The sequence below is a fragment of the Aulonocara sp. 'chitande type north' Nkhata Bay genome, linkage group LG18 (assembly GCF_057382095.1).
Source record: "Aulonocara sp. 'chitande type north' Nkhata Bay isolate Kocher_YH1m ecotype deep benthic linkage group LG18, A_spYH_male_GT1.1, whole genome shotgun sequence".
In the NCBI taxonomy this organism is placed as follows: domain Eukaryota; kingdom Metazoa; phylum Chordata; class Actinopteri; order Cichliformes; family Cichlidae; genus Aulonocara; species Aulonocara sp. 'chitande type north' Nkhata Bay.
The window spans coordinates 1,403,886-1,475,974 of NC_141361.1; the positions used below are offsets into that span (position 1 = coordinate 1,403,886).

General features: G+C 42.7%; 1 protein-coding gene and 1 gene segment (V, D, J or C); both read right to left on the minus strand.

Annotated features, from left to right (window-relative positions):
- Positions 1–11,085: 11,085 nt before the first annotated feature.
- LOC147307568 (caspase-1-like) lies at positions 11,086–16,487 on the minus strand. The gene is made up of 9 exons (XM_086271819.1): positions 16,455–16,487; positions 16,122–16,295; positions 15,832–16,033; positions 15,560–15,700; positions 15,371–15,480; positions 15,020–15,107; positions 12,032–12,083; positions 11,837–11,883; positions 11,086–11,672 (listed from the first exon to the last, which is right to left on the minus strand). Exons 1-9 carry the CDS (start codon positions 16,485–16,487, stop codon positions 11,119–11,121), a joined length of 1,401 nt encoding a protein of 466 aa, XP_086127945.1. The 3' UTR covers positions 11,086–11,118.
- Positions 16,488–20,901: 4,414 nt separating this feature from the next.
- Positions 20,902–28,381, minus strand: LOC147307569 (T cell receptor alpha variable 38-2/delta variable 8-like). The segment is given in 3 exon segments: positions 20,902–21,023; positions 27,951–28,250; positions 28,336–28,381. Coding segments are annotated over 3 exon segments (468 nt in total).
- Positions 28,382–72,089: the final 43,708 nt, after the last annotated feature.

The window sequence follows — 72,089 nt, forward strand, 5'->3', positions numbered from 1 at the left end:
TGATGAAGCACACAAAGGAATCAGATGCACTTCTGTGACTGTTAGTTCTGCTTTATTCAGTCACTGCACAGCTATTGACACACGTCAGTGCATGAAAACATTATCAACAAACACACAAACTGCATAAAACCAAGAAAAACTGCAACAAAAAACAGCAATCAGCACAAAGCTTCAGCCCCAAGGTCTCCCTCTGCTCATGCTCATCAATGCAAAGCGAGCTGAAGAGGGCGCTGTACTCCAAACCTCATTCAGCACACCCGGAACATCTTTCCATTATCTTACTTTAACACTGGTGATCAGGATAAATCATCACATGAAGCTTGTTATAAAGTCATGAAGTTAAACCAGGGTTTACCCTGCATGATGATGGCAGCATCTGACCAATCTGAAAGGGGCGGTTCATGGATCACATGACTCTTACATTGAAAATGATCCCTATGAGTGTCACCTAATCCAGAGATGTTATTGAATGGTGATCAAACACCTATAAAGAACATAAAACTACACCAGCAACTGCAAGACTGATGTTAAAAAGGCAAGAAATGAATCCTGCAGGAAACGTTTCAGTGAATCTGCTGATTTAACACACAGTAAACATTTGAATCCTAGTTAATAATTTCATCTGTGAGTGTGCTCTCACTGCTAAGTTTCTAAGGTCACAGCTGCACATTACAGCTGTGCAACTGTAAACTGGATCCATTTAAAGATTAAAGCTGACTGACAGAACAGTCTGGAAATCTCTTCAGTTTATCTCAAATCAAAGTGAAATGAATGTGATCGATAGAACAGGTGATCTTCATGTGTGTTTCCAGGAGAGTGAAACAGACTCAGCAACAGCAGATTAGACTGAAGTATAACAAGATGTTGTCATTTACAGCTCGCACTCATAGAACAGATTCCCCCAGCAGAGAATCTGTTTGATGCTTTCAATAAAAGAATCAGTGGAAAAGCTCAGAACTCAGAACATACAGTGGGGCAAAAAAGTATTTAGTCAGCCACCGATTGTGAATAAATTCTTTACAAATCCTACCATGTGGATTCATGGATTTTATTTTTCACATTCTGTCTCTCACAGTTGAAGTGTACCTCTGGTGCAAATTACTGACCTCTGTCATCATTTTAAGTGGGGGAACTTGCACAATCGGTGGCTGACTAAATACTTTTTTGCCCCACTGTAACCAGCTGGTGAGCTTTGATTCCCTCACATGCAGACCAGCTGCAGTTTCAGAGGAAAGATTCAATATAAAAATAGAATAAAACTTTACTGCAGATTTGATATGAAGGCAGCAAGTACAGAACAGGTTTCCTGTTTTAGCATCAGACATTACAGGGAGGGCAGAATTATTAGGCAAGTTGTATTTTTGAGGAATAATGTTATTATTGAACAACAACCATGTTCTCAATGAACCCAAAAAACTCATTAATATCAAAGCTGAATATTTTTGGAAGTAGTTTTTAGTTTGTTTTTAGTTTTAGCTATTTTAGGGGGATATCTGTGTGTGCAGGTGACTATTACTGTGCATAATTATTAGGCAACTTAACAAAAAACAAATATATACCCATTTCAATTATTTATTTTTACCAGTGACACCAATATAACATCTCCACATTCACAAATATACATTTCTGACATTCAAAAACAAAACAAAAACAAATCAGCGACCAATATAGCCACCTTTCTTTGCAAGGACACTCAAAAGCCTGCCATCCATGGATTCTGTCAGTGTTTTGATCTGTTCACCATCAACATTGCGTGCAGCAGCAACCACAGCCTCCCAGACACTGTTCAGAGAGGTGTACTGTTTTCCCTCCTTGTAAATCTCACATTTGATGATGGACCACAGGTTCTCAATGGGGTTCAGATCAGGTGAACAAGGAGGCCATGTCATTAGTTTTTCTTCTTTTATACCCTTTCTTGCCAGCCACGCTGTGGAGTACTTGGACGCGTGTGATGGAGCATTGTCCTGCATGAAAATCATGTTTTTCTTGAAGGATGCAGACTTCTTCCTGTACCACTGCTTGAAGAAGGTGTCTTCCAGAAACTGGCAGTAGGACTGGGAGTTGAGCTTGACTCCATCCTCAACCCGAAAAGGCCCCACAAGCTCATCTTTGATGATACCAGCCCAAACCAGTACTCCACCTCCACCTTGCTGGCGTCTGAGTGGGACTGGAGCTCTCTGCCCTTTACCAATCCAGCCACGGGCCCATCCATCTGGCCCATCAAGACTCACTCTCATTTCATCAGTCCATAAAACCTTAGAAAAACCAGTCTTGAGATATTTCTTGGCCCAGTCTTGACGTTTCAGCTTGTGTGTCTTGTTCAGTGGTGGTCGTCTTTCAGCCTTTCTTACCTTGGCCATGTCTCTGAGTATTGCACACCTTGTGCTTTTGGGCACTCCAGTGATGTTGCAGCTCTGAAATATGGCCAAACTGGTGGCAAGTGGCATCTTGGCAGCTGCACGCTTGACTTTTCTCAGTCCATGGGCAGTTATTTTGCGCCTTGGTTTTTCCACACGCTTCTTGCGACCCTGTTGACTATTTTGAATGAAACGCTTGATTGTTCGATGATCACGCTTCAGAAGCTTTGCAATTTTGAGACTGCTGCATCCCTCTGCAAGATATCTCACTATTTTTGACTTTTCTGAGCCTGTCAAGTCCTTCTTTTGACCCATTTTGCCAAAGGAAAGGACGTTGCCTAATAATTATGCACACCTGATATAGGGTGTTGATGTCATTAGACCACACCCCTTCTCATTACAGAGATGCACATCACCTAATATGCTTAATTGGTAGTAGGCTTTCGAGCCTATACAGCTTGGAGTAAGACAACATGCATGAAGAGGATGATGTGGACAAAATACTCATTTGCCTAATAATTCTGCACTCCCTGTATTGCCAATAAAGCAACACATTTATTGTACGTTTGTTTCTTACCAAAGGAAAAAATCAATAAATAAAAATCTGGATTATTTATTACTTCTTACTGATGCTCACCAGGGAAACTGAAGGACATTACTCTATATTAAAGAAAAAACTTTGGACCTTCCTACTGTTGCACGGAGGTCCGAAGGATCTGCCAGGAATGATGACCTGTTTCCTGGAGAATTGATTGGTCGGTGGGTGGTGATGTCATACCTGTTGATCTCTAATGTGGAACTGAACCTTTTGTGTGGCAGGTTAGTTCACAGCATAAGTTTCTTTGGTGATTTGTCCTGGTGAGAAGTGAACCACCTTCGTAACACAGAAACCCGGGACAACCCTGAAGTTCTCTAACACAAAGTAGTGCACGGCTCTGATGACTGCAGCTGTGTTTAATCATGGAAGACACATCAGCACAGTCCCAGAAAACACAGCAACTACATGAGAGGCGTCAACACATTTGTAGTGTAAAAGTGTTTTTCAGAGGGTCCAGAGACACAGCAAAATAATATCTATAATATCAAACTTTCATAAAACAATTCTTCATATTATACATAATGTAAGAAACACAGGAAACATCAAACAACAGCACAGTAATAAGATGTAACATAACGAGTTATAGATAAGACTTTGTTTAATCATAAGAACAGAGAATTCAGACCTAAAGGTGACAGTTTAACAGTGTGTGGCTCCCTCTAGTGGATGTTGTGGAGTATTCTGTTGTCTTTGCTCCAAAGCTTTTTGTACAGAGTTTTGCTGTTTCCTGTCACTGTGGGCTGCAGAGCACAGTAGTACACAGCAGAGTCAGACAGCTGAAGCTTCTGGATCTTCAGAGGAACTGATCTGTTGCTGGAATCCAGTGTGGATGAAAATCTCTCCTTGAACTCGTCTGCTGTGTTTCCTTGATCCCCACTATAGCGCATCAGGATGAATTTGGGGCTGTTGTTTCCATCCTGTTTGTACCAGAAGAGATAATTAGTTGTTCCACTGCTGTTATAGAGACAGTGAAGTGTCACTGTGCCTCCTGCAGCAGCAGTCTCTTCTCCTTTTGCTTGCAGCACGTTGTCTTTTTGTGCTCTGCATTCTGTAAAACACCAACAAACAGTATCAGTGTGCTGTTAAAGAATCACGTCAATGTTGATATCAAAGAAACAGAGTTGTGTTCATACCGAGGCACATAGCAGCCAGCAGCGCTGAGATGAACAGAGGCGTCATATCTGCAGTGTAGAGTAACTGTGAGCTACAGCAAGTATAAAGAAGCTGTGATCTCTCTGTTTAGTCTTCATCAACACTAAGTTGGTGGATTAGAAGGAGGAGCCTGATCACAGTGACAGGACTCATTCACAGCCCTGTGTTATTCCCCCTGCTGACAGCTTCACACTCAGCACGTCTTTCTGCTGCTCTGCTTTCAGTGGATATTTGCTCCTATTGCAGGAAGCAGGTTTAACAGACTGAACTGTGAGTCGAGAAACAAGCACAGAATAAATAAAGAGCAGAGGCTCCGTTTTAATCCAGGAAACCGAAGAATATGAATGTGTGTCAGTGTGGATCATGATGTTCATCTTTAACAACTGAAGAAGAGAAAACAGTAGAAGAATCTTCTTGTATCTGCCAAAATGTTTCATGACTGAATTTTAACACTGGGAATTTGGAGAGTGTGGAGTCCTGATATCCGGTGTAGTGGTGCAGTGTGGGGAGAAGAATCAGTAGGAAATGAGACGTTGTTGGTCTTTGCAGGTTAAAGTGAAGCTTTGAGACTTAAAGTGACTTCAGACTGAACTTCAACAACGTGTGAAATGGATCTGATACCATCAATGATTTAAATGTCCAATCAGAACACAGAGGAGAAACTGTACCTACGACATCATCGCGAGAAAACACAAAGACGTGATTCTCATAAAAAAAATGAAGGAAAAGTTTAAACCATGCAGGAGAAAATGTGAGAATAACAAAGTAAATGTTTCAGCTGTAAAACATCATTAATGCACCAACAATGTTGGGAGTTTATTACTAGTTACTGTATTTGACTTCTGATGCTTTTTACACACATCATCACTAAATAAGGAATAAAATGTCTTCATGTCTGAACGTTCCTGCAGTTGGTTTGTGGTTGATGTGGATTTGCTGCTCATGTGAATCCTCCCACAGTGTTTCATTAGCAGCTGTAACCACAGTGACTCTGATAAAACAGGAATTAGCAGAATCCATCTGATATGAAGCTGTGCTTTGAATACCACTTCCCTCCTCTTTGAAGAGTAGTCAGATATCTGTGTTCAGGTTTTTGTACAGCCTCTTCTACACTTTGTATCACTGTGTTTGTAGAGCACAGTAGTAGAGAGCTGTGTCTGCCAGGGTTAGGGCTGTTATGGTCAGATTAGTTGATGAAGAAGCTGTTTCTGAGTCATATCGTTTATCAGGAATATACTGAGTTGTGGATCCTCTTGCTCTTTTCCAGAGTATAAACTGAGGAGCCTGAAGGTCAGAATCATGTCTGTACCAGTGAAGCTCGATATAGCTAACACTTGTCTCATAGCTACATGTGAGTTTGACAGATTCTCCTTCTGTTTCAGTGACTTCAGGTTGTTGAGGAGTGATTGAGTCTCCAGCTGTTAGTCCTGGAAAAAGAAAGAAGAAAAGTAGTGAAATGCAGTCTGTATATCTGCTTAATGCAGCAGCTTCAACTAAACTTTAATCCCTGTTCTTAAACTCACCTATAATGTGAGATAGAAGCAAAAAGAGGTGCAGCAACATGTCTTTGGAGTTATTAAAGCCAGACAGACAGCACATGAACAATGTTCTTCCACTGCAGCACAATGACCAACAAATAATGTCATTGGATGAGCTCAGGTTCAGTGCGCGGGGCCAGTTTAATAGCTCAGCCAATCAAACAGTTTTGTGCTTCCACAGCAGCTCTGTCTCTGTCTCTGATCTTTACTGCTTCATTTCTCTGTTGTCTTTGTCATCAGTCCAATGACACAAGAATCAGAGGTTTAACAGTGTGTGGCTCCCTCTAGTGGATGTTGTGGAGTATTCTGTTGTCTTTGCTCCAAAGGTTTTTGTACAGAGTTTTGCTGTTTCCTGTCACTGTGGGCCTCACAGCACAGTAGTACACAGCAGAGTCAGACACTGCAGCAGAGGAGATCTGAAGGTTCAGACCATTTCTGTCATCGACCATTCTGACAGAAAGTTTGGAATTTGTTGTGTTTTGTGTTCCCAAGTTAAAGGTCAGGAACTCTGGTGGTTTTCCAGGATATTGTCGATACCAGTAGAACTGATCACTTCCAGTTGCTTGTCTGGAGTATCTGTAGGACAGAGTAGCTGTGCTGCCTTCCAAACTGGACTCTTCAGTTTTGCTGGCAGTGAGTTGTTGACAGCTGACACCTAAAGAAACAGAAATCTGTAAATATTTTACAAAGAAATCGTGAATAATAATTAAAATATTAGGATGAAGTTTTTTCACATGTACCTGTTAGAATCATGATGATTAACAGAGAAGTTTCATAACAGCCCAACAACAACATGTTGGACTGAATCTTCTGTGTTGAATGTGGAGGTTTCTCTGTCTCGTCTGCTCTTCAGTCGCAGCTCAGCTCCTCCCTGAATCTGTGTCTCCTCTGGTTTTTATTTCCTGATCAAATCTTGTCACCATGAGACTTTTCTGTGTTCTAACACTCACCTATGCAGTGAGATAAAAGTACAAACAGGTAAAGGAACATGTTTCAGGTGCTGAAGTCACACAGCAGATGAACAAAGTTCAGCAGAATGAAAAGACTAAGCAGCCTCTCTGCTGCACAGCCTTCTCCTCAATATCAGGCTGGAGTTCTGCACAGAGAGACCATCTCATTGGCTGAGTTCAGCATCAGTGGGTGGAGCCAGACAGAAACCTGTTAAGAGTCTTTATGAACAGCAAAACATCTGCTGGTGTTAAAAGAAACTAAAGAGGTGCAGTTACAAGTACAAGTACATCCAGACAGTGACTTTTACGGCTGGCTTCTCCACATCAGTGTCTGCACAAGTTTCCCGTTCAGACTGTAAAGTTTGGGGAGGAGAGGATTCCCTGGAATCATCAGTGACAGTGAATTCACTGATAACTACACAATTATTTGACAGCAGGGGAAAAAGCATATCTGAACCTGTCTTTATGTTCGGCTGTGATAGTTGTAGCAGTCAGACAGTGAGTGAGAGAGACAATCTGCTGTGTACTTAGAAGCCATTCTTTCTGCTTCTGTTCTGATTCTGAGGTAATTTGGGTTGAACCCAGGACTGTATTGGCGTTGGCTGAATAGCAGTGGTGTTCACCTTGTGGTGTCAGAACACACAGGACGCACAAATAAGGTTATTCCGTCTTTACTGTGATTCTGTAGCTTAACAGCGCAGCACAGCAGCACAGTAATGCAACCGCAGGCTTTCAGAGGATGTACAAGAACTCGTAGGTGGGGGGGGCTGTTAGCTGTTAGCTAACAAGAGCAGAACATATACAAAATACTGAATATAACAAACATTTAAGTCATGAATTAAGATTCATGAGCTTTCTTCCAGTCTGACCAGAACTACAAATGGAAATTCCGATATGAAGATCTCCATGCACTACTCAGAAAACCTTACAGTCCATGACATTAATTGCCAATACACCCAACAACACAAAACAGCCAATCAACCAAAGCGGTTGCCCCATGATCGTAAGGTCAGGGGTTCGAATCCCCTGAACGGCTACCCTGAGGTACCCCTGAGCAAGGTACCATCCCCACACAGTGCTCCCCGGGCGCTGCACTGGTGTCTGCCCACTGCTTCACTGAGTGAATTTCCCCACGGGGATCAATGCAAAGTGTGCAGTATTATTATTGTGTACAACGTTAGCAGCATGAACTAGCCACACAGTTGAACAGGCCAATACACATTGCACTTCTACATCCACTAAATGCCTAAAAGACTAAAGCTGTCCTTTCCAGGCAGGGCTCCACGTCCACTCAGTTCTTTAGCAACGCGCACGACTCACACTGTGTGTCGACATCCCCCGCTGAGTCAGTCCGCTCAAACTCTGATCCCTGGAACATGTGTTCAATAGTGCACCTGTGCCCTCTCGCCACAAGGGGGCTCCCACACACAGTTGACAGCCTTTCCAACACAGAGGACAGATTCTGTAAAATATCGGCTGCACATGATCTTGGGTCTGATTATTGTAGGGTCTACCTCACAATATAAAGCACCTTGAGGGGACTGTTGTTGGAATTTGGTGCGATTAATAATGTTTGAACTTTTAAGGTTGTTCAACATTCGTAGTTCTGTTTTGCATTTTGGAACATTTAGTTGTTTATTATAATGCAGTCTTAAGGCTTTACATTACATATTTTGACTTTGTGTATCTGTGTTGGTAGGCAGGTTGGACTCAAATATATGATTTGTAAAGTTCATTGGAGGCGTATAGTGCTCCAGGGACTCCAGGGAGGAAAGGAGTCCACACAACACTCTCTCAACTCAGGGTTTGTCTTACCACACACCTGGGAAGATCAAAACCAGAAGTCTACACAGAAGAAACACACAGCAAGTATCTTGAAGCATCAGAAGCAGCGCAAACACTGAGCAGGAGGAGCCAGGGCTTCACTAATTCAACAGTCCAGTGAAGAATGACACAAACAACAACAAAGGAACACAAACAACAACAAAGGAACACAAACAACAACAAAGGAACACAGACAGAGGAGAGAGAGAAAACTAAAGTCCAGAGACAGACAGCAAACAAACCGAGAAATCAGCCGGAGACGACAGAGACCATCACATTTGGCTTTTAATTCAATGTAGGTTTAATAAGTTTTTAGATTGAGTTGAATCATTTCAATTTAGTTTGCAATGTTTAAGAATATTTATTTTTAACTGTCATTGTCTGTTTTAGTTTTAGTCTTTATTAATTATTATTGCCTGGATGGCAAACGTCACATAAAGCCTCATAAAGCCTCATAAAGCACATTTTGAACGTTTTGATCAAATTCACAAATATTGAAACTACGGGGATTTCCACCGTTAATCTTTCTTTTCTTTTTTCCAAGTTCACAAAATAATTTCAGGTCTAGTTTTTATTTTTGTTTTAGTTAACCAAAAGGCTTTTCACATGCAGATTATATTAGTTCACTATAATAACCGTGATATATACACAGTAAAGGTGTTCCTCAAAAATGCACTGTAAGTGTAAGAAGTGGACACGAGTGATGACGAGCAGGTCCAGATGCTTCTAAACACGGAAAGAAAGAAAGGAACATTTTGGCTTCATCTCAGGAGAAAGTAGCGCTGACTGAACTGGTTGTTGCTACTGCAGTGGTCTGAATGCTCCCATCTGTTAATCTACAGCAAAAATCATGACATTTCAAACGTGATCCAAATAAATTAGTTAATCCTGTGAAATTACACTGTCAGAGTGAAGGGCTGCATTAAAATAGGTGACTCTGAAAAATATTTGTAAAACAAAGTATTGGCAGTAATGTTGTTCACCTGGTTCAGAGTTTAATTTGTTCCCTTTCCGATCGTGTCCTCTCGTGTCAGCTCCCCTAGTTAAAGGTTCTGACGTCCTGACGGTTGCTGGTCTAGTTTTACCTTCTGTCTCATTGCTTCTGATGATCCTCACCTGCGTCTTGTTACACTCTTGTTTCTCCTGATGCCTCTGACCCTCGGGTGTTTAAATAGTGCTGTTTATTCCTCAGTGTCTGTGTCAGTCTATGTTGACCTACCATCATGTGTTCCCTGGTTGACTGGAGATGAGTTTTCTGGAGTTCGTCTGTTGCTGCCTTCTTAGTCAGCAGTCTTATTGCACCGGTCACCCAGGTCACCACCATCACCGCTGCCACCCAGCATTCAAGCTGTGACGCTGGTGCCCAGCTTGTAAGAGCTCCTGTTATTCGGCATTCCAGACAGTTCCATGAATGAACCAGCTTCATCATTGGTGTGGTTGTGGTGGGAGGATGAGGAGCCATGCTCCCTCTTCCCGGAGGAAGAGTGTTCTTGTCACCGGTTCTCCCCGTGGTTCAGTCCAGATGAAGCCAGTGAATGTTGTGCCTGTTTACCCAGACTAGCTCAGTTAGGCACAACGAGAGCAGGCAAACCCTGAGAGTTTCCTGACCCCAGGCAACCAGCGCAGTGTCCGCAGCCTATCAATAAACACTGTTCCAGGTTTATGTAGACGACTTAGCTGCTGCTCCTCTCATTCAGTATTATTAAAGTGAAATTCTGTAGTCTGCATTTCATGTTGTGCAGCCTCATTTAACTACAGTTGGTGCTACAAGTTGTTGTATAAACTTCCTGAGATTAAAACCACTCGTGGCTCTGATCATGTTAATGACTATTACATATCTGGACTTCATATGATTGCTGGGTTTCTCGCTGCGTGTATTATTGTAGGGTCGACCTTACAATATAAAGCACCTTGAGGCGGCTGTTGTTGTGATTTGGTGCTGTGTAAATAAAGTTGAATTCAATTTAAACATCATGATGAATTTCTCATCTAAAGCTCTCATTGAAAGGCTCCAGGTGAGGAAAAACGTGGTTGTTGTATCAGTGACTTTAAAATACTCGAAGCAGAAGAAACACACTTCACACAAAGCACATCAGTAAAGAAAACTGAAGATCAATATATATTTAGTCTCTATCACACAAAGAACATTGTTCAAGCAGGAATTTCTCTTTCTGATCAGCAGTGCAAAATATTTTCTCAGCCCCATGTCAGAAGAGCTTTGGTGCAGAGGTCAGCACCGTCACCTCACAGCAACAAAGTCCCGAGTCCAGCTTCACCTTCATGTGTGGAGTTTGTATGTTCTCAGCTTGTTTGTTTGGATTCTCTCTGGGTGCTCCAGCTTCCTCTCACAGTCCAAAGACATGCAGTTAGTGGAATGAAGTTAATGTCAGCCCTGTCTCAGATTGGTGACCTGTCCAGCTTGGACCCTGGCTCACACTCTACGGTTGCTGGAAGCTTCAATCTTCAAGGGATTGAAATTAAGAAGGAATCATTTAGAGGAGTTTAAAACATTAAATCATTGAATCCATGAATCTGAAAGTGTTTTTGAGCGCAAGATGCAGACTGAAAGGTGTATTTAGCAGTGCTTCTCAGAGTTTTATACTGAACTAAGCACAGACTGACTGAAGAATTATGAAACCAAGCTTCAAATCCAGGATAGAGGTTGTTTGCTGTGCCGGCAGGACGGTCCACATACACTGCTACTCTGTTGGAGGAGAGCAGTGCACATGGACCGGCTTCATTATTCTCACTGAAGAATTATGAGACCAGACTCCAAATCCAGGATACAGAGGTTCAGTGAATGTGGTGTTGAAGGTGTGGAGGTGGATCAGAGAGTCCAAGAAGATATTGTAGAAGGACAGCGTGCCGGCAGGATGGTCCACATACACTGCTACTCTGTTGGAGACAACGTCTTTGGGGATGAAGGTTTCTGTGTTATTGTGCAAGACAGAGTAAGAGTAAGAGCAGTCCAGGCTCCAGGACTGACTGTTCAGTCCAAACAAGCAGTCATCACTGTGTCCTCTCCGTTTGATTCCTTTGTAGCTCACTGCTATAGAAACATATCCACTCCACTCAACCTCCCAGTAACAAGGACCAGTCAGCCCGTCTGTGCACAGCAGCTGAGGGCGGTCAAATCTCTCTGGATGATCAGGATATGGCTGCTGTGCATTCAAACGCATCACCTCTCTGTTGCTGTCAGACAGCTGGATCCATTTGTATACTGTGTTTGGGTCGATTGTGAGTTGATAGGAATCTGATAGAGAGAACAAATAAATCCAGCTGCAGTTATTGATCGATCATCTATTCGTTGATCGGCTCTTTGATGGTGACTCCTGATATCAGAGATATGAATGAGCGACACAGTAGTTTAAAGACGGTTGGATTTGTTTCCAAGAATCATCATAAAATCAAACGTACACTTCTTCAGATCCGAGCTCACCCGTCGGACGCCATCAGGCTCCACCCTGCAGGGAGAGGAGGGGTCAAACCAGCACAGTCGTTGGCAACATGCTAACATGGACATCATCACTCATACTGTCACAGAGGGAAGACTTCATGTAGCTCTTACATCTGCATAAAACAAACAGGCTGAGTGAAGGGATCTGTTCATACCTGTTTAGAGACTCCTTTCCTGCAGACCACTGCTTCACTTCTTCAGGTGCATCTTGAATCAGAATTGCTCTTTTAAAATCAAATATTACAATTTTCACAACACCTACATGTTTTGTTTTTTTGAATGAAACAGAACAAAAGTAGGAAGTCAAAGTGTTTTTTCCTCATATATCAGTTGAGTGGAAGCAGTAAAGCCACCAAGAGACTTTGATGTGCTGACATTCGTCCTCTGCTTGTCATGGTCATTTTTAGTCTACATAAACTACTGAAGAAGATTGATGGATTCGACGCATCCATCAGAATATAAATATGTGTGCATGTTAGATAGAAAGCTCTTATATAGAAAAGGTGAATGAGGCACGTTGTGTTGAGTTAAATAAGAACCAGTCCATTTACCGTTTATTCGATCTAAGCAGCTTTGGAAGACGGCGACTGGACCTCATGAAGCTTTTTGAAGAGGTTTCTCCTTTGGTGTTTAAACTCTAGTGGGAGTTGTCCACTTAAGAGGATCATAGGCACACTATTGATCATGTGCCTCATCACAAGATCCAAGTTATAAAAAAAGGTGTGGGTCATTATCAGCAGAGCTTTTGGATGAAACTATGGTGAAACCTTGCCTCACTCTATCATGTGACCCATTGAGACGCAAGATGTGAGTAGGGGTTGAGGTGCCTGGGAAGACTCAACATAACTGGAGCACGGATGGTACAGTTGTTGACAGCTGGTGTGTCGATCAGGTGAACTTCACAAACACAATGAAACACAAACACAATGAAACACTGTGAGCCATGCACCGGCTTCCTCAGAGCCTGGACCTCAATATTGAAGCCCTGTGGGATCATGGAGGACTCTCATATGGACTGATGCCACACAGAACTGTCCACGGGGAAATTACAGTTTTTCTCAGTCGCTTTGGTGCGTTCCTCAGAACACCATTAACATTTGCACAGCAGTTAGTGCATTTCCCAAAACAATTAGTGCAAACTGCAAAACCTAGTGGATAGCCTGCAAAAGCACGTCACATGCACAGAATTGATTATCCATACCTCAAAAGCAAGTATCCATGTCAATGAAACTGTCAGTGCCATCAAAATGAAAAGTCTTGACACCATCTTTATGAACAAGATAGTCAAATGGCATTGTCATGTTTCCACTATGACAGTTTATAATTTCAGTGTTTCCCATTGCAAAAACAATTGGTGACACCTGAAAATGCTGACGACAGCACTATGGCCTACCTGTACAGCCATCTGAAATGTGCAGTAAAGTCACTGTAGATGTTATGGGAGTCTTGGGAGTAACTGAGACACTGAATACGTACGTTTCACATTTCCATTGTGTAGAAATGTTTGTAATCCTACAGAAGTGTGCAAAAGAAAAATATGCTACAGTCACCTGTTCACTGTAGAATACATGTAAACATAAAATCACCCATTTGGTAGAGCTGTGCACTAATGTGAACAATAAACAGCACATGTAACAGTACAGTAAATCATTCTGGCACATCCAGACGTTCCTGTCTGTCTGGCCACATATTTTCATCTACATCACAACAGATGTTATCCCTCGCAATGCAGCGAGGAAAGTATCTCCTGGAGTGGCGAATCCATCCTCTGCAGGACCCTGCTGTGATGTCGTCACATGCTGCATCCATGGCTGCTAGCAGGGCCATTTGCTCATGTGGATTTCATTTGTCTTGAGTACTCTGTCAATTGTTGAAATTGGAACAGATTCAATATTGCCAAATACCGTGTAATTCTCTATGACAGCGCTTTGTATGTCTCTCAGCTTTATTGCATTGTTTGCAATGACCATTGCACAAATGGCTTCTTCTTGCTGTGGGGTAAAAAGGGGCCCTCTTCCGCCTCCGCGAGGTTGTCTTACAATCCTATGTGGTGCAGAGTGAACTTTTTGTGAAATTGCAAATACAGTACAGTAACATGTGATGTGTCTGAGATGGCACAGTACAGTACAGTGTATTACTGTTTGCATACCTGTTTTTCCTACAGAATGTTTGAATGATTGAACTGACAGTAGTTCTTCCAATATTGGGTTGCACCCTTCGACCAGCCTCCTCCATGGTGAGGCTGTGATTGACAACATGGTCCACAATTGTAGCCCTTATTTCATTAGGAATCCGCCTATATCTGCCTCTTCTCCCTCTTCCCCTTCCCCTTCCTCCCCACATCTTCACCCCTCTTCCACGGTGCTGACCTTCCATTTTGTGTCACAGAAGTGTAGAAATGGTACACACTAGCCCCTGCGCAGTTTATATATGCTTGCCAATTGGGGATTCACAGGATTCATCCATAATTGACAGTGAACAAGTTGTTTGTCATTGGTTACAACTAAACTTTCACACGCCTCCTCATGAGTGACAGCTGTAATTCACCCGAGATCAATTGTTCAATTTCGGAGACATTTCCAGGAACAATGATACAGAAAGGTATAGGATTTGCTTGACAGATGGCCAATATTTGGCATGTGATAACTAGTTCAACAATTTTGTGTGTGATGACTCAAGCAATGGATGTATGACTATTAGTTTTATTGGGAACGACTATTCAGCATCCATAGGTATGATTACTTTTGACTGACATGACATAAGCAAATGGAAATGTCAGAAAGCAGCAGGGAAATGTATGGAAGCAACTGATTCATGTCCAAAATCATTTGCAGTTTGTTCAGAGAGAGGAGAAATTGCTACTATGATGTGCACAAATGACTGAGTGTTGTGGAGGTTGAACTAATAGTTATGAGAATTTCAATTCTGATCTGAGAAACGCACCAAAGCGACTGAGAAAAACTGTAATGTTGTGGGATGCTTTTCTGTTTTGTTCATCATCATCATCATCATTGCTCTTTAGTTCCATCAGTCGCTCATCGATGTGAATAAACCAGACTGAACATTTCATGCAGTCTCGTGTGTCCTGTCATCCCAAAACAACACAATATCTTAAAGTCACATCAAAAACCTGTAACACTCACTTTGAAACACGTAGAAGCGCTTTGTCAGAGTGTCTCTCTCTTTGGTTGGCATCTGCTCAGATGGGAATTCTTCAAAGCTTTGCATGACCTGTTGGTTAGACTGCACTTAACATGATTCCACACACAGATAGATAGATAGATAGATAGATAGATAGATAGATAGATAGATAGATAGATAGATAGATAGATAGATAGATAGATAGATAGATAGATAGATAGATAGATAGATAGATAGATAGATAGATAGATAGATAGATAGATAGATAGATAGATAGATAGATAGATAGATAGATAGATAGATAGATGTCGTATGTATTTGTGTATTCCATATATTCCACTTGCCAAACTTACCGTTCTGAATATTTCCTCAATGTCATCTCTAAGGCAGTGCTTTTTGACAGCCTCACAGATGTGTTGGATGAAGGCAGAACCGTATGTTTCATGAGTGTATGAACCTGTGTCTGCAAGCAAACAGAACCAGATCATATCTGTAGTTAGGCGGTGTTTGATTGTTCTAAATGTTACTTGTGGTGCACTTACAAGTGGTGCTGGAATGAAAAATGATGAAATCCTTTTCATTGTGTGTCCGAGGACCTTTGACAGAGTTCACTGACAGAGATTCGATGTCGTCTGTGGGCACAAATTGTGTCCTATCAAGTAAATCCACCGATTCCTTCCCCACTGAAACAAACACACAGACTTACTGAAACGTGTCGATCTTTTACCTTTTCAAATGAACAAATATTAACAGTAAATTCATTGAAGATTCATTCATGCTGTTTGTTGGGTGTGTGAGGACAGATGAGAATCACCTCCTCTGCAGGCGTAAATAATGACGATCTTTGGTTTGTCCTTCAGTGCAGGACAGTTCTTTGAGTTTAAGTGCTGAAAGATTTGGTCAATTTCAAACTCCTCAGTTCCCGTGCCTCCATAACACACCAAAGTCACAAACACGCTGTCTGTGAGGGCCAGTTTTGGGTGTTCAGAAAATTCTTTCAGAGGTTTATCGATCATCTGTGAGAAGAAATCCGTCACTGGATCATTTAACCAGTTTGTAAAACTGGGTGCAAGTGAAGAAACCTTTTCTGCTTTTAAAAGTTACCTTTGCAGTGATGTCCCCACATCTCACTACCTCATATCCAAGAGTTTGAAGTAGACTTTGCATGACTTTCTCATCTTTCGCAGCTCTACATTTGTATAAACTTGTATTAAACGTTTCAATGTTGATCAGCAGGGCGATGCGATTTGACTGTGATTGTTGAGTCACTGGGTAAATCTGAGAGACCAAACAGAAACTCTTCAGATTATTTTAACACAAGCTGATTTTTTTATGCAGTCATTTGCAGTAATTATTATTATTATTGGTTTGGAAGTTACTACAAGAGGCTAAGATCAAACAATCAACATATCTCATATGAATCATACAGTAACATACTTTTTTACCCTGACTGTCTGTCCACGTCTCCATCTCTGACCTAGAAAGAAATCAGAGGACATGTTGAGCTGGAGGGACAGAATGTGTCACATCACATCAGCTCTTGGGATTTTCACTGTGCATCACATCATCTCTGCTTCTTGTGGATTATTCAGGACTGATTTTTAAAAATATTAATGAGAAAATGTATTGCTGATACTGATTAATAGATAATAAGACTTGAGCCTAATAAACCTGAAGACTATTGAATGTAGACACACGGGATCCTAATCAGGCATCAAAGTGAGATTTGGCAGGTGGGGAAACTCTAAGCCCAGGTGCAGTGGGGCAGCGTGGGGGACTTGGAAATGAGACCCTGTACTGGAAGCTCCACTCAGGTTTTCTTTGTATCCAGGTTGTGATCAGCTGAAGCTGCTCTTTGTGGATTTAGCCGACCGAATTCAGATGTTACATATTTCCAGCTTCCAGCCACTACGAAAACCCGAAAAACCTAGAATTTGGTGAATTAACTCAAACAGCACCTCACAGTTAAACAATGTCTGATTAAATGTATGCAAACAGCTCAGCTACTCTTCACCAGTCCAAGTTTACCCCTCTCAGCTTTACCACAGTACTGCAAACTTAACACTTTCACTGACATAAAATCTGAATAATGTCATTTCTGTCCCAAGATGTTTCACAATAAGAACACAAAATAATCATGTTCCTCTCATGTCTTCTTTCTTTGCAACATCCTCCATCTCTGATGTGACAGATGAAAGAAAAACCTTCTTCAAAGTAAAACAGAAACAACATCTGCTGCTGCTGCTAAGACAAATGAGAAATGAAGAATCAGAGACTTACAGCAGAGATGCTGAGTCCTGGTTGTCCTCTGATTAAAGAGCTCAGACTGCTCAGAAAAGAAGGACTCAACTGTACCTGCACTGGAAACACCTGCTGACTGACTGACTGACTGGATGCTCTTTTATACTGAGCTGGAATCTAGTTAGAATTGTTCTTCTTCATGATAACGTGAAGGCTGAGTTCTTTGGACCAAACTGGTTTTGCTTTGGCTGTTTGGGAGGTTTCCAGTTTCCTGAAAAGAAACTCACCGAACTGGTTTCACAATATACCAGAACAAACACAGGAATGAGGCTCGCTTTCCTTTACACAGGTGATACGTTTGCTTCTTCACTGATTAACTCATGGACATGTTTAGAGATAATTCAGGAACTACTTGATGTAATGTTCCTCCACGAATCTCCACCTTATCATGGTGGAGGGATATGGTGCCAAATGATACCAGGAGCTCTGTTTTCAATGGTAATTTGCCCCTGGCAGGGTCCCTATATGCACACTGGTCCTGAGAGAGGGGTAAGACTAAGAATGAATCAGAAGACATCCATGCTGCATTGACCAGTGGACCATGTCTGGGTACGTGGGATGGGGTTTCTGAGGCTCTAAGCTGGACCAGGCCCAGGGGAGGGGCTCCACAGAGAGTGTGGGTTAGGTGGCAGCCAAAGTTGGAGGCCCTGGCGATAACCAGGGTGGATACATCTGTTTCCCCCAGCTTGATGCCTTTATGTTGGGATTTTTGCTGGTGGACAGGAGAGTTGCTTCCCTGGAACGGGTTCTGGCTATTTGCACTTTTGCACCAAACCTGGGCTTGTGTTTGGTTGTTGGATGGAAGCTTTGTGCTTTTTACAGTGTAGCTAACATTAGTTGGAAGGAACACTGAAATACTGGAAGAGGTCACAGTTTCAGGCTGTTTGTGTCCTGCTTCACTGTCTTCATGGGACTGCCAGGGTCAAAGTTTGAACTAATAGATCGTTTTCTTTTTGACTCCCAGCAGAAGAATGAGGCCGCTCAGCAATGCTGCGTCAAACCTGGCCTGCAGGTAAATGTTGCATTAGGACAGATAATAAGTGTAGATCAGATGATTTCCTGAAGAAGCAGCGTCAGGGGAAAACCCTTCATTAAAAATCCAAAACTTCCTCATGATCAGTGTGTTAGACTCGGGACATAAACCAGACCAAGAGTTAGCTTTCAAGCAGCACCAGTTTGAGCCGCCAAATTTCAACTAACACAAATGTTTGTTTGTCAAAAGATTATGAATTTAAAAGAAAGAAGACCAACTGTTAATTTCTGCTGCTTGTATCAAGCTCAGGAGCTAAAAATGCAGGACCTGGTTCTGCTCGCAGGCTCCGGGTCATCTCTGATTTCCTCCATCAGGTTCATTGACCATGTACCAGTCACATTATATTGACCACATCTAACTGAGCTGTGTGAATGCCTTAAATATTCTTGTACAAAACAATAAGGTGAGAAAATCTCGTCCCCACTGTTCCAGCATGTCTTTAGTTCAAATCTCACAGGTTGTCACATTCACAGCTTCTCCTGTTTTTCTTCTCTTTACTATTTCCTCATGTTTCTGATGCTTCCCCGTCTACCTAATCCTCTTCATTTCTAGTGCTTTCCTTGTCCCCACTTCCTGATAAATTGGATGTTTACTCTGTGCTTGTTTTGCCTTGTTGGTTTCACACATATACAGTAATGCTGTCAGGTTTCCTCCATGTGTTTTCTTCTTGGTTTACAGCAGCTATGTCGAGTCTGTCTTTGCTGGTTCATCAGATTTAAAGTTTGCTATTGTGTAATCCTGCGTCCAAAGTCATACTTTTGTCTTTTATAATCTCTGTAAAATTATAAAATCTAAAGAGGATGTGATGTTGAAATGTTGCTGCAGTTCCTGTGAAAGAAAATATGTGAACTCATGAACTCTGCTGACTGGAAACTCTCCCTGCTGCTGCAGAAATGTGTGAGCGGTCCTCAGTGTTTAGATCAGAGGGAGCCTGGTGGTGGAGCAGGACTGCTGAAGAACTCAGTGGAAGGACCCACAGACTCTGGTCCTGATGAAATGTGTGGGGGGGAGGAGGGCTGCATCCATCTGACACTGAAATGAAAACTAAGAACAGCAGAGAGGGGGAGACTTTGAGAAATGAGAGCAGGACATTGATGTTTTCACCAAATCTGAAGGAGAGCATCATCATCTGATGTGATGAGTTCAAAGAGAATAAATGGAACAAGCATGAGATGGTCTTCCTGGTTGGACTTTTAGCTTCATGTGAGAGATTTTACCTTAAAGAGATAAACCTCTGTTACTCTGTTTATTTTGCTTCTGCTGCATTTCTGCATGTCCTCATCCACTAAATATAAAATAGTGTAAATGAGCAGCTTTTGATGTTTGACAGTTTTTATTGTGTCTGAACGTTCCTGCAGTTGGTTTGTGGTTGATGTGGATTTGCTGCTCATGTGAATCCTCCCACAGTGTTTCATTAGCAGCTGTAACCACAGTGACTCTGATAAAACAGGAATTAGCAGAATCCATCTGATATGAAGCTGTGCTTTGAATACCACTTCCCTCCTCTTTGAAGAGTAGTCAGATATCTGTGTTCAGGTTTTTGTACAGCCTCTTCTACACTTTGTATCACTGTGTTTCTAGAGCACAGTAGTAGAGAGCTGTGTCTGCCAGGGTTAGGGCTGCTATGGTCAGATTAGTTGATCGATCTGATGTTTCTGATCGATATCGATTATCAGGAATATATTCACCTGTGTATCCTTGTCCATCTTTCCAGAGTATAAACTGAGGAGCCTGAAGATCAGAATGATGTCTGTACCAGTGTAGGCGGGGATAACCTGTTGTCTTATAGCTACATGTGAGTTTGACAGATTCTCCTTCTGTTTCAGTGACTTCAGGTTGTTGAGGAGTGATTGAGTCTCCAGCTGTTAGTCCTGGAAAAAGAAAGAAGAAAAGTAGTGAAATGCAGTCTGTATATCTGCTTAATGCAGCAGCTTCAACTAAACTTTAATCCCTGTTCTTAAACTCACCTATAATGTGAGATAGAAGCAAAAAGAGGTGCAGCAACATGTCTTTGGAGTTATTAAAGCCAGACAGACAGCACATGAACAATGTTCTTCCACTGCAGCACAATGACCAACAAATAATGTCATTGGATGAGCACAGCTTCAGTGGGCGGGGCCAGTTTAATAAATCAACCAATCAAACAGTTCTGTGCTTCCACAGCAGCTCTGTCTCTGTCTCTGATCTTTACTGCTTCATTTCTCTGTTGTCTTTGTCATCAGTCCAATGACACAAGAATCAGAGGTTTAACAGTGTGTGGCTCCCTCTAGTGGATGTTGTGGAGTATTCTGTTGTCTTTGCTCCAAAGGTTTTTGTACAGAGTTTTGCTGTTTCCTGTCACTGTGGGCTGCAGAGCACAGTAGTACACAGCAGAGTCAGACACTGCAGCAGAGGAGATCTGAAGAGTCATCAGTGTTTTATCTCCACTCACATTAAAAGTTATTCCAGGGACTGGATCTGATATTTTCTCCCCTGTTCCAAAGTGAGAGATCAGGAACTCTGGTGGTTTTCCAGGATATTGTCGATACCAGAGGAAGCGATCGTTTCCAGCTACCAGTAGAAATTATCACTTCCAGTTGCCTTTTTGGAGTATCTATAGGACAGAGTAGCAGTGCTGCCTTCTACACTGAACTCTTCTTTGTTGGTTGGAGTGAGATCTTCACAGCTGACACCTAAAGGAACAGAAACATGTTTTATTCTTTTATAAATCATCACAATTCAAATGTGTTTCTTTAAACACACAGATTGTAACGTACCTGTTAGAATGGTGAGAAGCAGTAAAGAAAGTGCAAAATAGTCCAAAGACAACATGTTGAATGAAGGTAAAGTTTATGGTTTGTGTTGAACTCTGTTGAATGTGGAGGTTTCTCTCTCTTCTAGTTCAGTAACAGCTCAGCTCCTCCCTGAATCTCTCCTCCTCCTCTCTGATCTGGATTTGAACTTCTCTCACTTCCTCCTGCTTTACACACTAGTAGCAGCATCTTCACTTTCAGGTGGGAGCTCATGTTTCAGCTCTGTGCTGCTTCAGTCCACAGATGATTCATGCTGTAAATACTTTGTCCACACTTTTTTATACTTATCCTACATCTCTGCTGGTTTAAAAACTCATTTGTTAAATGTTCAGTTTCTATGCCATATGTTAAAACAAGATCTAGAGTGTGATTAAAGTGGTGGGTGGGTTTTGAGAGAAGCCAATTGAGTCTAACAACAGATTAAATGCCGTGTTGAGGCTGTCATTTTTAGCATCTACATGGATGTTAAAATCACCCACAATAATTATTTTATCTGAGCTGAGCACTAAATCAGATAAAAAGTCTGAGAAATCAGAGAGAAACTCTGTGTAAGGCCCAGGTGGACGATAGATGATATTAAATAAAACTGGTGTGCAGCCATCTGATTCCGCTGGGGGCTCAAGAGAGCCACTCCACTCTCAACTGCAAACTCAAACACCATCTCAACCAGCCATGGCTGCCATGCCACCACTAGCTGAACTGGCAACTGCCACGCTGCCATCTGGTCAAGCTGTATCTCCACCAGTGGTCAGCACGCTGTCCGGTCCTGCGCCATCTCTGCCAGAGGTCAGCGGGCCCTCCTGTCTCGTCTCGTCATGCCTCGTCTGCACTGTTAAAAAAAACATCTTAAAAACGGTAATATTCTGGCAGCTGGGGCGCCAAAATACTACCGTAAAATAACAGAAAATAACTTTCTCATGAAAATACAGTTATTTTCAGTAATGAAAATAGAGTTTGTTGCGCTAATTTCACATGGGGTTCTGCCTTTTCCAAGTGCTTTTAGACATTAAATTAGGAACATTTTAACGTGATCAAACAATGAAATTACCTATAAACAAGGTCAATGAATGTGGCAATATGAATCATAATATGTAAATGTTCAGAAATATACAGTCAACAGTTGGTTTTAATAATAATGCATCGCATGCCCTGGGACAGACTGACAGAGGCGAGGCTGCCATATTGCACCATTGGCCCCTCTGGCCATCACCAGTAGGTGAAGAGTCTTGACCACGGACACAATACCGAAGTTCGAACCGGCAACTTTCTGATCACAAGGCGAACTGCCAACTCTTGAGCCACGATCGCCCTAAATAGCAACAATTATAATACTTATGTGATGTAACACAAGCTTATAGGAATCATATATATACTTTTCCATAGCATCACATTTGAATTCAACAGTTCAATCTTTCAAATAACGGACAGATATTTGTGAAATCCTGATACATTTGTGAATGTATTTTAACAATCTAAATATGCATATGTACAGACAGATACATTTAATAATCATGACAATTATGTTTTATTGCATTACAGTGATTTAATGTTAATTTACATTTGAAATGTGAAATCAGTCTATTTACGTAACTTTAGTGATGTTCTAGAAGAACAGAACAAAACTTAGTGATATTTTAGAAGAACAAAACTGTGAAATGCAGTAAAATACTTTTATATTAGGATGTTTTCCTACAGTGCAGCCATACCCGCGACCTTGTGGTTGTTAGTTCACGTTCATTGGCCGATGCTTAGCGTCATGTTATTATGTGTCCCAACATCCAATGGCATGTCACATTGTTGTCATGGCCACACCCTCACCCCAGGTGCAGAGGCCTATTTCTGTTCAGGAATGTTGGGAATACTTTGAGATTTATATTAATTGCAATTCCTACCTCTACATTTCTTTTTCTAAATATATAATTAGCACAGCGTGGCCGTGCAATGTTTTTTTTTAAGTTTTTATTCCTATTAATTATATTTTCACCTGTTACCTCTGAATTATTGAATCAGACCTAGATGACATGAAATTTTCAGCACAATTATAATTCAAATACTGTTTAATTATTGATTATTCTCATTGATTTTCGATCATTTTATATATTTTTCCATAGTATTACATTTGGATTTAACAGATCATTCTCTCACATAACAGACAAATATTTGTGAAGTTATGATACATTTCTGGATGTATTTTTACAATCTAAATATGCATATGTACAAAAAAATATATTTAAAAAACAAGTAAATTGTGTTTTACTATATTTACAGTGATGTTATGTTATTTTACCTTTGACATGTAAAATCACAGTCTGCTTATGTAAATTTAATGATATTCTAGAAAGACAAAACTGTAAAATATACAGTGAGATACTTTGACGTTACTATTTTTTGGAACAGTGTGGTCCTGGAATTCCAGCCATCTGCCAAGCTGCTTGTGAGCCTTCAGGCACGTCCATGTCCAGCACGGCCTCACATTCACCCACTGAACCACACCAACACTCGCCACTTTTAATCTCAATCAACTGAATTTAGAAATACCCATCTGGCTAACATAATTTTAATTTATTTTAATTTCTTTATTCCCAAATTGTTATTGAAAATGTAGAAGTTAAATATTGGTGATTGTGGACCATTCCATGAATCCAGATCAATACTTCTGGACACAAATATACTTACATACCTTCAAAAGTACTAAAAGCCCCATCTTACGACTCATATAATACAAAAACTCTCCACAGACGACACTATACAGGACAGACAAATGGTTCTTGTAGACTCAAACATGCACCCACTGCAAAGGCAATACCATTGAGAACTATATCCATGCTTTTTGTTCTTGAATGCCTGTCCAGAGCTTCTGGCAGAGGATATGTGAAGATCTATACAAATGGTTTAGTCGCTGTATCCCAACCTCACCCAAACTGTGTACTTAAATGAACTAGAGATGGAATTCAGGTCAATTCATTTTTTTATACAGCACATTGTAAGGTAGACCCTACAATAATAGAGCAACTATTTCAAGTAAATACATGAAATATAGTTCTTACTGCCTAAAGCATCACAAAGAAAACAACTTTTATTGTTTTCATTTATGTATTACTGAATAGAAAAATGTACTTCTAGATCACCTCAGTTTCGATGTCTATATCCTCAAAAAAACATCAACAACTGGATGAATTTATTTGTTGCTGGTTCCCACTGATCATTTCCATTAGTTGTGGATGGTTGGCTTTGGCCGTGTCTCCCTGTGTGCCTTTCAGGTTCTGTTACAATATCAGATTAAATGAAAGGAAGAAGTCATGTGTCAATAACAGGGCTGCTTTCTCATATTGATGGAGAGCATGTCTGACAAATTTCAACAGTTTTGGCACGTTCCAGATCAACACTAGTAAAACCAAGGAGCTGGTGGTACACTTCTGCAGGCACAAACATCCTCGACTGTCTGTGAAGGTTCTCAGTCATCCAGGTCATCGTAGTCTAAGGATTCTGTCCTCAGGTGTGTGTTCTTCTCTGAGTTGTGTGGATTCAGACTGAGGAGTGTGTGTTTTTGAAGGCAAGGTGTGGAATTTCCTGCGTTGTCTTTCTTTTCCTTTAGAGTGTTGGGCCCGCTGAGCCTTGTCCACAAACTTGTAAACCTCTTCTAAAATTGGAGAGGGTAGAAGGATTTCCAGTTCCTGCAGAGTCTGGCTAATCTTGCTCTGGAGGGATCTATAGTGAAATGGACCTGTCTTATCCTTTCACTTAGAAGCTGATTTTGTGCTCTCCGTAGAATCAAGTCCGCTCTGTATCCCCTGACAGTGGATCCAAGGCGCAGGCTCTTAGGAACAACTCTGCTTTGTCTGCATCTCAGGTTGAAACGGAGATGGTTCCTTATCCTCGACTGCAACCACTAAACATTCAAGGTTGGGACATTGAGGCTGTGGACAGCTACAGGAACCTTGATATTCATCCGAACAATAAACTGGACTGGACTCATAATCAATGTTCCCTCTAATGTTTCATGTGTCTGAGCGAACACACAAACTCCCTGAGCGTCCCTTGGACCACTGTGAGCAACAGCAGACGTGTGCACTGTGGTCACGCCAGCCTCGATGTTTATTAAAATAATCAGATTACAGCATTTATGTTAGACTACTTTTAATTACCTGCTTTATCACTCTTACAATGAAAATTTTAAAAAAAATCTTGTTCATGACCTGTGCAGCATGTTAACACTATTGGAAGGAAAAATAACTTGAACTCCAATTTTTAAAACACAACTTTCTTTTATATATATATAAAGCTCTGACTTGTATTGTGAGCAGTGTTGGTCAAGTTACTTGAAAAAAGTAATCAGTAACTAATTACTGATTACTTCCCCAAAAAAGTAATCCTGTTACTTTACTGATGACTTATTTTCAAAAGTAATTAATTACTTAGTTACTTAGTTACTTTTTAAAAACATGATTTACAACCTGAAGAGGTGATAAAGTGATAGATCTTTCAGCCCAATTCTACTTTTTCTACATAATCCATCATACAAAATGTAATCAAATGGAAAAGTCTCTTTTTAAAACTTGTTTTATTAGTTTTAATCTTTTAACTTTATGCATCAAGCAAAAATTTAATTATATGCAACATTCTCTGACTGGAAGAAATTAGTTTAACATTTAAACGTATTTTCTGCACATTCCAGCACATAAAATAAGTGGAAGTGGAAGAATCCGCAAGTTTGTCTGTAAATTTCCCATTCCCGTCGTAGCGTACTGTCAGTGCTTGTTCGTAAAGTTTAGCGGGGGGGTTCCGCTGTAAAAAGACGTTTTCTTCCCATGCAGTGAAAAACGGACACTAATGTTTTTGTCACTTTATTTTGATTTATGAAATCAAACTCAAAGTAAGGTCAGTACTTCCACGCTTTAATCGCTGCACGCTCATACTCTCTCCGCACTCGATATGTGATCCATTGTTGATCTGCACACAGCTGTTGTCACGAATGTCGCACTCGCTTACGTCACTGTCATGAGACATTCTCGCAAAAAAAATCACGGTTTTAGTAACGCAGTAACGCAGTGTGTTTATGGGAAAGTAACAGTAATCTAATTACCTGTTTTGCAATAGTAATCCCTTATATTACTCGTTACTTGAAAAAAAGTAATCTGATTACTAGTAATTAGTAATCTTGCGTCATTTTTTGATTGGTCGACATGGTACATTTTTCGATCAATGGGAAAGGGCGGGTTTTTTTGGTGTTGCTTTTGCTCACAGGCTTTCGAGCGTTTTCCTTATAAAACGCCGTTTTTACCGTTTCTTCCTGCAGTAAATATAAACAACGACAGTATTCAGGAAGAAAAACAAACATTGCAGATATTTTATCATAACTCTGGTTTTACGTGGCCGATCAACACAATTTAAAAACTGGTATAAAGTCCACACTTTGTCCGTCAGTTGTTCCGTCTGTCCTGCTCACATCTCCAATGGTTGTACACGCTGTCATTAACGTGGCTTCACTCCACATCAGCCGCTTTGCTCGCTAAAACACCGGTGTCGGCGGATAAGGACGCGTCATAGCCTGTCAACCACGTTGATTAGCTGCGTATATACGAATGTGAATCGCATCATTGGCTGGACTGTGGGATAAGGTGGCATCGTTCTGATCCCATACGGGAGCAGCCAGTCACTGACTCACACTGCAAAACAGAATTGTTAAAGTTTTAATTTTAATTTCAATTCAGGTTAGATTTTTTTTTGTGCGCAACGCAGATTTTCTGTCCGCAGAGACCAAGCCAGCAATTGCGCACACGTGCAGCTTAGAGGGAACATTGCTCATAATTCAGACGCCCTCTACAGGAAAGGGCAGAGCAGGCTGTACCTGCTGTGGAGACTCAGGTCGTTTGGAGTGAAGGACCCACTCCTGAAGACCTTCTATGACATCTTTTATGGTGTGGTCTGCTGAGGCAGCAGCATCTCTGCCAGGGACAGGAAGAGACTGAACAGGCTGATCCAGAGGGCCAGCTCTGTTCTAGGATGCCCTCTGGACCCAGTGTAGGTGGTGAGTGACAGGAGAACGGCGGCTAAGCTGTCATCCCTGATGGACAACGTCTCCCACCCCATGCAGCAGACTGTGACAGCACTGAGCAGCTCCTTCAGTGGGAGACTGCGGCACCCACGGTGTGGGACGGAGAGATTTCGCAGGTCTTTTCTCCCCACTGCTGTCAGACTCCACAACAAAGACTCCAACTGATCAACACTCACATCCACACATGTGCAATAACACTAAGTGCAATACTCTTTTCTGGCATCGTTGTATTATACTCAGTTGTATATAGCATTTGTATTCTATTTTATTCTATTTTATTCGATTGTATATAGTATTTCATCTTATTCTATTCTATTGTGTAGAGTATCTTATTTTTATGTTATTCCAGAGTTTTTCTAAATTTTGCGATGTAACTTTGCACTTTCTGCTGTAACAAAACAAATTTCCCACGTGTGACTAATAAAGGTTATCTTATCTTATCTCGTAGTGTATTAATCATTTAAAATGTAATTTGTGGTCTGAGGGTATTTTTCTTTCTGAACTTTTCTTCTCTTGAGGGACTTCAGATGATTCTTATTATATTTAATGTGCTTTTATTTATAAAAAGGTAAAGAAACAATGTTTTGTTGGTAAATCCATGAAAATGAATGTAGTCTGTATTCTAATAAGCTAGAGAGGTTTAACAGTGTGTGGCTCCCTCTAGTGGATGTTGTGGAGTATTCTGTTGTCTTTGCTCCAAAGGTTTTTGTACAGAGTTTTGCTGTTTCCTGTCACTGTGGGCTGCAGAGCACAGTAGTACACAGCAGAGTCAGACAGCTGAAGCTTCTGGATCTTCAGAGGAGCTGATCTGATGCTGGAATCCAGTGTGGAGGAAAATCTCTCCTTGAACTCGGCTGCTGTGTTTCCTTGATCCCCACTAACACGACTCAGGATGAATTTGGGGCTGTTGTTTCCATCCTGTTTGTACCAGAAGAGATAATTATTTGTTGTAATGCTGACGTTATAGAGACAGCCAAGTGTTACTGTGCCTCCTGCAGCAGCAGTCTCTTCTCCTTTTGCTTGCAGCACGTTGTCTTTTTGTGCTCTGCATTCTGTAAAACACCAACAAACAGTATCAGTGTGCTGTTAAAGAATCACGTCAATGTTGATATCAAAGAAACAGAGTTGTGTTCATACCGAGGCACATAGCAGCCAGCAGCACTGAGATGAACAGAGGCGTCATATCTGCAGTGCAGAGTAACTGTGAGCTACAGCAAGTATAAAGAAGCTGTGATCTCTCTGTTTAGTCTTCATCAACACTAAGTTGGTGGATTAGAAGGAGGAGCCTGATCACAGTGACAGGACTCATTCACAGCCCTGTGTTATTCCCCCTGCTGATATAATGTCTTGTATTCCTGCAAGACATGAAGAGAATGACCATGAAGGCTGGCTCTGTGGTTGGAGTAAAATACTGGATGAAACTGGTTTATTCTGGAGTTCTTCTGTTGTTCTGCCTCCAGCTGAGCTGTGTCTGTAATAAAACCTCACTGAAATTTCCTGATAGCAGTTCTTTATGAGAACAAGAGTTTTCTGATGATAAACATGCGTTGTATTTACACTTTATAATCAGTTGCACTGAAACACTTAACACTGCTTCATTTTGCTGCAATGAATTTAACAAGCTATTTCATTTTATTGTTTTTTACTTACATTTTTATTCACCAAGGCAAAAAAGCATCAAGGTATTATACTTTACTCATTATACTGTACTTTACTGAGGAAGAAGAAGAAGAAGAAAATGAAGAAGTGAAGAGAAAGGAAGGTCTTGGTAGATCCTTATCTGAACAATCTAATTTAGGAGTTAACATAAATCTATAAATCTGATTGTCTGTCACTGTTTCTGTGTTTACTGACTGACATGAAGTTTCTGTGAAATTATTTATTTAAATCTGTGTAATTATCGCTGTAAATAACCTATTAATATTTACTTTATCGAAAATTGGTTCATAAGTGCTTACTATTCAGCTTGGAAACAGTTGATGCTTTTACTTTGAAAAGGTATAGACCGACACAGTTTACATAAACGATACAGCAACAGCGCGAGCTTGAATGTGGCGTTCTCAGCGGTTAAGAAACAGGAAACAGATGGCAGTTAAGGTGTCACAAATGGTTCCTTAGCGCCAGGTTGATGCGGGAACAAGGTTGGTATCAAAGTTTTGTTGTGTACATGTGTATTTGTTATTTCACAGAGCATAAAGCAGCTGACCGTAAGTGTAAGGGTTTTCACCCACCAGAGGGTGCTAACGCACCACGATAAGTTTGTCACGCTTAGTCGGCAGTGCAAAGGTTTGCAATGTTCACTGTTATATGCTGTGCAAAGTCAAAGACAATTGTATTATAGCGTATTTTATTTCATGGCAGCCAAGGCAAACGTGCAGTCTCGGCTGTACCAAAATGACTGGGAAGATGATCTTAGTACCCTAGCAGGGGTGTATGGTCTAAGCCAGGGGTGGCCAACTCCGGGCCTCGAGGGCTGGTGTCCTGCAGGTTTTAGATGTGTCCTTGATCCATCACAGCTGATATAATGGCTAAATTACCTCCTCAACATGTCTTGAAGTTCTCCAGAGGCCTGGTAATGAACCAATCATTTGATTCAGGTGTGGTGACCCAGGGTGAGATCTAAAACCTGTAGGACACCGGCTGTTGAGACCTGGAGCTGGCCACCCCGATCTAAGTCGTTCAATGAGGTGATTTGGCGCTTTATTTTTAATAGTTCTAAAGTTCTAAAGGTGAGCAGCAGGGTTTTGAATTAAATAGGGTACTTAACGGGAAGACAATGCAGGTCAGCAAGGACGGGGGTAATGGAGACACACCGTACCAGTAAGGATACGAGCCGCCGGATTCTGAACAATTTGCAGTCTATGGAGAAGAGTAGAGTTCAGACCAAATAAAAAATAATAAAAGGGAGTTGCAGTAATCCAACCTAGATGTCACGAAGGCGAGGATGAGCTTTTCCAGGTCTCTATGCGGGACATAATGTCTGGCTTTGCTAATAAGACGAAATTGGTGGAAGCAGGATTTAACAACAGAAGACACTTGTTTGTCGAATTTAAATGAGCTATCCAAAATCACACAGGTCACAAACAGTGTCGGAGAGGTAACTGGCAAAGCGACCAAAGGCGTCACGGAGTTGGCCGCAGGGGATATTACTGTCGAACACGATGATTTCGGTTTTCCTGTCATTTAAGATAAGAGAGTTACCAGAGAGCCAATCTTTGACCTCGTGCATACGCTCACGAAAACAGTACAAGACATGGCAGGATCATCAGTTAATTCGAAATAGATCTGAATATCATTGGCATAACAATGATGTGCAATGTTGTACTTCTCAAAGATTGCGCCTAAGGGAAGCATATACAGTGAGAAGAGCAGGGGACCAAGGACAGATCCTTGAGGCATGCCGCTTTCTTCCTTCTTCTCTCATCGTTGCGGCACGCACGTCGCAAGGCACGTGTAGAATCATTTAGCCAACATTGGGAAAAGGATCTAGGTTGCTTCATTTTAATAGGGGCAAAAGTATTGAGGATGGAGGAGCATGTGAAAAAAAAAGGTGCTGGCAAAGTCATCAACCATGGGATGGTTCAGAAGTTCAGAATTACATAAATTAACATCAAAGATAACAGGAAATCCCAACATTGCTTATATCCCTAATGCAAATGTCCAAACCATGTGAAAAAACAGATCGAGAGTATGGCCCTTAGTGTGGGTTGATTGGTTGACTCACTGGGCAAGATTAAAAGAATCAGTTAATGCAAGGAAGTCTTTAGCTAACGGATCGTCCTTACAGCAGATATGAATGTTAAAATAACCAATAATAATCACACAGTCATATTTAAAAATAACAGACCTAAGAAGGTCAGCAAATTAATGAATAAAAGTCTTATTATATTTAGGTGGCCGGTAAACCAGAACAAACAGAGTAGTTCGAGGGGCGGTCATCTCCAAAAGTTGAGCCTCGTAGCTGAGGTAGAAAGGAGAGGTTAGCTGTCGGACTTTGTATTTACATTTAGAGACCGAGGCTAAGCCGCCGCCTCTACGGGTAAGCCTCGGAGAGCTAAAAAAGACACAGTGAAGCTCAGGAAGAGGAGAAGACATGGCTGTTCAATAGGTTTGAGATCATCTTTTCAATTGGGGATGCTACAATCATCACAAGGAATGCAGAAAACAGAGAAGTCAACAGTGTGTGGCTCCCTCTAGTGGATGTTGTGGAGTATTCTGTTGTCTTGGCTCCAAAGGTTTTTGTACAGAGTTTTGCTGTTTCCTGTCACTGTGGGCCTCACAGCACAGTAGTACACAGCAGAGTCAGACACTGCAGCAGAGGAAATCTGAAGGTCCATTTGTTTTTGATCGTCATGCACTTTAACTGACACTGTGGGAAATTCTTGTTTCAATATGTTTCCTGATGCCAAATGAGAGATCAGGAACTCTGGTGGGTTTCCTGGATATTGTCGATACCAGAAGAAATAATCGTCACTTCTTGCTTCTCTGGATAATCTGTAGGACAGAGTGAGAGTGTTTCCTTCTACAGTGGACTCTTCATCCTTGACTGCAGTGAGTTGATCACAGCTGACACCTAAAGGAAGAGATAAATGTTGTTAAAGACGATGTTAAACTGTGAGCGCCTGTTCCAGTGATTTCTAGCAAACAGATCCTTTAAAGACATTTCTTCTTCCTGCTTTAACCGACCTGTTAGTGTGATCACAAACAAAGGAAACATGAGCCAGTAATGCAGTGACAGCATCTTCCACACACTATCTGTTCTGTATGCTTCACATATTGAATGTATCTGACAGTGGGAGTCCTTTTCTGCTCTGTGACAGTGTTGCTCCTCCTTCAGCCTCTTCCTCCTCTCATATCTCTGCATGTTACAAACACCAAAACCAAACCTCAATACATGTTACAGCTTTCAGCACAAACTCAGAAACCTCCAGTGGCTTTCAATCTTTGTTTTTAACTCCTTTGAACATCTTCATCACTCGCCGACAAATCTTAGGAAACATTAATTTTATATGAAAAGAATTTCACTAAAGAAACCAACACATTTTAATCCATTTGATTTGTTTCATAATCCTATAATGTTTCCAAGCATTTTATGATTTCTTGTATTCATAAAACTTGTTTATGTAAAGTTTTTGTAATTTATGTTTTGAAAACCCCCCAGCACATATCTGTGGACTTTAGAGTAAAATACTGAATAAAACTAGTTAATTTGAGAGTTCATCGTTATATTTTTCTTTCTGTCTGAACGTTCCTGCAGTTGGTTTGTGGTTGATGTGGATTTGCTGCTCATGTGAATCCTCCCACAGTGTTTCATTAGCAGCTGTAACCACAGTGACTCTGATAAAACAGGAATTAGCAGAATCCATCTGATATGAAGCTGTGCTTTGAATACCACTTCCCTCCTCTTTGAAGAGTAGTCAGATATCTGTGTTCAGGTTTTTGTACAGCCTCTTCTACACTTTGTATCACTGTGTTTCTAGAGCACAGTAGTAGAGAGCTGTGTCTGCCAGGGTTAGGGCTGCTATGCTCAGATTAGTTGATCGATCTGATGTTTCTGAGTTATATCGTTTATCAAGAATATATTCATATGTGCCCCCCTTTCCTCTTTTCCAGAGTATAAACTGAGGAGCCTGAAGGTCAGAATCATGTCTGTACCAGTAAAGGTCAGCAACACCTGCATCTGTCTCATAGCTACATGTGAATGTGACAGATTCTCCTTCTGTTTTAGTGACTTCAGGTTGTTGAGGAGTGATTGAGTCTCCAGCTGTTAGTCCTGGAAAAAGAAAGAAGAAAAGTAGTGAAATGCAGTCTGTATATCTGCTTAATGCAGCAGCTTCAACTAAACTTTAATCCCTGTTCTTAAACTCACCTATAATGTGAGATAGAAGCAAAAAGAGGTGCAGCAACATGTCTTTGGAGTTATTAAAGCCAGACAGACAGCACATGAACAATGTTCTTCCACTGCAGCACAATGACCAACAAATAATGTCATTGGATGAGCTCAACTTCAGTGGGCGGGGTCAGTTTAATAGCTCAGCCAATCAAACAGTTTTGTGCTTCCACAGCAGCTCTGTCTCTGTCTCTGATCTTTACTGCTTCATTTCTCTGTTGTCTTTGTCATCAGTCCAATGACACAAGAATCAGAGGTTTAACAGTGTGTGGCTCCCTCTAGTGGATGTTGTGGAGTATTCTGTTGTCTTTGCTCCAAAGGTTTTTGTACAGAGTTTTGCTGTTTCCTGTCACTGTGGGCTGCAGAGCACAGTAGTACACAGCAGAGTCAGACAGCTGAAGCTTCTGGATCTTCAGAGGAACTGATCTGATGCTGGAATCCAGTGTGGATGAAAATCTCTCCCTGAACTCATCTGCTGTGTTTCCATCATCCCCACTAACACGACTCAGGATGAATTTGGGGCTGTTGTTTCCATCCTGTTTGTACCAGAATAAAGTCGGGCCTGGGTCACTGGTTTCATATCTACATCCAAGTGTAACTGTGTCTCCTTCAGCAGCAATGACATCTCCTTGTTCCTGGATCACTTTGTCTTCTCCTTTACACTCTGAGGAAGAACAGAACATGCAGAGGAAGAGATGGATCAATAAACATGATTAAAAACTCACCATTAATCAGACTCACACATTTATTTAAGCAGAGGAAACATGTTGATGTTTGTATCTCACCAAAGAAAAGAGCAGCAAGAATAATCCACAGCCAATGTTCCATCTGTACAACAAGGTTTAAATCAACAGGAGAAACTAGCTGATGTTCAACATTCAGTCTGAGAATTGTTCTCTTCACAGCAGCACTTATTATTGACACAATGGTTGAACACAGTGCAGAAGGAGAGCCCCGCCTACTGGATGATGTCGCCCTCTAGTGGAGCATCTCTGTGGGTTTGCTGTCACTGTGGGCCTCACAGCAGAGTCTGTCACTGCAGCAGAGCAGATCTGAAGATCCATTCATCTTTGATCATCAACAACTTTAAGTCAGAACAGACAGAATAACTCTGTAACTTCATGATCTGTGTTCATGTTGAATATGTCAGCTCCCTCTGACTGTGAGCAGAAACAAAGTCAGAAACAGACTGAAGATCACTGACAGCCTGTGAGAGACAAAGAGAATCTGTGTCTGCATTTAGTTATAGCCGTGAAAGATGAAGAGAAGATGTGACGGAAAAACTTCTGTTCAGATTCAAAGTTCAAGTGCAGACTTAGTGAAGGTCAAAGGGAAGAGAAATCACAGCTGCAGAGAAAAGGAGGAGACTGCAGCAAGTAGACGACACAAATGATCAGAGATGGGCAGTAACGCGTTACTGTAATCCAAGTAACGATTACAATTGCAAATAAGGTAATTAGATTACCGTTACTTTCCCGTAGGAACGCTGCATTACTGCGTTACTAAAACTGTGATTTTTTTGCGAGAATGTCTCACGACAGTGACGTAAGCGAGCGCGACGTTCATGACAACAGCTGTGTGCAGATCAACAATGGATCACATATCGAGTGCAGAGAGAGTATGAGCGTGCAGCGTTTAAAGCGTGGAAGTACTGACCTTACTTTGAGTTTGATTCTGTAAAGGGGCTGCATCCATCTGACACTGAGAGGGGGAACACTTAAACATGAGAGCAGGACAATGATGAAGGAGAGCATCATCTTATGATGTGATGAGTTCAAAGAGAATAAATGGAACAAGCATGAGATGGTCTTCCTGGTTGGACTTTTAGCTTCATGTGAGAGATTTTACCTTAAAGAGATAAACCTCTGTTACTCTGTTTATTTAGCTTCTGCTGCATTTCTGCATGTCCTCATCCACTAAATATAAAATAGTGTAAATGAGCAGCTTTTGATGTTTGACAGTTTTTATTGTGTCTGAACGTTCCTGCAGTTGGTTTGTGGTTGATGTGGATTTGCTGCTCATGTGAATCCTCCCACAGTGTTTCATTAGCAGCTGTAACCACAGTGACTCTGATAAAACAGGAATTAGCAGAATCCATCTGATATGAAGCTGTGCTTTGAATACCACTTCCCTCCTCTTTGAAGAGTAGTCAGATATCTGTGTTCAGGTTTTTGTACAGCCTCTTCTACACTTTGTATCACTGTGTTTGTAGAGCACAGTAGTAGAGAGCTGTGTCTGCCAGGGTTAGGGCTGCTATGGTCAGATTAGTTGATCGATCTGATGTTTCTGATTCATATCGTTTATCAGGAATATATTCAGATGTCCCCCCCTTTCCTCTTTTCCAGAGTATAAACTGAGGAGCCTGAAGGTCAGAATCATGTCTGTACCAATAAAGGTCAGCAACACTGTATCTTGTCTCATAGCTACATGTGAGTTTGACAGATTCTCCTTCTGTCTCAGTGACTTCAGGTTGTTGAGGAGTGATTGAGTCTCCAGCTGTTAGTCCTGGAAAAAGAAAGAAGAAAAGTAGTGAAATGCAGTCTGTATATCTGCTTAATGCAGCAGCTTCAACTAAACTTTAATCCCTGTTCTTAAACTCACCTATAATGTGAGATAGAAGCAAAAAGAGGTGCAGCAACATGTCTTTGGAGTTATTAAAGCCAGACAGACAGCACATGAACAATGTTCTTCCACTGCAGCACAATGACCAACAAATAATGTCATTGGATGAGCTCAGGTTCAGTGGGCGGGGCCAGTGTAATAGCTCAGCCAATCAAACAGTTTTGTGCTTCCACAGCAGCTCTGTCTCTGTCTCTGATCTTTACTGCTTCATTTCTCTGTTGTCTTTGTCATCAGTCCAATGACACAAGAATCAGAGGTTTAACAGTGTGTGGCTCCCTCTAGTGGATGTTGTGGAGTATTCTGTTGTCTTTGCTCCAAAGGTTTTTGTACAGAGTTTTGCTGTTTCCTGTCACTGTGGGCCTCACAGCACAGTAGTACACAGCAGAGTCAGACAGCTGAAGCTTCTGAATCTTCAGAGGAACTGATCTGATGCTGGAATCCAGTGTGGAGGAAAATCTCTCCTTGAACTCGGCTGCTATGTTTCCTTGATCCCCACTAACACGGCTCAGGATGAATTTGGGGCTGTTGTTTCCATCCTGTTTGTACCAGAAGAGAGAAGGTTGTGAAGAACTGCTCTCATACTGACAGTCAAGTGTCACTGTGCCTCCTGCAGCAGCAGTCTCTTCTCCTTTTGCTTGCAGCACGTTGTCTTTTTGTGCTCTGCATTCTGTAAAACACCAACAAACAGTATCAGTGTGCTGTTAAAGAATCACGTCAATGTTGATATCAAAGAAACAGAGTTGTGTTCATACCGAGGCACATAGCAGCCAGCAGCACTGAGATGAACAGAGGCGTCATATCTGCAGTGTAGAGTAACTGTGAGCTACAGCAAGTATAAAGAAGCTGTGATCTCTCTGTTTAGTCTTCATCAACACTAAGTTGGTGGATTAGAAGGAGGAGCCTGATCACAGTGACAGGACTCATTCACAGCCCTGTGTTATTCCCCCTGCTGACAGCTTCACACTCAGCACGTCTTTCTGCTGCTTTCAGTGGATATTTGCTCCTATTGCAGGAAGCAGGTTTAACAGACTGAACTGTGAGTCGAGAAACAAGCACAGGATAAATAAAGAGCAGAGGCTCCGTTTTAATCCAGGAAACCAAAGAATATGAATGTGTGTCAGTGTGGATCATGATGTTCATCTTTAAAATCTGAAGAAGAGAAAACAGTAGAAAAATCTTCTTGTATCTGCCAGAATGTTTCATGACTGAATTTTAACACTGGGAATTTGGAGAGTGTGGAGTCCTGATATCCGGTGTAGTGGTGCAGTGTGGGGAGAAGAATCAGTAGGAAATGAGACGTTGTTGGTCTTTGCAGGTTAAAGTGAAGCTTTGAGACTTAAAGTGACTTCAGACTGAACTTCAACAACGTATGAAATGGATCTGATACCATCAATGACGGCGCTGCTTTAAATGTCCAATCAGAACACAGAGGAGAAACTCTACCTATGACATCATCGAGAGAAAACACAAAGACGTGATTCTTATAAAAAAAATGAAGGAAAAGTTTAAACCATGCAGGAGAAAATGTGAGAATAACAAAGTAAATCTTTCAGCTGTAAAACATCATTAATGCACCAACAATGTTGGGAGTTTATTACTAGTTACTGTATTTGACTTCTGATGCTTTTTACACACATCATCACTAAATAAGGAATAAAATGTCTTCATGTCTGAACGTTCCTGCAGTTGGTTTGTGGTTGATGTGGATTTGCTGCTCATGTGAATCCTCCCACAGTGTTTCATTAGCAGCTGTAACCACAGTGACTCTGATAAAACAGGAATTAGCAGAATCCATCTGATATGAAGCTGTGCTTTGAATACCACTTCCCTCCTCTTTGAAGAGTAGTCAGATATCTGTGTTCAGGTTTTTGTACAGCCTCTTCTACACTTTGTATCACTGTGTTTCTAGAGCACAGTAGTAGAGAGCTGTGTCTGCCAGGGTTAGGGCTGCTATGGTCAGATTAGTTGTTGTAGGTGATGTTTCTGATTCATATCGTTTATCAGGAATATATTCATAACGACTGTAGTCTTTTGCTCCTTTCCAGAGTATAAACTGAGGAGCCTGAAGGTCAGAATGATGTCTGTACCAGTGAAGGTAAACATCACTTTCACTCGTCTCATAGCTACATGTGAGTTTGACAGATTCTCCTTCTGTTGCCGTGACTTCAGGTTGTTGAGGAGTGATTGAGTCTCCAGCTGTTAGTCCTGGAAAAGTAGAGAAAATGAAGCTGAGTATCTGTGAGTATTACTGTGTTTTTTTAAACACATTTTACTTCTGGTTTCTCTGATTTCACAATTGAAATATTTTTCTGTTTAATCACTCCAAACTTGAGCTCAAAGAAAGTCCAAACTGAATCCGTAACGCTGTAAACATGTCTTTGAATTTCAGGTGTTCCTGTCAGAAACATACGTACCTACGAGAGCTGCAAAGATCCAAATCACAGCCAGTTTTTCCATGTTTCCAGAGGAGAAATGTTGGAAGTGATGTTCACTGGGAGTTAGCTGTGAGTGGTCTGATGTTCACAGCTGGAGTCAGACAGGTTTCTGCAGTCAGGAGGAGGAGGAGGCTCAAATCACATTAACTTCACCTGAAGCTCTTCATCACAGCTGTGTTATGTGTTAGTCTGTATCCTAACAAAGGTGTGTGGCTCCCTCTAGTGGATGTTGTGGAGTATTCTGTTGTCTTTGCTCCAAAGGTTTTTGTACAGAGTTTTGCTGTTTCCTGTCACTGTGGGCCTCACAGCACAGTAGTACACAGCAGAGTCAGACACTGCAGCAGAGGAGATGCTCACCTTGATTTCTTTTCCCTTCACTTGAATCTTCAGTCCAGGAACTTTTTCTTCTCCTACTGATCCTGAAGGTGAGTGTGAGATCAGGAACTCTGGTGCTTTTCCTGGATGTTGTCGATACCAGAAGAAATAAGTAGCACCTGTGGTGTATTTGTAGGTCAGAGTAACTGTGCTGCCTTCTACGCTGGACTCTTCATCTGTGACTGGAGTGAGCTGATCACATGTGACACCTGAAGGAAGAGAGAACGTTTTTCAATCAATAATTGATCATTTGAATTGAACATAGTTTCCTGTGTAGGTGAGCAGACCTGTGAGAGTGAGAAGAATCAGAGGAAACACACAGTGATGTAATGACAGCATGTTGAGGAACATAAAGTTTGTTTTGTGTTGAACTCTGTTGAATGTGGAGGTTTTTCTCTCTTCTATAGTTCAGTAACAGCTCAGCTCCTCCCTGAATCTCTGCTCCTCCTCTCTGCTCTCAGTCACTCCTCCTCCTGTGCTTCACACACTTTATAACCAAAATGATTTAAGGGAGCCGTGTGACACGTCACACAAGCAGAAGTCACATTAACGATGTAGACAGAGTCAGAGAGTCGCTGATACTCACACAGTTAAAAAGTCTGAAACTTGAGACATCCATCCATCCACTCGCTTCCGCTTCTCCTCTTTAGGGTCGCGGGGGCGCTGGAGCCTATCCCAGCTGTCATAGGGCGAGAGGCGGGGTACACCCTGGACAGGTCGCCAGTCTGTCGCAGGGCCAACACACAGGGACAGACAACCATTCATACTCACATTCACTCACACATTCACACCTAGTGGATATTTGGATTAATCAATTAACCTATCCCCACAAGCTGCATGTCTTTGGACTGTGGGAGGAAGCCGGAGTACCCGGAAGGAACCCACCAACCGGGACATGGAATGTCTATTTGGACAAATGTTGCACAACGAAAATAAACTTAGGACAGGAGTTGCTTACCCCTGTTCTAGCCCTTTGATGTCCTCACCAAGAAAAAAGCAATGGAAAACATTTTTGTTTGCATTTCTTATTGATTTGAGTGAATACATTTCAATACATTTTTTTTTCAATAGATCCTGTAGTTTTTTAAATAATGATCTCTACCAAACGGTTGAGATGTCCATTTTTAGTGAGGAGGTGGATCGTCTGGCTGAGTGGAGCGACACAAACAACCTGCTGCTTAACACCGAGAAGACCAAGGAGCTCATCGTGGACTACAGGAGGAATGCTGACCCACATCCACCCATCCACATTAAGGGGACGGCTGTGGAGCGTGTGAGCAGCTTCAAGTTCCTGGGAGTCCACATCTCCGAGGATCTCACCTGGACGACCAACTGCTCCAAGCTGGTCAAGAAGGCTCACCAGCGCCTCTTCTTCTTGAGGACTCTGAGGAAGAACCACCTGTCCTCAGACATCCTGGTGAATTTCTATCGCTGCACCATCGAGAGCATCCTGACCAACTGTATAACAGTCTGGTACGGGAACTGCTCTGCCTCGGACCGAAAATCATCAAAGACCCCAGTCACCCATCACATGGACTCTTCACCCTCCTGCCCTCTGGGAGGCGCTACAGGAGCCTCCGGACTAAGACCACCAGGTACCGGAACAGCTTCTTCCCCACAGCTGTCAGACTCCTGAACTCTGCCTCCTGACATCTGACCCACGTTAAACTCATGGACTCAACACACACTCACACAATGGACAACTGTACCCTCAAACACACAATAATAACATGGACTGAACCACCACTCACAACCACTAGCACTTTATATAGCCTCTGTAGAAATTATCCACACCCTCACTTATCTTAACTGCACTACTGTATAGCTCTGTGTAAATAATCATTCTGTACATACGATAATTTTTAATTCTACAACTGTTTATAACTTGCATAGTTCCCATTTCTGTATAGCTGTATATCTCAGATTCTGTAAAGTTATTTATTTCATATTCTGTATAGTTTTCCATATTTATATCCTGTTCATAGCCTGCACATAGCTTGTACTCACTACAGACTGTACATACTTATAGTTATAGCATATTCATAACATACTTCATACCGTGTACATTATAACATAATAGACCCATTTCTGTAATATACTTACATATCTATATTATTGCTAATATATATTGTAATATATCTATATCATGGCTAAAGCACTTCTGGATGGATGCAAACTGCATTTCGTTGCCCTGTACCTGTGACATGTGCAAGTTGAATTCTATTCTATTCTTATGGTAAAAGTATGAAATGTCATGCAAATACAAGTACATTAGATAATACAGTTGAAAAAAATCAAATAAAGGGCCAAATTATAATTAAATTAATAACAAAACCTATCCAGGCCATTGGATACAGTTTATTTCTAGCAGCATGCCAATGAACATTGCTGTTTTCATTCCATCAAAGGAAAGTATTCTATCAAACAACAAAATACATCATTTTTTCATCTGCAAATGTGAAAAATGTGCTGCAGCACAAAATACTCACATTCAGGCCACTTCTGATTGAATGCTACTGTGCAAAATCAGTTTTGTTTAAAAAATTAAATAAAAACAGTGCAAATCAGCACATCTGCTTGTGGTTTTGGTCGTTGGGGTCTTAGGGTGTAGCTCTGATTCTGTGGTCTTGGAGAGCTGGATCATGGTTGTCCAACTCTAGATGCTGGCTTGTTAACTTGGTTCAGACACAGCCAGGTGGAAACCTTTTGAGAGCCATCGGTTTCTGGTCCAGCAGGGCACAGTCTCTCATGTAGACCAGGTATTCAAGTCAAGGATGTATCCGAACAGTGGGATATGCCATCTCCTTAACTTGTAACTTATAACTTGTCTTATACAGGTGTAATAGCATATCAAAGCTTGATTTCTCCCATATGCTAATTACATACAGGGATGAGTGATGGGCATGGGATGGTGATCTTTGCATTGGACTCTTTGCTCCACCGTTTGACCGATGAAAGAACCATGAACCCACAGGCCTTGTTTAGGAGGTTGACACATTTGTTGTCAAATCATTTCATTGCAATCAGACCTTCATCAGACCTGTAATCACAGGTTCCATGGCCCTTCTTCATCAGGTCTTTGTCTGCCATCAGGGGAGCTCCACCGCTGCAGTTTGGTCATACAGTACCAATGCACCTGACACCAGAGGAGGTGTGCAAGTTCTGGACCAAGCTGAAACTTGTGAAGAGCTCAGGTTCTTTTATGGGTTTGCAAAGTGTTTTTTTACAGCTTTGGCCCCTTAGAGGGAGCTTCTGTTCCTTTTCACTCAGGGGAGCATTGAAGAACATCGACCCCCCTGACACAGCAGCAAGTCGTGGATGATGCCAGATCCACGCTTGGCAGAACAATTTAAAGCCCCACTCATCTGGTTTGTTGGCAATATACTGGTGCAGAGTGCCAGCTCTTGTGGCTTCATATGAAACCATGACCTCAAACACGCTGTGGTTGAAGGTGGATGGTATCATGAGTATCATGCCACAGAACCATGTGATTTTTAGCCATAATATTGTTTAGCGTCTTGTTCAAAATGAAGTTATCATTTTGAAAACTTAGTAATATTAATTTACCAGCTACTGTAATTTGGTTAAAAAGTAATCAGTTGTGATATTTGTGATTTCCACGTGTTATTCTTGATTTTTACAATATTTAAAAATATTAACTCAGAAAGTTACAAAAAAGACTTACTGAGGAAATTCTTTCAGCATATTCTTGCTGTGCTAACACTTAATGTGATTTATCAACAGCAATGGATAAACAAAATGGGTCTAGTGGTCTGATTTTATGGCAAATAATCAGTTTTAATAACATTACTTTATGTTAGCATTAGCACCATAAAGGGACAAATCAACCGTTTGGTTCACCACTTTTTAAAAAATTATTCAACATTCAATTTCACTTTTTTAATCCTGTCAAGTGACACACATCTGTTTAGTAAGTCCTCTAACACTGTCATATATCAAAAATGATATCTTTCTACCTTAGTTTCATCAAAAAACACTCAAAATATGTTGCATGGTTTTTTGTTTCTGACTTCCTGGTTGGGAGAGGTATAAGAAGAGCCCACAGTTTCCATTCACAGCGCCTTCTGCTGGCTTTTTTTGGCATTACAGATGTAAACCAATTGGTAGAAAAGACTCAACAAGGTAGGTCAATTTCAGTGAAAGCCTCAGTTAGGGGCTGAAAATGTGCTCTACCAAACGGTTGAGGAGAACGCTAAAGGGCTAGAGCATACAGGTTAACGAAGGACCCAGCTCAGCCACAATCATTCAACAGTTATAAATACTGTAATACTAAAATGAATCAATCAAAAACAAGATAAGGACAAACATAAAGCAGAGATGTGTTTCTGTTAGAGGAGTTAACCTGTGGAATAGTTATGACAGTGATTTAAAAAGGCGTAGTTCATTTTCCTTGTTTAAAAACATGTTTAAAAATAGAGTATTAGAAAAATATATAAATCAAGAATGAAAAGAGCAAAAATAATAATACTGAAACTCTTGATTGTTTTGCTTTGATGTAGTTACTTATCTAAGGTGGAAAGTTTTTTGTTTGTTTGTTTGTTTGTTTGTTGGTTTGTTTGTTTGTGCTTTGTTTTATTCTTTGCTTCGAGCCCTGTGGACAGGAGCTGCATGCAGATCTGGGGCCCGTTCTTCGTACGTCGCTCACTACATCCAAGACCAAATCATCGCGCTAACCGTGAGCTCGCTAATCCGGTTCTCCGAACACACCTGCTGTTGACGATTAGTACAGCTGGATGAAGTAATGTGAGATCACTGGGTGTCGTAAAAGGGGCTACGCATCGAGAGTAGAAACATTGATCGGCAACCCTCTGATTGGTCGGCGAAAATGTCGAAGGAGCGCGTTCGGTATTTTTCGGCAGCAGAGCAAGAACTCTTGATTGAGGGATTTCAGGAGTTTCAGAGTTTAATTAAAACGCAAGCGAACACTGCAAAGGCTGCAAAAGCAAGGAGAGAGGGCTGGCAGAAAGTTGCTGACAAATTAAACTCGTAAGTAATTTAATAATAACAATAATAATGGAGTGGGTTTATATAGCGCTTTTCAAGGCACCCAAAGTGCTTTACAATGCCACTATTCATTCACTCTCACATTCACACACTGGTGGAGGCAGCTACGGTTGTAGCCACAGCTGCCCTGGGGCAAACTGACAGAAGCCAGGCTGCCATATCACGCCATCGGCCCCTCTGACCAACACCAGTAGGCGGTAGGGTAGATTTATTATATTACACTATATTATCCAATATTGTATTACATTATATTATAATATGTTATATTATATTATATTATATTACATTATATTATAATATGTTATATTATATTATATTATATTACATTATATTATAATATGTTATATTATATTATATTATATTATATTATATCCTCTTTCACATTAGAGCCACAACAGGACCCACTAGAACATGGGAACAAGTAAAAGTGAAATATAAGAATATTCTACAGAATGGTAATATTTATCACTTATATTGCTTTTAGTCTCTTGGAAAGAGACCCTGAAATAATCTGTTTGTTTGTTCATAACAGCAACCAAGAAAAGGGCAGAGCAACAAAAGACAGGTGGTGGTCCTGCACCCCCTCGTCAACAAGTTGGTTAAGTAAATAATACCCTCACGGGAAAATCGATATCTCTCTATGAGCACACTGTCGCGCTGAGCTAAAGGATCCTGTCTGTCCCGCAATATACGCTGAATTCTGAGGACTCTCCTTATCAATCTTGCACCTTCCGCAATGGGTGGCTCGCGTATACGGACAGGACATGGCTGCGACAGACTTCCCAAATCCACCTTCGCTTTTATAGCCGTGGTCTCCCATCTTGATTACACGAAGTAATTTACTATTACTACTCTGAAATATGAATTACATCTGAAATAATCACATACATGTAATAGAATGTTAATAGTACATTTCCCTTTTTTAGGAAATGACCTGTATGTATCTATGTGAAATCAATGAAAGGATCAAGTGCTGCATTATCTTTAGTTACATTGATGTTATTTATTTATGGTGAAACAGTGGTGGAATATCGCTGTTGCTTTCGTATACATGAAGCGGACATACCTGCGTGGCCGCGATCTAATCCTGTTTACATAAAGTAAACCTGCTCCCGAGCAGGTTTACGCTTACGGCTCTGTTGCTATGACAGCAAGTCCCGGATGAGCTTCGGAGAACCGAACGATCCAGGATCACGCGAAATCGTCAACAATCTAATCCAGCTAACTTACTTAGCGAGGTACGAAGATGTGTATTCTGTATTCACTGAGATATTTGAATGCTAATCAATAAAATCAAATCAAATAAAAAAAAATCAAACAAACATTAATTTGATCAAACTTTGGATCTGATGTCATCAGAACTCAACTTCAGTGGGCGGGGCCAGTTTAATAGCTCAGCCAATCAAATAGTTTTGTGCTTCCACAGCAGCTCTGTCTCTGTCTCTGATCTTTACTGCTTCATTTCTCTGTTGTCTTTGTCATCAGTCCAATGACACAAGAATCAGAGGTTTAACAGTGTGTGGCTCCCTCTAGTGGATGTTGTGGAGTATTCTGTTGTCTTTGCTCCAAAGGTTTTTGTACAGAGTTTTGCTGTTTCCTGTCACTGTGGGCTGCAGAGCACAGTAGTACACAGCAGAGTCAGACAGCTGAAGCTTCTGGATCTTCAGAGGAACTGATGTCTCAATGATTTTAGAATCAAATCTGTCCACATTGAACTCTTCAGCTTTAAATGTTGATGTTGAGAGACAATGCAGCATATACTGTGGGTAACCATTTACTTCCTGTTTGTACCAGAACAAAGTGGGGCCTGTTCTTGTTGTTTCAAATGTACATCCAAGTGTAACTGTGTCTCCTTCAGCAGCAATGACATCTCCTTGTTCCTGGATCACTTTGTCTTCTCCTTTACACTCTGAGGAAGAACAGAACATGCAGAGGAAGAGATGGATCAATAAACATGATTAAAAACTCACCATTAATCAGACTCACACATTTATTTAAGCAGAGGAAACATGTTGATGTTTGTATCTCACCAAAGAAAAGAGCAGCAAGAATAATCCACAGCCAATGTTCCATCTGTACAACAAGGTTTAAATCAACAGGAGAAACTAGCTGATGTTCAACATTCAGTCTGAGAATTGTTCTCTTCACAGCAGCACTTATTATTGACACAATGGTTGAACACAGTGCAGAAGGAGAGCCCCGCCTACTGGATGATGTCGCCCTCTGTCTCCTCTTTGAGTCTGACTTCTCTCACTTCCTCTTCCCCCTCAGAAATGTGCAATAGTTCTACACAAGTTTGAGCCTTTACTGAAGGGTGAAAGGTCAGTGTAGACTTCTTGCAGTTTGTTCCTGAACTGCCAGAAGAAAGCTGCCTCCTTCATTGTTCAGTGAAAAATAAGTGCTGTATCTGCTGTCCTGGTAAACTTTATGTCCCAGTCATCCTTAAAAACAGTTCTTCTTGCTTCATTTAAATGGAAAGTTCACACTGTTTGGTGAAGGTTTTAGAGAGCAGCTTTTGTGTGCTTGTGAATAACACTTTCACATTGCAGAGCTTCATTAGTTAGCTTGCTGACCACAAGAACACCAGCAGAAGCACTTTTTTAACAGCAGCTCTTTTCTGAATGGACCAGTTTTAGTTGTTGGATCGTTTTTAAGCTGCTTTCACTGCTTGGGAATGATCCTTTATGTTCTACAGCACACACTTTAACTAAGCACCCAGCTCAGCCACAATCATTCAACAGTTATAAATGCAGTGATACTAAAATGAATCAAACATTACTTTGATCAAACTGTGGACCTGCTCTACTCACAACCTCCTGAGTTTCTGTGAAGCAAAACTGATTTTAAAACATGAGTCCAGAGTTTATCATCATCAGTTTTCTTTTTGTGTCTCTGTGTCTCCAGAACTCGATGCCATATTCAATGGCCCTGGAACATGAACTGCTCTCAGTGAGTGGAACAGGAGGTGATCCCACTGCCACAGCCTGGTAGCCATCCTGGAGAGGAGGGGGGAGCCTAGGCCCCCCGGCTCTTCATGTAGGCTGCTGTGACCATGGCAGGACCACAGCTTGCAGCTCCAACACATTTATGTGCTGTGACTCTCAATGGCTGGTCCAATGGCTGGTGACCACACAGCCCTCGTGGACCACACCCTACTGGGGACGCATCTGTGGCAACTGGGGGTGAGTCACCAAACCCATCGCTTGGCCCTGCTCCAGTTTGGTCGAGTCCTTCCATCAATGGAAACTCTGTGTAAGGCCCAGGTGGACGATAGATGATAGCAAATAAAACAGCTTTCAGGCTTTAAAATGAATGAAAACTCTGTCTGGGTCGCTGGTAGATTAATAAGCTGGTTGGAAGGCTAGTGCACATGTGTATGATGTAGACGCGTGGGTTTGAGCTCTCCATGCAACACAAGATAAAACCATTCAGGAGCTTAAATAATCAACTGGTTCCTTTGGCTTAATCGTTGCCCTGCACATCTCAAACTGCTGAAGAAAGCCTTGAACCTGGGCGAGAATAAGACCATCGACAGATACATTAGCAGCACTAATGTTAGCGAGCTTGGTGCTAATGATAGCTGCGCTAGCAGGGCTTTGGCTGAGCCTAAAGTTGTCACCACAGATGACAAGATTGAAATGTAGGACATGTGCCAGGAAATATGTAAGACAACATCTGAATCAATCCTGGAGAGACCTGATGAACGGTTTGATGCTTTTGAGGCCAAGTTCCAGTCGGTGCTATCCGTACAGACTGACTTACAGAACCGCATGGAAGGTCATGAATTAGCTGCCAACGTCCTATATTTGGAATGGCAAGAGGGCAGAAATCCAAGAGAGACGCAGGGCTGGGCCTGCCAATTTTCAGACATTACTCCTGAGCTGCTAATATTTTAATTAAAACAAACCGTTAGAATCTTGAATCAGAGGAGAAGATTTCTGGAACTGCCAGACACACCTGTACAGATGTGTTTTAATCATGATTTTATGCCTCCTTGGCAAGATAAGACGTATCATGACTGGAGAGAAAAGGGTTTAGTGTCTATTGAGGATTTGTATGTTGATAACACATTTTCTTCTTTTGTCAACTAAAAGGGAAATATAATCTGCCACATTCACATTTATATAGATATCTGCAGGTCAGGCATTACATCCAGTCCAAGTTTAAAGATTCTGCAACTCTACCGTCAGAACATGGCATCTACAAAATACTCAAGACCTGATTCCAGACATCATATCACCAAAATTGTACAGTTATTTGGTAATTCTGCTGTGGTGCATACAGCTGGGATTAGGCAGGCTTGGGAGAATAAATCGGGGATGAAGGTGCCTGAATCTATGCGGAGTAAGTGTCTGTCTAAAATCCACTCCTGCTCTATAAACAGCAGACACCAGTTAATTCAGTTAAAATCCTCCACCGGTTACACTGTTCTAAGGCCAGACTGCACAACATTTATCCTTCTATCTCCCCAATGTGTGACAGGTGTAGACTGGCAGAAGGTCCGTTGTTCCATGACTTTTGTTCTAAAATGTTTGACTGGTATTCTGAGGCAGATATGAAGCCTGCACAGCCTGAACTTGTAGTTTTTGGATGTTCTCTGACGTCTGAGCTACTCCCGTTTAAAGTGCAGCGGCCACTGGAAGTAGGTTTGATGTTTTGGTAGCTTTTGGTACCTGTGGTTTTTGTGAAGTGCATGGTTGTTTGTTTTTGTTTGTTTTGGGGTTTGTGTTTGTTTTAAATTTTGGAAAAAAATTTTTAAAAATAAAAAAATATAAAAAAAAACACAATAAGCTGGTGTGGAAGACTGTTAAAACTGCAACTCCTGGTCCCAGAACTGGATCGTCACGTTTCTGTTGTCTTTGTCATCAGTCACACGAGAATCAGAGGTTTAACAGTGTGTGGCTCCCTCTAGTGGATGTTGTGGAGTATTCTGTTGTCTTTGCTCCAAAGGTTTTTGTACAGAGTTTTGCTGTTTCCTGTCACTGTGGGCTGCAGAGCACAGTAGTACACAGCAGAGTCAGACACTGCAGCAGAGGAGATCTGAAGAGTCATCAGTGTTTTATCTTCACTCACATTAATAGAGATTAATGTGAGTGAAGAGATTTCTTTTTTCATCACTTCTCCGGATGGTAAATGAGAGATCAGGAACTCTGGTGGTTTTCCAGGATATTGTCGATACCAGTAGAAATTATCACTTCCAGTTGCCTTTTTGGAGTATCTATAGGACAGAGTAGCAGTGCTGCCTTCTACACTGAACACTTCTTTGTTGGTTGGAGTGAGATCTTCACAGCTGACACCTAAAGGAACAGAAACATGTTTTATTCTTTTATAAATCATCACAATTCAAATGTGTTTCTTTAAACACACAGATTGTAACGTACCTGTTAGAATGGTGAGAATCAGTAAAGAAAGTGCAAAATAGTCCAAAGACAACATGTTGAATGAAGGTAAAGTTTATGGTTTGTGTTGAACTCTGTTGAATGTGGAGGTTTCTCTCTCTTCTAGTTCAGTAACAGCTCAGCTCCTCCCTGAATCTCTCCTCCTCCTCTCTGATCTGGATTTGAACTTCTCTCACTTCCTCCTGCTTTACACACTAGTAGCAGCATCTTCACTTTCAGGTGGGAGGAGCTCTAATATTTTTTGTAACTTCATCTCAGCCAATCAAATACTTTTCTGATTCCACAGCAGCTTAGTATGATAAACAGAGAGTGGTACTCGTGACCATTGATCAGTGGTTGTTGATCAATGGTTGTGACGATTTGCATATTAATGGTCATAAACTGACCTCACAGCCCAGTGTTCATTCAGTGCTGCTGGTTTCAGTCATTGTGCAAATGTCCCGTTTCTAAGGTTGGAAACCTGCAGTCAGCTGAGACTGAAGACATCACCTGATGATGATGAAACGTTTCTCCCACTGAAAACATCCAGATGAACAGAATCAACTTTTTGGGATTTGCTTACCTGGATGACTGAGCGTGCATGTTGGTGTTCCAGGATATCGTTAATATCAGAAGATCATTTATACTCATTGAAGCTTTTTTTCTGAGGTATTCATAAACTTGTTCACGTTGCCCCTTCATGTGGCAGCCCTGATATCACACCATCATCTTCACACAGGAAATATTCATATTAATTTCTCTCCACTACGATTAATACATGATTTAAATCCCTGGAGCAACCTCTCAGTGTCATGATTACAGGAATGCATCGACTCTAACGCAGCCCACATGAGGCTAAAGCTTTACATGCTTTTATTTTGAGAAGGTTCAAAGACAGGGGGGCAGGTAAGTAGGTTTCCTGCAGAGGGACAGAGCAGGGAGACACCAGAGAACTGCCCGAGAGAACGACTGCTGAGTATCAGTGCAGTCAGAATTGCTTATATAGTATTTATTAGAGTCCTTTCTTGTGTTTCACTTTTGGAGTTTCTGTGTCAGGGAGGTAAGTGAAGGCTTCAGAAGGCTGAGTGGGTGGAGAGTGGATGGGCAGGTGAGTTTTCCAGCTCTGTTACAAGTCAGTCCTTTCCAAACAGCAGGCAATGAGACAATCCTTCAGGTTTCAGGTAACTCAAGTCCACAGAGCTATGAGCAGACACAAGAGAACATGGTGAGGTAACAGAAGCTACAAGCACAAACTCATAAGTCATAAATTAAAGCTGAATTACCACCAGAATGAAGACAACAATCTGACAAAGAGTGGATGTTTCAGCTGGACCTTTCATTCCCCAAAACACGAGGAGTTAATGAGATCTGGTTAGGAGGTTAGCAACACTACAAGCACCAACCAGCTTGCAGCCAAAGCTCTGCACAGCCCCATCAGCAATGAGTCCCCAGCCTCACTCAGACTGCTGCCAAAGCTCTGCTGGAGGTGGGAGTTGAAGATCACCTGAACCACTTTGATACGCCAGGCCTGTCCAGCATTCTCCCCCACCACCTGACTCAACTCACCCCCAGATGGTGATCAGATGACAGCTCAGCTCCTCTCTTCACCAGAGTGTCCAGAACACACTGCTGCAGACCTGATGATGCAATTACAGAGTCAAGCATAACCTATACTGTGGTTAGCACACAAGTCCAGTAAAACAGAAACCACCATTGTGTCACTCGGACACATAAAGTCCTCAGAAGCACAATAGAGTTACCAGATGATGCAGCGTCCAGGATCCTGCTCAGAGACCTCAAGAAGGCCAGGCACTCTGAAATGTTGTTCAGAGCAGAAGCACAGAGGAGAGTCTGGACCTGCCAGAGGGGGAACATCACAAAGTACCAGAGCAGGACAATGATGAAGGAGAGCATCATCATCTGATGTGATGAGTTCAAAGAGAATAAATGGAACAAGCATGAGATGGTCTTCCTGGTTGGACTTTTAGCTTCATGTGAGAGATTTTACCTTAAAGAGATAAACCTCTGTTACTCTGTTTATTTAGCTTCTGCTGCATTTCTGCATGTCCTCATCCACTAAATATAAAATAGTGTAAATGAGCAGCTTTTGATGTTTGACAGTTTTTATTGTGTCTGAACGTTCCTGCAGTTGGTTTGTGGTTGATGTGGATTTGCTGCTCATGTGAATCCTCCCACAGTGTTTCATTAGCAGCTGTAACCACAGTGACTCTGATAAAACAGGAATTAGCAGAATCCATCTGATATGAAGCTGTGCTTTGAATACCACTTCCCTCCTCTTTGAAGAGTAGTCAGATATCTGTGTTCAGGTTTTTGTACAGCCTCTTCTACACTTTGTATCACTGTGTTTGTAGAGCACAGTAGTAGAGAGCTGTGTCTGCCAGGGTTAGGGCTGCTATGGTCAGATTAGTTGATCGATCTGATGTTTCTGATCCATATCGATTATCAGGAATATATTCACCTGTGTATCCTTGTCCATCTTTCCAGAGTATAAACTGAGGAGCCTGAAGATCAGAATGATGTCTGTACCAGTGTAGGCGGGGATAACCTGTTGTCTCATAGCTACATGTGAGTGTGACAGATTGTCCTTCTGTTTCAGTGACTTCAGGTTGTTGAGGAGTGATTGAGTCTCCAGCTGTTAGTCCTGGAAAAAGAAAGAAGAAAAGTAGTGAAATGCAGTCTGTATATCTGCTTAATGCAGCAGCTTCAACTAAACTTTAATCCCTGTTCTTAAACTCACCTATAATGTGAGATAGAAGCAAAAAGAGGTGCAGCAACATGTCTTTGGAGTTATTAAAGCCAGACAGACAGCACATGAACAATGTTCTTCCACTGCAGCACAATGACCAACAAATAATGTCAGTGGATGAGCTCAGGTTCAGTGGGCGGGGCCACTTTAATAGCTCAGCCAATCAAATAGTTTTGTGTAACAGCGCCCCCTGTTGTTCGCCATATGAAATCTCTACCTAACAGAAAATCACAGAAACTTCTTCCATAAAAATGACAATCAAATCCAACAAAATTTTATTTTAAACTTAATATTTAATAACAGTAATGTAACACTTTGCCAACAGTATAATGTAGTTTACTATAAGACTGAGCACATGGGGGCCGTTGTTCAGCACTCACAGCTCCCGTGTTCAGATGCTGCTCTGTGTCACATAATTCACCTTTGTCATGTTTACAGGATGATTGATGAGGAGTAAAAACGTTCCAGTTCACGTTGGCGTAGCTGAGAATGATCTGATGCTCAAAGAAACAATACATTTACCAAACTGTGTGCAGAACATCAGCTTCTGTCACATCCAGGCTAGTTTCAAATGACCCAAAACCAAAAGAAATGTCTTATGAAACTCAGCAGAGTTCTTGTTCCAAACAAAGGCTCATGAAGGTTTAATACACCGATGAGAACGACCTTCTCCACAAACTGGCTCTACTGAAATCTCCACTGATACACACTGAGCAAGAGGACACGTACACGAGAGTCTGTAGTTTGAGAAACAGACGCCTCACGGGTCCTCTGCTGGAAGCTTCACTAAAGGTGCCAGTAAGAGAAAGATTGTACTGGTTTAACAGGAGATTTACACACTTTTCATTTCTTTCAATATCCTATAAAAATACCTCCAGTTTCTTCAAACAGGAAGACTCTGATGCTTACTGTTTCCTCTAAAACTCTTTCTTCATAACTGTTTGATGACTGAAAGCTATCTTAACTCCATCCTAACAAACTCCAGAAGTTTACAACCACTGATTCACACAAGAATCAGAGGTTTAACAGTGTGTGGCTCCCTCTAGTGGATGTTGTGGAGTATTCTGTTGTCTTTGCTCCAAAGGTTTTTGTACAGAGTTTTGCTGTTTCCTGTCACTGTGGGCTGCAGAGCACAGTAGTACACAGCAGAGTCTGACACTGCAGCAGAGGAGATCTGAAGACTCATTTTTGTTTCTTCCTTTCTGACTCCAACAGAGAGTCTGGAGCTGCTGGGAGGTGTTAGTATTTCTCCTGATTCCAAATGAGAGATCAGGAACTCTGGTGCTTTTCCTGGATGTTGTCGATACCAGAAGAAATAATCAGCAGCACCTTTGGTGTACGTGCAGGTCAGAGTAACTGTGCTGCCTTCTAAACTGGACTCTTCATCTTTGACTGGAGTGAGTTGATCACAGCTGACACCTGAAGGAAGAAATGTTGAATAGTTTCAGTGGATAATCGACATTCATATAAAGATTGAATTGAACATAGTTTCCTGTGTAGGTGAGCAGACCTGTGAGAGTGAGAAGAATCAGAGGAAACACACAGTGATGTAATGACAGCATGTTGAGGAACATAAAGTTTGTTTTGTGTTGAACTCTGTTGAATGTGGAGGTTTTTCTCTCTTCTATAGTTCAGTAACAGCTCAGCTCCTCCCTGAATCTCTGCTCCTCCTCTCTGCTCTCAGTCACTCCTCCTCCTGTGCTTCACACACTTTGGGATTCATTTATAACCAAAGTTATTTAAGGTAGTCTTTAATTGTTTTACAGGGCAAAATGTTACAAACTAAAGAAAATATCATGAAGTCAGTGGTCCATGTAGAGGAGGTTGGTTGTTGATTTTGAAGCTGGTTTCTTTTGATATTTTTAGAGTAGGTCTTTCTTCATAGGTTCAGGTCTGCAGAGGTCACAGACATTCGAGCTTCTCTCTGATAATGTGATAGTCTGAGTCTGTGACCTCAGGACCTGATGTCTTCTGTTTGGTTGAACTTCTGCATAAATATCTTGTAGAGGCTAAAGTGAGGCTTTAAACTACTGATTAACCTGATGGACGTTAATTGCTCACATCTGATGAATCCTCCTTTAATTTTCTTCATAAATGATGATAAGTTATAAAAACATTCTGACTTGATACTTTCCATTTTCAGTAGATGAAGTCATCCATTAGATAAGAACCATGTAAGCTCCGTCAGAGTCACAATATTCACATCATAAAGTTTCACACTGAGGAATCACACAGTGTTCACACTCTCTCTTTTATTTGCTTATTTACTTGTTGATATTCAAATACAAGAAAACATCGACATGATAAAAGTATACTAATAATAACAATTATTGTTATTATTATTACTCTTGGTGTTCGCTCTCATACTCTGCGGTAGAGTATCAGAGTATCACTTCCTGTTCCTGCTCAAACACAGTGGTGTTTCTGAGTAGCTTATCAATTTAATTAAAAACTTTTAAATACATTCTTTTTTCATAGTATAATAAGTATAATAAGAGTAGGCGGTGCTACTCTTTATATATACATGTATATGTATATGTATGCATATGTATATATATGTATGTATGTATTAGGGGTGCAACGATACATAAAATTCACAGTTCGGTTCGATACTTTGGTGTCACGGGTCGATATTTTTTCGATACAAAAGATGTTCATGCCTTTTTAATTTGTCATTTATTAAAATTATAAATATATATTTTAACTCAAAAGTACAGTTTTTAAATTTAATGTTGCTGAAACAACAAAGTAATTTAAAAAATCTATCTGATTGTCACAGTCTGGCGAGGGCAGACTGTAGGTGTTGGCAAAAGGACCCAAATGCAACTCCAAAAACTGAACGTGGCGTAGATTTAACAGAAAACAAGCCGTTTATTGAGGCCAGCAAAAAAGGTGTACAAACAGAAGGACACAGGTGAAAACTAAACCATAACCTAAACTGGGTGAACTAAAGCTAAACATGAAAAAACCTTAAACGTGGTGAACTGACATAGAATGCTGAAGTGAGGGTATGGATGTGTCAGGCTCAGGAGGGACTCGGAGGCAGACCGTCACTTAAGTTCGTAATTTATTTACACACACAGACACCAGGTGCGAATATATACAGGTGAGGGGGCACAGGAAGAGGGTCTCCGGGAAGCACAGGCACGGGAAGAAGAGGGCTATGTACAACATCCACTGGAGCTCAGGTAGCTCGGACTCCGGCTTTAGCTCACCAACGGCGGTCCTCAGGCTGGCGAGAATCCTGGCACAGAGAGGAAAGGCAGGTGAGTAGTGGCACGACAGAAACTCGAAAAACGGCTCAGATAAGTGATGACACTGACGAGTGTTACACAATAATCCAGCGAGGAAGCACTCTCAGCAGCCGCCTTAAGAAGTGAGTGGGATGATTGCTTGCAGGTGTCCGAGCCAGGGGCTGGAGCCGTCATGACTCCGCCCCGGTAGAGCGCAGTGCAGGGGAGAGAGAGAGAGATGCAGCACAACAAAAACACTTGTAGCCATACAGAGTCAGCCGAGAAGGCACAGGGTCATGACAGTACCCCCCCCTCAACGGGAGCCCCTCGGCGACCCACCTGGCTTACCCGGATGCCGCCGGTGAAACTCGCGGAGCAGACCAGGAGCCAGAACCGCCGACCGGGGCACCCAGGAACGTTCCTCTGGCCCGTAGCCCTCCCAGTCCACCAGGTACTGGACGCCCCGCCCCCGCCGCCGAGAGTCCATAATGCGGGTGATGTTAAACACTTCCTGCCCATCCACGAGCCGGGCGGGCGGAGGGGGCCCGGAAGGAGGGCACAACGGGCTGGAGAGCACGGGCTTGACCTGGGAGACATGGAAAACATTATGGATACGCATATTGCGAGGCAGCTTCAGACGGACGGATACCGGATTGACCAGGGCCTCAATCTCAAACGGACCGATGAAAGCCGGGGAAAGTTTCTTCGACTCTGCACGAAGGGGAACAAAGCGTGAGGAGAGCCACACCCGTTGCCCAACTGTATAGGCAGGCGCAGGGATCCGGTGGCGGTCAGCGATCTCCTTATTGCGCTCCGCCGTCCGCAGCAGAGCAGCTCGGGTGGACCGCCAGGCCCGGCGGCACCTGCGGAAATGATGTTGTACTGATGGGACGGCATGCTCACCCTCCACGGCCGGGAACAGGGGTGGTTGGTAGCCCAATGAGGCTTCGAACGGCGACAGTCCAGTGGCTGAAGAGGTCAGGCAGTTGTGGGCGTACTCAATCCAGGGGAGCTGCTCGCTCCAAGTGGCCTGGTTGAGAGAGACGACACAGCGGAGTGCCGCTTCGAGCTCTTGGTTGGTCCGCTCGGCCTGTCCATTGCTCTGAGGGTGGAAGCCCGAAGAGAGACTGACCGCGGCGCCGATCTGCACGCAGAACTCCTTCCAAACCCGAGAGGTAAATTGGGGTCCCCGGTCGGAAACGATGTCCATCGGAATGCCATGAAGCCGGAAGACATGGGTGGTGAGCAGCTGGGCGGTCTCCAGGGCTGTAGGGAGCTTGGGGAGGGCGATGAAATGAGCCGACTTAGAAAAACGGTCAACAATAGTGAGGATGGTGGTGTTACCGGATGACGGTGGGAGCCCCGTAACGAAGTCCAGCGCTATGTGAGACCATGGCCGTCCTGGCGTGGGGAGTGGTTGAAGAAGCCCGGCGGGTGGTCGGTTGGGACGTTTGTTCCGGGCACACGTGGTGCACGCCATAACGTACTCCCTGGCGTCCTTGTCCAAGGTGGGCCACCAGAAAAACCGCTGCAGAAAGGTGATGGTGCGGCGGGCTCCTGGATGACAGGTGAACCGGGCAGTGTGGCCCCAGTGGAGTACCTGAGGTCGGACAGCAGCAGGGACAAACAACCGACCAGGGGGGCCCGTCCCCGGGTCGGGGTCAGTATCCTGGGCCTCGCGCACGAGAGCTTCGATCTCCCATGTGACAACTCCAACAACACAGGTAGCTGGAAGAATCGGTTCTGGATCGGAGTCTCCTTCCGTACTGGAAAACTGACGGGAGAGTGCATCGGGCTTCACGTTGCGCGACCCTGGTCTGTAAGTGATGGTGAAATTGAATCTTGTGAAGAAGAGGGCCCACCTGGCTTGTCGTGAATTTAGGCGTTTGGCGGACCGGATGTACTCAAGGTTCTTATGGTCGGTCCACACGATGAATGGGTGTTCCGCGCCCTCAAGCCAGTGCCTCCACTCCTCCAGGGCCAGTTTGACCGCTAGCAGCTCCCGATCACCAATGCCGTAGTTCTGTTCTGCGGGTGAGAGACGACGAGAAAAGAATGCACAGGGATGGAGCGTACCTTCAAATCGTTGAGACAGAACTGCTCCCACTCCAGAGTCCGAAGCATCCACCTCCACCACGAACGGTTGCCTGAGGTTGGGCTGACGGAGGATGGGGGCGGTAGTGAACTTCTCCTTTAGTAGGGAAAAGGCCTCCTGAGCAGAGAGGTCCCACTGAAAAGGAACTTTGGGAGAGGTAAGCGCAGTGAGAGGTGAGGCGATCTTACTGTAGTCCTTTATGAAGCGTCGGTGGAAGTTGGCGAATCCTAGGAACCGTCGGAGTTGCTGGCGGTTCGGCGGTTGAGGCCAGTCCACCACGGCCCGGACCTTCTCGGGGTCAGGTTCGAGATCCCCCTGAGAGATGATATAGCCAAGGAAGGCCACAGTGTCAACGTGAAATTCACATTTCTCCGCTTTCACGAACAACCGGTTCTCCAGGAGGCGCTGCAGGACCTGCCTCACGTGACTCTCGTGCTCCGCCTGGGACTTAGAGAAAATGAGAATATCATCAAGGTACACAAAAGCACATCGATTAATAAAATCCCTCAGAACATCGTTAACAAGGGCCTGGAAGACCGCGGGCGCATTGGTTAAGCCAAAGGGCATGACGAGATACTCATAGTGTCCGATATGAGTGTTGAAAGCGGTCTTCCACTCATCTCCCTCCCGGATCCTCACCAGGTGGTAAGCGTTTCGCAGGTCCAGTTTGCTGAACACCGTGGCCCCCTGGAGTAGTTCGAAAGCAGAATTAAGGAGGGGAAGAGGGTACTTGTTCTTTACTGTGATCTTGTTGAGGCCGCGGTAATCAATACATGGCCGGAGCGTCTTGTCTTTTTTTGCAACAAAGAAGAATCCTGCCCCCACGGGGGAGGATGACGGGCGAATTAACCCAGCAGCCAGAGAGTCGTTGACGTATCTCTCCATGGTTTCCCTTTCGGGCTGTGTGAGGCTGTAGAGGCGGCCAGAGGGGAGAGGCGCCCCAGGGAAAAGATCAATGGCACAGTCATAGGGCCGGTGTGGTGGAAGCGAGCCCGCCTCATCCTTACTAAAAACTGCTGCGAGGTCATGATAGACGGAAGGAACCGAAGACAGCTCTGGTGACTTTGAAGGCTTCCCGGGGGGGGGAGAGGGAGCAGATGGCGTGGCGGCCCGAAGGCAGGTCATGTGGCAGCCCACACCCCACCCCATAACTTGCTCCTTCTTCCAGTCGATGTGTGGGTTGTGTTGTGAAAGCCATGGATAACCTAGTACGAGCGGGGTTACTGGAGCCTTAAACACACAGAAACAAACGTTCTCAACGTGGTTACCGGAGAGAGTGAGTGTGACAGGTAGGGTGACGTGCGTTATGTCAGGCAACCGGTGACCAGACAGGGCGGACACGCGGAGAGGATGAGGCAGTGGTCGTGTGCCAATGCTGAGCTTGGAGACTAGCGACGCATCAATGAAATTCTGTTCTGCACCAGAGTCAATTAACACAGAGAGGGAATGGGACAACGACCGGAGGGTGAGTTTAGCAGGCAGCAAGAGACGGGGAAGAGGCTTGTTGCTGGACAGGTCGCCCACCAGTACCCTCTCAATTACTGGCGGGCGCCCCCTTTTGCCAGCGCTGGGCAGGCAGAGATGTAATGCCCCTTGCGACCGCAATACAGACACTCACCCGCGGAAAACCGGCGTTGTCGCTCCGCAGGGGTGAGTCGAGAACGTCCCAGCTGCATGGGTACCTCCTCCTCAGTTCCAAAAGCTCTAGCCTCCCGTGCGTCGGGTTGGGGCTCCCGAAAAGCCAGGGGCTCGCGAAACTGCTGTCTTCGTGAGCTCTGGCGCGCCCGCAGGCGATCATCCACCTGAATACACAGGGACATCAAAGCATTTAGAGAAGCAGGAAGCTCACGCATCATTATCTCATCCTTGAGCTCTTTGCGGATATTATTTAACAGAGTGGTCTTCAGGGCTTCAGGTCCCCATTTGGTCTGTGCAGCTAGAGTCCAGAAATCAACAGAAAAGTCAGCCATGCTTCGCTTACCTTGCTTCAGATTAATCAAACGATAGCCAGCTGCCTCTGTACTAGAGCCTTTATCAAACACCGACTTGAAGCGCGACAGGAAGTCGTCATAAGACATTCCGGGGCAAGCCTGCAGCTGGGCCTGGGCCCAGGCCAGGGCTCGATCACGTAGTAGCTGGGTGACGTAAGCGATCTTAACCCCGTCAGAAACAAACACATGGGGCAGTAATTGAAAGTGCATAGAACACTGCAACAAAAATCCCGCACATTTTCCCATCTCCCCAGAAAAAGCCTCAGGTGAAGGCAAAAGCTTATCCAGCGAAACCGCGGAGGCTACTGATGATACCACGCTAGCAGCCTGGGTAGCTGTGGCTGTTGTAGTGACGGCAGGAGCGTGCGTTACCTGGGGAGGGGCCGCGGGAGGCTGGTCCTCGGCCAGCGGAATCCGTTGGGCGAAGGCCTGCGTTAGAGACGCCACGTCTCCGCTGAGCTTCACCAGCATTTGCTCGTGTCGGTGCAGAAGCTCCTCCAGAGACATAGGGGCTGTCGCTGCCGAGGCCGGGCCTGCTGAGTCCATAGCGGTGGCTGGATTATTCTGTCAGGCTCAGGAGGGACTCGGAGGCAGACCGTCACTTAAGTTCGTAATTTATTTACACACACAGACACCAGGTGCGAATATATACAGGTGAGGGGGCACAGGAAGAGGGTCTCCGGGAAGCACAGGCACGGGAAGAAGAGGGCTATGTACAACATCCACTGGAGCTCAGGTAGCTCGGACTCCGGCTTTAGCTCACCAACGGCGGTCCTCAGGCTGGCGAGAATCCTGGCACAGAGAGGAAAGGCAGGTGAGTAGTGGCACGACAGAAACTCGAAAAACGGCTCAGATAAGTGATGACACTGACGAGTGTTACACAATAATCCAGCGAGGAAGCACTCTCAGCAGCCGCCTTAAGAAGTGAGTGGGATGATTGCTTGCAGGTGTCCGAGCCAGGGGCTGGAGCCGTCATGACTCCGCCCCGGTAGAGCGCAGTGCAGGGGAGAGAGAGAGAGATGCAGCACAACAAAAACACTTGTAGCCATACAGAGTCAGCCGAGAAGGCACAGGGTCATGACAGGATGAGCAGACGACCTGACAAGGAATGACTGAAAGCACGCGGACTAAATACACACAGGAGGATAATGAGGGAAGTGGGAGCACATGGGGAACACAGGTGACACTGATAATCATAACGAGACAGGGCGGGATGAACATAACATGACGTATACAGGCGCGGGAGTCACAAAGTAAAACAGGAAGTACATGGGGGTTTAGACAGGAGGGGAGAGAGAGAGCACAGGAAGAACATAGACATAACAGGCAGGGGAAACATGGAATAAACACAAAGAGAGACGAGGGCTCATAAATACACAGAGGGGCACACAGGGGGTAAGAGTCACGAAGGGAAAACATTTGGGAACAACACACCAGGACAACTCAGGAAACATGGCCTAAATAAGGAACGAAATACAAAAATACAAGAAACTAAGAATACTGGGCCCACATGGCCCAGGACCATGACACTGATGGAGAAATCCCTCATCTTTGGAAAAGAGAGTTTATTACAGAGAAATGGCTTTTTCCAAAATAAAAGCTATACTATCCGCTTCTTCTGGGCTATATTCTCAGCAGCATATTAAACATATCAGGTCCCCATAAGGAGAATCCTGTGCTAACAGCTGTCTAAATGACTCGGGTAAAGTTTGTAGCATGCGTGCTTGTTGTTTTTGTCTGCTTCCACTTGTCTTTGCACTAGGATGATGTCGGCGTAAATGTGCAGCCATATTCGTTGTGTTCCCACTAGTGCTGTCAGCGTTAATCTGAAATGACGTTAACACCACAACACGGCAAATCTCCGTTAACGAGCTACCGCGGATCGCCCCGTGCGTGGGGCTGGACGGCGTCAACACATTAACGAGCTAACTGCGCTAACGCACTAGTTCCCACCAATGTAATTGAGCATTGCGTGGCACATCCAACATACTGTTTTACTTTTGTCCATGACGCGCTTACCTTCAGGGTCATACGTCACATGAAAACCAAAATAGTTCCAAAGGCCAGATCTGAATAGAGATTGACAGACCACGTGACTTTTGCGCATTGCATGCCGGGAACTAGTGGCAAAACAACCCAAGTATCGCATCAAATGCAAGCATTTGCACCACCGCAAAATGTTCATTCTCCGGTTCCAATACCTTCTTGCTTTTTGTTTGCCCCCCAAAAAAGTTATGTACAAAACGAAGGAGAACAATGCCGGTCAAAGACAGACTCGACGAAAAGGCAAAGAAAAGATACGAGGACAAAATCAAAGGAGTGAAAGGGTTAGACCCTTACAAGCACACAGAGTGGACAAAAGACGTTAGCGTGCTGCCCAACTTTCACCACGCTCATATTTATAATCATACGGTTCTTGGAGTGAGTGCATACACTCATGAAGTTTAGTAACTTCAGGTCACTGCAACAAGCCCAGGTACAGTTTACCGACGGATGGGTACACGACCTTGAAATGCACCGTGTAGAACGAAAGACCATCGTAAGAACAAAGGTAAGTTTACCAGTCTCACAAATCGTCGTCATAAATACACATTAGTTAACCGTTTATTAATAGGACCTTTGAGCTCAACGGTAATTAATTAGTAGTGGAAATAATTTCTGGTAGCATCACAGAAATGTAGCAGTGACAATAATACTGTATGCTGTAATCGTACTGGGCAATTAGTGATACAAAAAACCAGTTTTATCCTGTGAATAAAAGTATATGTTTTTGTCAATGTACCATAATAACAGAAGCGAAACACAATATTGTGTCAGGACAATTCAGTATTTATGCACAATAAACAAAGGAGCATAGCGCGACAATTTCTGTTCAGCGCCAGACTTGCTTGTAACCTATATCACCAATTATGTTAAGAAAAATGACGTATTAACTACAACAGCAGACTGACCTCTGTGGGAATGCTTGGAGCAGACTAACCTGTGAGCTGGAGTGTTCTGAGACGTTATATTTGGTATATCCAGACCATCCATCGGCTCTTTTTACTTCGGAAACATGGCTCGAACAATTTCTCTTCAACGATGTAATCCGATAACAACCGATCTCTTTACCCGTCGGCTTCCCGTGGCTGTCATGCGACCAGCTATTGCAGTTAATAATACAACAGCTTCTTGACATTTTTGTGTTTCTTTTTATCGCTGTGTGACTGATTTCAATTGAAAGCCTGGGTGCACTAGTACCGCTTGCCACTGGAGTAAATTCTCGACCGTCTCACACTTCTGTTTAATCAGTTTTCTGTTTAACGTTTATTCAGCTGTGTGAAAATCCCAGAGGAACCCACCCGAGGGATTAATAAAGTTTTATTTAATCTAATAATCGAATAACTTTAATCTCAGCCAAACTGATTTACTCCGGAACAAATAAAACACAGAAAAAAGGCAAACAATTAAATTTTTAAGTTATCCGAGTGACTTATATATCATGTTTAACCTGAATAGTGAAAGAGCGGGGGTCTGAAAACGATGAAGCCGGGAGTCCGCTGCTCTCGCCGGCTCGAGTGACCATTGAACCCCCCGGCTTGCTATCGAGCGGGTGGGTAACAGACGTCTCCGAAAACGTCGGCACACTTTTGCAAATATACGATGTCTTGATAGACCAAGAAGATATTTGAAGTTTACACAGCTACTTTCTCACCTGAAAATATGGTAAAAGTTTATTTTGTGACCCAGAAAGATTAATAAGAGTAATTTTAAAACTTAGTAGCGGCCGCCATTGTTGGCAGCTGAAATTTGGCTGGGCCGCACTATGAATTCTGGGATATGGTGGGCCACGAAGGACACACCCGACCCATCCTTCAAATTCGGGGAAATGAAGGACGCATTTGAAGGAGTCGACGCATTGGGACAGCCTTCGTTGCCTGGCTGTGGCGTAATCGGCCTTCAAATGCGGCCTCCAGAGGATGCAGCCGACGTTTTGGGACACAGCTTCTATGAGGGTGGGGGAGGTTCAATTTGCCATGTTGCAACGAGCTTAGCTTCTGTCTTGCTAGCTTGCGCTGCGCTCAGTGGATCTGCGCTCGACAGTGCAGCCTAGGCGGAGTAGTCGAACGCAGATCCACTGAGCGCTCAACACAGACAGCATCGTCAGAAGAAAAGTTGATAAAAAAAATGAAAAATTTTGTATTGTTCGATACATACAGTATGCATAGCGAACCGAAAGCACTGTATCGAACGGTTCAATATCGATACGAGTATCGTTGCACCCCTAATATATAAATATATATATATGTAGATATACATTTACATTTATATATCTATATATATATATAGATATCTAAATATATATATCTATATATATAGAGATATATATATAGATATATATATATATCAGCCGAGACTGCAAGTCCAGACTGACCAACCTGTGCACTGCCTGGATTGATTACAAGAAGGCCTATGACTCAATGCCCCACAGCTGGATACTGGAATGCCTAGAATTGTACAAGATCAATGGGACCCTAAGAGCCTTCATCAGGAACTCAATGGGGATGTGGCGTACAACACTAGAGGCCAACTCCAAGCCCATAGCACAAGTCACCATCAAGTGCGGGATCTACCAAGGAGATGCTCTGTCCCCACTGCTGTTCTGCATAGGCCTGAACCCCCTCAGTGAGATCATTAACAAGACTGGCTACGGATACCGACTACGGAACGGAGCAGTTGTCAGCCACCTCCTGTACATGGATGACATCAAGCTGTATGCCAAGAGTGAACGAGACATCGATTCACTGATCCACACTACCAGGCTATACAGCAATGACATTGGAATGTCGTTTGGACTGGAGAAGTGTAGTCGGATGGTATCAAAGAGAGGGAAGGTAGTCAGAACTGAGGGGATTGAACTACCAGAAGGCAACATTGCAGACATAGAGGACATTTACAAGTACCTGGGGATCCCGCAGGCAAATGGGAACCATGAAGAGGCCGCTAGAAAAGCTGCAACCACCAAGTACCTGCAGAGGGTCAGGCAAGTCCTGAGGAGTCAGCTGAATGGTAAGAACAAGATCCGGGCCATCAACACGTACACCCTGCCCGTGATCAGGTACCCTGCTGGGGTAATAGGCTGGCCAAAGGAGGAGATAGAAGCCACTGACATAAAGACAAGAAAGCTCCTTACCATGCATGGAGGGTTTCACCCCAAGTCCAGCACCCTGAGGCTGTACGCTAAGCGGAAGGAAGGGGGCCGGGGACTGGTGAGTGTCAGCACCACAGTCCAGGATGAGACAACGAACATCCAAGAATACATTGGGAAGATGGCCCCAACTGACCGAGTGCTCAGTGAATACCTCAGGCAGCAGAAACCCAAGAAAGAGGAGGGAGACGAGGAACCATCATGGAAGGACAGGCCCCTGCACGGTATGTAGCAGCGCCAGATAGAGGAGGTGGCTGATATCCAGAAATCCTACCAGTGGCTGGACAAAGCTGGACTGAAAGACAGCACAGAGGCACTAATCATGGCAGCACAAGAACAAGCTCTGAGTACAAGATCCATAGAGGCTGGGGTCTATCACACCAGGCAAGACCCCAGGTGCAGGCTGTGTAAAGATGCCCCAGAGACAATCCAGCACATAACAGCAGGGTGCAAGATGCTAGCAGGCAAGGCATACATGGAACGCCATAACCAAGTGGCCGGCATAGTGTACAGGAACATCTGTGCCGAGTATAACCTGGAAGTCCCGAGGTCAAAATGGGAGATGCCCCCAAGGGTGGTGGAGAATGACCGAGCTAAGATCCTGTGGGACTTCCAGATACAGACGGACAAAATGGTGGTGGCTAACCAACCGGACATAGTGGTGGTAGACAAACAGAAGAAGACGGCCGTAGTGATCGATGTAGCGGTTCCCAATGACAGCAAAATCAGGAAGAAGGAACACGAGAAGCTGGAGAAATACCAAGGGCTCAGAGAAGAGCTCGAGAGGATGTGGAAGGTGAAGGTAAGGGTGGTCCCCGTGGTAATCGGAGCACTAGGTGCGGTGACTCCCAAGCTAGGCGAGTGGCTCCAGCAGATCCCGGGAACAACATCGGAGATCTCTGTCCAGAAGAGCGCAGTCCTGGGAACAGCTAAGATACTGCGCAGGACCCTCAAGCTCCCAGGCCTCTGGTAGAGGACCCGAGCTTGAAGGATAAACTGCCCGCAGGGGCGTGCTGGGTGTTTTGTTTTTTTATATGTATATATGTATATATGTATAAAGCTCTGACTTGTATTATGAGTATGTCGTCTGGTAGCTACAAAGTTTTTTGCAGCTATGTTTTTTTTTTTTTAATGAAGCCAATGCGCTTTAAAATAAACATTTCAAACTATTTACAGAACAATCAGCTGTTCTGCATCAAATCTGATGCCACACAAATTATTTGTGCCACTCCAAAAAATAATTTCTGTCCACTATGAGATGAAGGAGAACAACAGCCTGATACCTGCAGGCCTGACAGCAGCAGATGAATCACTGCTGTAACACCTGTAACACTCAGCAGTCGCCTCATTGTTCTGACACACAACAAAACTACTGACTACACTACACACTAACTACACACTAACTACACACTAACTACACAAGATTTGTGCTAAACGACGCAAATGTCTCACATCTCAAACACGCCGTCACTCCTAAAACTTCCTCCCTTCCTAAGCAACTAAATGTCATGTTGCCATATCATTTTTTGATTGGTCGACATGGTACATTTTTCCACCAATAGGAAAGGCTGGGGGGGGGGGGGGTTGGTGTTGTTTTTGCTCACAGGCTTTTGAGCGTTTTCCTCATAAAACGCCGTTTTTACCGTTTCTTCCCGCAGTAAATATAAACAACGATAGAGTTCAGGAAGAAAACCAATCATTGCAGGTATTTTTATCATAACTCTGGTTTTACGTGGCCGATCAACACAATTTAAAAACTGGTATAAAGTCCAAACTTTGTCCGTCAGTTGTTCCGTCTGTCCTGCTCACATCTCCAATGGTTGTGCACGTTGTCATTAACGTGGCTTCACTCCACATCAGCTGCTTTGCTCGCTAAAACACCGGTGTCGGCACATAAGGACGCGTCATAGCCTGTCAATGACGTTGAATAGCTGCGTATATACGAATGTGAATCGCGTGATTGGGTGGAGCAGCCAGTCACCGGTCACTTACTGACTCACACTGCAAAACAGAATGAATTGTTAACGTATTTATTTTAATTTCAATTCAGGTTAGATTTTTTTTGTGTGCCACGCAGATCTTCTGTACGTGATTGTGCATGCACGCAGCTTAGAGGGGACATTGTGTACACTGATGATAGACTGTCAAGGTAAACAGGAAGTACACAGAGATGCAGACTGGAGAGAGAGTATGGAGGAACGTGAGGAAGAGCAAAGACACAAGGGGGGAATCTAATAAACAAAAATAAACAGAACACCCTAGGAACCATAGAATAAATCCTTAAAATAACAAATGAAATTAACAATAATACAAAACACAAGAAAACTGAGAGCGCTGGGTCAAAATAAACCAGGACCATGGCACCTGTTGAGAGATAAAAAAGGGAAAACATGCAAAAATAGAGCAACACAATACACACAACATCACTGCAATAACCTAAATAAATGTAAGTAACAGTAAATACTAAATATTGAAATTGTTGTGCAGCATGCAAGAGCGACTGCGCACAATGTGCTTTGAGGTAGCAGCCAAGAAAGGTGTAGTTTGTGAACACCCGTGTGTACAGCTGTGTGCGCACCTGTCCGGACGGGCGCACTTGTATTAAAACGGTTTCTCCGTGTAATGGTCTGCTAGAGTGTGTGGGGGGCCACAGCCCCGTCCTCCAGGGTATGAAGCAGGCATGGAGGAGATCCAGGCAAATACTTGGCACTCACCCAACAAGGAGACAAACAGAAATGGACACAATCACATTCCCCACACATACTCTATACCCCAGGTCCAAGACTCAACATTTCTAATTGAATTGAATTGAATTGAATGAATTGAATTGAATGAATGCTTTATTGGCCATATGCAGGTTGCCCCGCAGAGGAATAGGACCCCCCCCCCCCCCCCCCCCCCCCCCCGAATGAATGAAAACTGTCTGGATCTTTGGTTGATTGAGAAGCTTTTGTCCATTTAGCACCCTCGGCCTGGAACAAACTGCAGAAGGAATGGAAAATGACTGAATTCATTTCATTAAGTGATTTTAAATCTAAACTACGAATCCTTGAGGCCAAGTCCATAACATGCAACTGTTTCAATTAGATTGATTGTCATTTTAACTGACTTTTTATTTTATTTGAATTTTATTGAATTTTATTTTTATTTTATTTGTATTCTTTCACTTATTGTTGCATGTGTGTTGTTGCTGCCTGTGTTTGAGTAATTTCTGTAACTGTGAGACATCTGCTGCTGCCTATCTTGGCCAGGTCTCCCTTGAAAAAGAGGTTTTTAATCTCAATGGGATCTTCCTGGTTAAATAAAGGTTAATAAATAAATAAATAAATAAGCCTGAGATGAAGATTGCTGCCACACAGTCACAATTTTCAGGTGACTAAGCAGGAATATGTGCTTAGATCGCAAGCATAGTTTTGAATATGAAACAGGTAGAGCTCTGGAGCTAAAAGACTGTAAGTATTCAAGCAAAAAACGTCAGAGGGCAGACAGAACAGATATGGGAACAGGAAGTGCTACTGTATGGCAGTGAGAGCCAACAGCATTTGACAGCTTTCCCACATGCTTCAAGAGAACACGTCTGCTTTGTGTGCGCTACAATGTTCAAGTAAATCTTTCTCCAGTGTCTCGTAACAGTACGATTTCTCACCTTTGACCACTGTTGTATTGTTTTTGTGAGAATAAAATCTGTGTTGGTTTGCTTCTATTTCTTTTCCACTTTCAGCTTAAGAGAAGGACATGATGTCACTATAAATGTCATTTATACTTAGAGGGCTTTGTTGTCTCTCACCACTGTAACAGGTAACAAGTATTGAATACATAGAAACATGAACTGAACCAACACTGCAACACTTCAACGTTACAATTCTCAAGCCACAAATAACTGGTGCAGACTGAGTCAAAGGTCAGAATATGACCTAAAGAATACACAATTTTTCAATAACAATTAGTTAAAGACACAGAACAAAATAATGGCGGTCAGAGAGAAAAAAAGTTCTTTGGTTAATTTGTTTCCTTAAGGAGCTGAAACACACTTCTGCAAGGCAAACAGGAGAAGTCTCATTAGAGAATTTGAAAGCTTCATCACTGCCGAAAAACAGATATAATCAGGCTGATCCCGCACAGTGTGACATTCAAGAAACCCACTGAAGCTCTACTTTAAATCTTCATTATTATTTAAGCTTGGCTTTACACACATTATTTTCCCAACCAACATTTCAGCTCTATGACCTCTGACCTGTGGGAATCTTCATGTGGACCACTAAATGATTTCTGTGTGTGAACATTTTCCCGCAGGTTTTACAGTGGTACGGTTTATCACCAGCATGGCTTCTCATATCAAACTACGACTTTCAGTCAAACTTTTGCCACTTGTTTAACAGGAATATGGTTTCTCCCCTGTATGCACTGCATTATACCTTTTATACCTGATGAGGCAGATAATCTTTTCCTGCAGGTTTTACAGTTTTACAGTGTTCCTCACCTGCGTGGATTCTGATGTGGGCCAACTCCTTATAGTAAAACATTTCCCACATGTTTTACATGAATATGGTTTTTCACCTGTGTGAGTTTTCATATGGGTCAAGAAATTACTATTTTTACCAAAATGTTTCCCACAAGTTTCACAATGATATGGTTTCTCATCTGTGTGGATTCTTCATGATGGACTTTTTCTTAAAGACTTTTCCACAAATGTCACATGTCACAAAGTTTTTATCAGTATCAGTGTTACACTGGCTCTGATTCTACTTAACATCTAAACATTTCTTCAATTTCAGCTGAGAAACTCCTGCTACTTTCTCTCTCACCGTTTTTTCCCCACATTGTGCATCATGGAGGTTGGACGACTGGACTACAGAGCAAAGCACAACCAAATAGTAGCCACTGGTGCCTGTCATTAAATTTTGTTGTCTCAGTGCCACAGCTTGTCTTTTCTCTTCCTATTCTTCCCACCCGACCTGCAGAGGCAGATGACTGCCCCTGTCTTAGCCTGATTCTCTTGGAGGGCTCTTCCTGATAATAAGGAGTTCTTCCTTCAAACTTTTGTCAGGCGCTTCCTCTCAGATTTTCAGTTTTCTTTCTGATACTGTATTGTAGTGTCTTTGTCTCGCAGTAAAAGAAGCTTTTCTGACTTGTTGTGGAGCGGGACCAATGAATTAAAAAAAAAAATCAAACTTTTAGTGATCACAGAAAGTAAGTCTGTTAAGAACTACTGTGTAAAGCAGTCTATGAATATCACATTATAGCGGCTGTTTTTATGTATTTCTTCTTCTTCCTTCTGTTTCAGTGACTTCAGGTTGTTGAGGAGTGATTGAGTCTCCAGCTGTTAGTCCTGGAAAAAGAAAGAAGAAAAGTAGTGAAATGCAGTCTGTATATCTGCTTAATGCAGCAGCTTCAACTAAACTTTAATCCCTGTTCTTAAACTCACCTATAATGTGAGATAGAAGCAAAAAGAGGTGCAGCAACATGTCTTTGGAGTTATTAAAGCCAGACAGACAGCACATGAACAATGTTCTTCCACTGCAGCACAATGACCAACAAATAATGTCATTGGATGAGCACAGGTTCAGTGGGCGGGGCCAGTTTAATAGCTCAGCCAATCAAATAGTTTTGTGCTTCCACAGCAGCTCTGTCTCTGTCTCTGATCTTTACTGCTTCATTTCTCTGTTGTCTTTGTCATCAGTCCAATGACACAAGAATCAGAGGTTTAACAGTGTGTGGCTCCCTCTAGTGGATGTTGTGGAATATTCTGTTGTCTTTGCTCCAAAGGTTTTTGTACAGAGTTTTGCTGTTTCCTGTCACTGTGGGCTGCAGAGCACAGTAGTACACAGCAGAGTCAGACACTGCAGCAGAGGAGATGCTCATCTTGATTTCTGTTCCCTCCACTTGAATTTTCAATCCAGGAACTTTTTCTACTCCTACTGTTCCTGAAGGTGAGTGTGAGATCAGGAACTCTGGAGGTTTTCCTGGATGTTGTCGATACCAGAAGAAATAATCAGCACCTGTGGTGTATTTGTAGGTCAGAGTAACTGTGCTGCCTTCTACGCTGGACTCTTCATCTTTGACTGGAGTGAGCTGATCACATGTGACACCTGAAGGAAGAGAGAACGTTTTCAATCAATAATTGACGTTAATGAATCATTTAATTGAACATAGTTTCCTGTGTAGGTGAGCAGACCTGTGAGAGTGAGAAGAATCAGAGGAAACACACAGTGATGTAATGACAGCATGTTGAGGAACATAAAGTTTGTTTTGTGTTGAACTCTGTTGAATGTGGAGGTTTTTCTCTCTTCTATAGTTCAGTAACAGCTCAGCTCCTCCCTGAATCTCTGCTCCTCCTCTCTACTCTCAGTCACTCCTCCTCCTGTGCTTCACACACTTTATAACCAAAATGATTTAAGGGAGCCGTGTGACACATCACACAAGCAGAAGTCACATTAACGATGTAGACAGAGTCAGAGAGTCGCTGATACTCACACAGTTAAAAAGTCTGAAACTTGAGACATTTGGAGAAAAATGTGTAAGAAGTCCTGAATTCAAGAAACATCTCCGAATAGTTTGTGTATGTTGGGAAGGATTTTTGTTCACAACTGTTTTTTCAAATGAAGCATCATCTTATTTGATTTGATCTTCAAACACAAACCTGAGAGACGTCATGTCTGTGGACACGACATGCAGGAGTGTTGTGGTGCAGCAGCAGTCCCAGTTACAGCTGACGCTTTTGGACACAACATCTGTTTTACTTTGTGGCTCCTTGGTCAGTTTGATGGTTTGTGATCCTTCAGGAAATATTTAGTTACTTTGCAGTTTATTTAAATGCTACACTTATATTAAAGTATATTGTTGATAAAGCATATAGTTAGAGCTGGACCAGTGACCCTGAATCCTCCTATAGTTAATCTGGACGTAGCATTTATGTCCAGATGAACAGAACCAACTTTTGGAGATTTACTTACCTGGATGACTGATTGTGCATCAAGACCTCCTTCAGTTACTCTACAGTCGGTGTCGGCTGCTGGGAGACTCCCATGATGCACTGAGATTTTCTTCTTCACTCACTATGTGTTTATACACCTCTCTGTATTGACTCATTCGTTATTATTCATCTCTGGCTCTCTTCCACAGTGTGTCTCTGTCCTGTCTTCCTCCCATCACCCCAACAGGTCACAACAGATGAGCCTGGTTCTGCTGGATGTTTCTTCCTGTTAAAAGGGAGTTTTTCCTTCCCACAGTCGCCAAAGTGCTTCCTCATAGCGGGTCATGATTGTCGGGGTTTTCTCTCTTGTATTATTGCAGGGACTTCACAATGTAAAGCAACAACTGCTGTTGTTATATAAATAAAACTGAATCTACCAGAGTGAACATTTATAGAAGAAGAAATAAAGAATAAGACCTGAATCAGTGACCTTAAACAATAACATAAACACAATATATAAAAGTTAAAGCATAAAAAACTAACTTGTCATTAAGGCGTGTGTCTTTGAAACACAGACTCTGTCAAGTCCAGCGACATGAAAAAGAGAATTTAACTGGTCGTCAGATAACAGAGACCGAGACACGCTCTCGGCTCAGTCATCGGTTACTAGCTGCCATCATTTAACGTAGCTGTGATTAAAGCAGCAGTGGTGTCTTCCAGAGGGAGGGGCTAGCAAAGTAAAATGAACTGGATCATACCTGGATCCTGCATGCATGCAGTCCAACACTGTAGCTTTAGCCCACATTAATGTTACCTTTATATTGTAGAGCTTCCTCTGATTGTGTGTCTTCTGAAACTTTTCCTGGACGAGTAGAGCCAGATACAACTCCTTTCCACAGTCCAGAGCAGGTCTGAGGATAAATCACTGACTAGTAGAACCATCGCTTCAGGAACAAGTGACAAATGCATTAATCTAAAT

Excerpts from the sequence above, each read along its gene's own strand:
- LOC147307568 (XM_086271819.1), bottom strand. The coding sequence starts at position 16,487 with ATGGAGACGTGGACAGACAGTCAGGGTAAAAAA. Across the intron at positions 12,084-15,019 it reads GCGCTTCTACGTGTTTCAAA|ATGCACCTGAAGAAGTGAAG; the intron begins GTGAGTGTTACA and ends TTCTGATTCAAG. Across the intron at positions 11,884-12,031 it reads GGAAAGGAGTCTCTAAACAG|GGTGGAGCCTGATGGCGTCC; the intron begins GTATGAACAGAT and ends CTCTCCCTGCAG.